General features: G+C 38.2%; 3 protein-coding genes across 6 annotated transcripts; 2 read left to right on the top strand and 1 right to left on the bottom strand.

Annotated features, from left to right (window-relative positions):
• Window positions 1–11,920: 11,920 nt before the first annotated feature.
• On the bottom strand, window positions 11,921–58,047 carry LOC130612265 (eukaryotic translation initiation factor 3 subunit G-like). 3 transcript variants are annotated; one of them, XM_057433570.1, is made up of 10 exons: window positions 57,912–58,046; window positions 33,384–33,427; window positions 32,373–32,464; window positions 32,196–32,255; window positions 31,697–31,804; window positions 31,462–31,624; window positions 30,217–30,351; window positions 25,954–26,087; window positions 12,215–12,321; window positions 11,921–12,101 (listed from the first exon to the last, which is right to left on the bottom strand). In XM_057433570.1, exons 1-10 carry the CDS (start codon window positions 57,929–57,931, stop codon window positions 12,086–12,088), a joined length of 879 nt encoding a protein of 292 aa, XP_057289553.1. In that variant the 5' UTR covers window positions 57,932–58,046; the 3' UTR covers window positions 11,921–12,085. The 3 variants fall into 3 exon arrangements, with proteins under 3 accessions (XP_057289553.1, XP_057289552.1, XP_057289554.1); XM_057433569.1 differs by having other exon boundaries at window positions 25,954–26,090; window positions 57,912–58,041; XM_057433571.1 differs by lacking the exons at window positions 11,921–12,101; window positions 12,215–12,321 and adding exons at window positions 25,131–25,164; window positions 25,505–25,581 and having other exon boundaries at window positions 25,954–26,090; window positions 57,912–58,047.
• Window positions 58,048–58,196: 149 nt separating this feature from the next.
• LOC130612266 (uncharacterized) lies at window positions 58,197–60,617 on the top strand. 2 transcript variants are annotated; one of them, XM_057433573.1, is made up of 5 exons: window positions 58,197–58,479; window positions 58,657–58,733; window positions 58,817–58,957; window positions 59,032–59,148; window positions 59,229–60,617. In XM_057433573.1, the coding sequence occupies exons 1-4, from the start codon at window positions 58,437–58,439 to the stop codon at window positions 59,077–59,079; spliced, it is 309 nt and encodes a 102-aa protein (XP_057289556.1). In that variant the 5' UTR covers window positions 58,197–58,436; the 3' UTR covers window positions 59,080–59,148; window positions 59,229–60,617. The 2 variants fall into 2 exon arrangements, with proteins under 2 accessions (XP_057289556.1, XP_057289555.1); XM_057433572.1 differs by lacking the exon at window positions 59,229–60,617 and having other exon boundaries at window positions 58,817–59,140.
• Window positions 60,618–61,278: 661 nt separating this feature from the next.
• On the top strand, window positions 61,279–66,915 carry LOC130612264 (uncharacterized). The gene is made up of 3 exons (XM_057433568.1): window positions 61,279–61,417; window positions 61,801–61,869; window positions 62,655–66,915. Exon 3 carries the CDS (start codon window positions 64,264–64,266, stop codon window positions 66,586–66,588), a length of 2,325 nt encoding a protein of 774 aa, XP_057289551.1. The 5' UTR covers window positions 61,279–61,417; window positions 61,801–61,869; window positions 62,655–64,263; the 3' UTR covers window positions 66,589–66,915.
• The last annotated feature ends 5,174 nt before the right edge of the window (window positions 66,916–72,089 follow it).

Here is a 72,089-nt window from a genome sequence, read left to right as displayed (position 1 = left end):
TACTGCACCTTACCACAAAGATACTACTACTCCTACACATGAAGATGAGAAGATCGCTCTCGTGATGGCTATGACAACAGGTTATTTCATATGGTATTTGTTTAGATAAAGAATGACGTCAATTAAATGTCAATCAAACCAGAATAACAATAGAGAACAATGCATTCCTTACATACCAAATATCCTTAGCAACGGCTACTTTCGTTTTGACTTTTTCTTATGTAAACAACTTTCTGGTATGTAAAATCATATTGTTATAAGCGTTTGATTGACAGATGTTTTAATTATATAACAAAAACTGCTTGCGTGTTGTTATATATGTTTTATTATCATTGATGGTATTACCACGTACGCTAGAGGCCATTATAGACACAGTTGAATCCTATCACTGTAATGGGGGGACACAGCGGGGTTGGGGGTGGGGGGCCCAGGGGGGTTGGGGGGACACGGCGGGGATTGGGGGGTTGGGGTGGGGTGGGGGGATAGAAATTCTTTTATCGTTGATTTAAGGGGTATGATCCATGATTTGACGTAAAATGGTAAAGCGCTAACGGATTTTATGGACCCTTCTATCGTTGATTTAACGGGTATGATCCATGATTTGACGTAAAATGGTAAAGTGCTAAGGGATTTTGTCCCAACATCCGCATATTCCTATCTCTTATAAAGGTCATGACTACCGCACTTCCAAATGTATCAAATTTTCTCTGACAGTTTATGCACATATATTAGTAGTATTTTTTATCTTACAACAAGGTTGTATGCTACTGCGCATGCGTTGATTTTTGATGACGTCATCACTATATCAGGGAATTCCCCTACTAGGTGTGCTAGAACATTTTTTTACTCATTTTTGTATGATTTTGATATGCATGACTAAGCGCTACCTATTAGGGACTTACCCTTGAATTCCATGGCTAAGCACAGCATGGTATTGATTTCTTGTGGTTGACCGTGGGTGTGCGCGATGTGCGTGCGCGACTGCGGCAGAACATACATTTCTCTATCTCTCCTATAAATCCCACTTATTAACCAGGAGACGATTTTACGCCTGAGAAGAAAATTCCAGACGATACAGATGATGGATCTTTCAGCAGACCTGAAATTACCCAGCCTGGACAGGACAGGACAGGAGAGTATTAAGCTTAAAAGATCGAAGATCGACGATCTATACAAACAACTTGGCGAGAAGCTATACCCGCCAAATGCGAGATATTACAAGGAGGTTGAGGTATGAGAGAACCAACTTTTTTATGACGGCATAGAGATCACGATAAAGAACGGTGAGATGAGGAGCGTCGCCGAGGAACAGAGGACGTTAGGTACAAATCGACTGCGAGCTATAGGCTTCACCGACAATAGTACACCCAACAAAAGCAGCAAGGCCATGGCTTAAAAAATTCTGAACGAGCTTGTTCATGTCGAGAACGCGGACGATGATATGGAGATGGTCGAAAAATCTAAGTGCAGCATCTAATGTCGAAATAGTGAACGGATTAATTAAAATTGCAGAAAAATGTACAAACTCTGGTGTGGAAAAGGTTTTTATATCCAGCTTGATAACGGGTTCACGAGTTGACGAAAGTCGAATCGATGAAATTAACCGATTGTTAAAGGAAAGATGCGAGGCTTTAGATGTTACTTTTATTGATAATGACAACATAAAAAACTCTTCTTTATGGAAAGATGGAATCCACCTTACAGACGATGGTAAAACTATGTTAACGAAAAATTATTTATATTATCTTAATCATTTTTTATACCACAACATGTACTTCCAGTCTTGGGTATAGGTCCTTGCACTCAGACACCACAAGAGGCACAAGTTTTTTCAGATTCAAGTGAAACACAAAATAGCCCTTTGTTATTACAAAATGAAATTGATGATCTTAACCAAACACATAATTCAAATTCCGAACCTGATAGCCCGCTCGATAGTATCTGTAAACTTAGAGTTGCTAATCCCGATAATCCTCTTTTAGGTTACTTAAATATAAACAGTCTGAGAAATAAAATTGTCGACGTCAGAGAGATCATGTCTAAATTTTCTCCTGACTATTTCGTACTTGCAGAAACTAAACTGGATGAATCTTTTCCAACTGCTCAATTTAATATTGACGGATATGAAATTAGAACCCGAAAGGACAGAAACATACATGGAGGAGGTTTAATTGAGTATGTTGGGAAAGGGGTCATTTGTAAACAGTTACACAATATTGGAATTGTAGAGAATGAAATTATCTGTTCTGAAATTACTATTAGAAATAAAAAATGGATTATAATTAGTATTTATCGGCCACCTTCATATTTGAAATTAACACAATTTTTCTATGAATTGGAAAAAATTCTAAACAATGCTCTTTCTAAATGTGACAATATTATTGTTCTGGGTGATATTAATATAGATTTTTATAATCCAAGTGATAGTGGCTATGGGCAGATGCAGTCACTTTGTGATATTTTCAATCTCAAAAACCTCATTAAAGATAAAACATGCTTTGCAGGAACAGAATACTCTTCAATTGATGTCTTATTGACAAACAGATATAGGTCTTTTCAAAATAGTTCAGCGTTTGAAACAGGGTTAAGTGACCATCATCTAATGATAACTAAATTTTTAAAAATGCATCTGGCCCGTTTACAGCCAAAGAAAATATTCTATAGAAACTATAAAAATTTCGATGAAAAGACGTTTTTGGCTGATGTAAAAGCTGCTGACTTTTGTTGTGACACTGCCGATCCTGATTTGAACTATGAAAATCTTCAAGTAATTTTTAGAAATATAGTAGATAAACATGCTCCTTTGAAACAGAAAACATTGCGTGGAAACGATGCTCCCTTCATGAATAAAGAATTAAGAAAGGCTATATACTCTAGGTCAAGGTTTAAAAATGAATATAACAATGATAAAACTGAGGAAAACAATGCCAATTATAAAAGACAAAGAAACAAATGCGTAAAATTACGAAATATAGCTGTTAAGGAATATTTTAAAAAAATAACCCAGGCCGGAGCAGTCGAAAATAAAAATTTTTGGAAAGTTATGAAACCTTTTGTAACAAATAAAAATTGTTTAAGTAATGCAAATATTACGATAATCCAAAACGATAATTTGATTACAGATGAAAATGAAGTGGCAACAACATTGAATAGCCACTTCATAAATATTGTTGAAAATAGCAGTGGTATTTATCCAAGTATCCTAAAGATAAAAGAAAATATTGAAAATGTGTCTGAAAATTTTCAATTTAAGGAAATAAGTGATGAAGAAATCAAAAAAATATTTACAGAAATAAACACTAAAGCATCTGCAGGCGAAGATAAGATACCGCCAAAACTTGCAAAACTAGCTAGTGAGCACTTAATATTGCCCCTCAAAAATGCCTTAAATAGTAGCATCCGTGCCAGTTTTTTCCCAACTAAAGCTAAGCGTGCGGTTGTTACACCAATTGACAAGGGAAGCAAGGAAAAGTACAGTCTCAATAATTTTAGACCTTTTAGTGTATTAAATTTTTTCTCTAAGTTTTATGAAATAATAATCAAAGAGCAAATAATGTCTTTCATGGAAAAAAAACTTTCTGTGTACTTATCTGCTTACAGGAAAAACTATAGCACCAATCACGTATTGTTACGCCTATTAGAGGATTGGAAAAAAAAACTGGATCTGAATTATGTGGTTGGTTCATTATTAATGGACTTATCAAAAGCTTTTGACTGTGTCCCCCACGATCTACTTATAGCCAAACTTCATGCTTACGGTTTTGATGTAAAATCACTTGAGTATATTCTATCGTATTTTACAAACAGAGAACAATCCACACGAGTAAATGCGGAGTATAGTATATTTGAATTAATTTTGTCAGGTGTGCCTCAGGGTTCTGTGTTGGGCCCAATTATTTTTAATATATTTATGAATGATTTATTTTATTTTATTGTAAATAGTGACCCACATAATTACGCAGACGACAATACGATATCAGCTTATTCAAACACTATTAAAAATCTCATTAAGACTTTAGAAAGGGAATCCGAAATTGCCCTTTCTTGGTTAAATAATAACAAAATGATAGCAAATCCAAACAAATTTCATTCGATCCTTCTATCAAGAGCCAAAATTGATAACTCGAAGCTTGAAATAAACATTGGCGATAGAGTCATACAATCAGAAAGGTCCGTAAAACTTTTAGGAGTAACAATTGATGATAAATTAAATTTCAACTTGCACATTAGTAATCTTTGTCGAAAAGCCTCAGTCCAGTTGAATGCATTATTTAGATTTAAAAATGTACTATCTTTGCAAACAAGATCTATTTTAGCACAAAGCTTCGTGTATGCAAATTTTAATTATTGTCCCTTAGTTTGGCATTTCTCTTCTTCGAAATCTCTTTTGAAAATTGAAAAACTCCACAACAGGGCTTTAAGTTTTATTCATGATGACCCAAGACCAGTTGATTGCCTCCCAAATAAACATTATATGGAATTACTAAGGCACAGATATTTATGCATAGAAATATTTAAAATTCGGAGAAACATCAGTCCTTCTTTCATGAAAGATATTTTCCTTTTTGAGGAAACTGATAGGCCAGTAAGAAGTCAAAACATGAACAACCTAAAAACCATCAGTGTAAAAACAAGCACCTTTGGTCTAAACAGTTTGCGATGTTTAGCCTCAAAAGTTTGGAATAAACTTCCTTTTCATACGAAGAGTTGCAAAGATCTAGTTAAATTTAAGCAAATGATTAAAAAATGGAATGGCTCTCACTGTTCATGCACAGAGTGTCGGCAATTGATTCCATAACTTGCGTAATCAATACGAAAATGGGAGAGGGGAAATGTTTATCTTTTATTTATTATTTATTCATTATTTATTTATTATAGTTTTTATCTAAATTGTAAATATATAAAAATATTTGGTCGGTTTTGATTAGTTTTTTGCAAAAAATTATTTTTTAAAGAACTATTGTATATAATAACCGACGGTAAATAAATTAAATCAATCAATCAATCAATCAATCAATCATGGTTTCCCTCCTGTCAGAGAATTCATTTAATGGGGAGGTCTTTATGAAGCGCGAAACAAGAGGGCTCAACATCGAGCTTCAAACCTTGCGAGGGAACTTAAAACCCTTGAAAAGCAAGATGATCTTTCATGATGGTGAAATCGCTAAAACAGAAGCCAAGGTGAAAAGACTTGAGGCGCAGAAAGTTGCGGACTGTTATCATCCCACACTCAAAGCCAGCTGAAGGCGATTAAGGACACCTTGTTAAAGATGGTAGAAGACGATACTCACTGAAAAACGCAAGATCCTCCTTAAGGAGCAGGGGATCACCATAGCGAGTATCGTCTCAGCTGTGGGCTTGCTAATATCCACCCTTGTCGTAACGGTAACAGGATGTGGAGCGGCAGCGGGTGTTGCATCGGCAGGAAGTAGTAAAGGGTTTGTACGAAAACAACTTGAGAGACTTAGGAAATTTTTGAAATACTTAGCAGTAAAAGCAGGCGCAGCATTGCCTGGTATCATCGGTGCGATAGTCTCCTTTTTCCTTCAGAGTTGCCGCAAAGGTTGTTGAATTTGTGGCTCAGCATCTTTACATAGCCCTTGCAAGTGTTGTTGCGATTGTTGCCGCATACATGAGCAGGAAGAAAGGCAGCAGCAGCGTGGAACATAGTTTCAAAAGGTCTTAAAGGCTCGGGAACGTATTCGTGTGTAGAATATGTACACACGACTGTTTCCTCTTACATGAGCCATATGTATGCTAGAATAACCGGTATTCCTGCTGTAACCAATACAGCCTTGGTATCAACGTACTTTTCTGCTTCTATTGCTAGTGCAGTGCTTCGCGCGTTACCTGTGTTGCTGCCCTGCGAATCTATCGCATGACTTACCACATGTGTACGACGCTTTGTCAGTACCGGGGACTTGTCAACCTGCTTCGCGTTGATGTTTGGATTGACACTAATCGAGAAATACTCCTTGCTGATGAGAATCTTGTTTGTAAAATTCATGATGTTTCCAATGTGTAGGTGCATATCGCTAGGTATCATTTACACACCATTGGCAACGCTAAAATCTACCTTAGACCTCGCATACTTTAACACATTTTGAAATTCAGCGATTTCCTTACTCGTGTCTCTATCTTAAATCACAAGCACCTCAAACCTTGTGAGGAATAGCCGTTGGGCATCGATCGCGTTGCCTTGGTTCCAATTATCCCAGATCTCGCGTTCGTCTGGCTTTCCAGGATCAAGTAGGCATCACACTTTGTGAATACCGCTCAATCCCGATGCGAGTAAGGCCTTGGATTTTCTCGATAATCCACTTACTCCACGAGTCTTCATCAAGATAGCTAGGGCCTTAACCCGGATAATCGTCACGGCAACTCTACCAACTACTGAAGATGCTTTCGTTCCTCCATTCCTGTTCATTACCAGGCCCCGCAACCTCGCAAGCCAGTTTTTGGAGTTTCTGTTGGTTCAATGGGTTGTTAAGAAGTTGAGATCGTTCCGATCCAGGTAGTAAAATGTCAAGCTGGGATAGGATCTTGCGCATTTGGAAATAAATGTGGAAGCGATACACGGCATAAAGAATGGGCAACTCAACGCTTAGATGCTCCATGGAAATACCACAAGCAGAGGTAGCACATTAAGCTACAAAATTGGGCTTAGTGGACCATAGGCCAAAGGGATGGCTGTTCCACGCCTTAACTAGCGTGGTAGTACCCGAAAGCAATATATAGTCGACAAATATGTCTGGAAACTTAGCCTTGAAGGAGGAAACCTTGTCATTGACAACAATGTCCTGTACCATAAGGTCATTGTCCTTAAGGCGTTCAAGACATCTCCCATGGTTTGGTGCATACTTCGCCTTCAGATTGTACGTATGTAATGCTCATCTTTTTATAAAAAAGATGAAGCAACTGTATATCACAGATATCAACAAGCCTACGATTTTTGACGACTACCTAGGTCAGTGCACGAGGATCGCTCTAAATTCGATCAGTATTCGACCTACGTGAACATTTACAGTAACAACGATTTCACGATTCGGAAGGTGGGGCCTGACCAAAAGGTTAACCAGATCGACATCCTGAGCGGTTTGCACAAGATCGAGGATATAGCGAGTATTATCAACAAGAGAGCCGAAGGGAAGGCTATGGTCTTCATGCTCTGCAGGCTCGAAGTGTCGGATGGTTTTACAGTCGTCATTCACAGGTCACTGCAAGATCTCATGGGTTTGCCTGATCCTACAGGTGGGAAGTACTATACGAATGGCGACTATGATGGATACTACAAGACTGACGTTTACCATAGACTATGTCTTGTCTGTCCTCAGTTAGATGAAAACGATTGCTTCCTTTATGGCAAAAAGTCTAAGATTCTCTCCCTGCTTCCCACCAAGGAATTGAATGCTTGGAGAGATAAGCTTACCTGGAATTTTGTCACTCCAATCTACCTTCCTTTGAAAGGCTCGACAGATAGACTCGAGGTCATGCTCACTGACGAGTTCCATCATGAAAAGAACGTATCTTTCGTAGGGATCACGTTGCATTTGCTTATAGAATAATAGTTTAATAAAGATGGATACTATGAAGCCATACCCACCCTTGTCGACACAGGCAAGTGCGCCTTGGGATGATACTATGCGGAAGGAAAGTCAGGTCTACAGACTGAAAAAGTGATCGAAAAGTATTTACGAAGGGAGATCAAAGAGCGGGACGGACTTTCGAAAATGTCAAAGATGCATAGCACCTGGGTTCGCTTCAAAAGCGATCGAAGATGGTGTCGTAAGTGTTTATGAATTCAGTCTCATAATGCAGGAAAAGCAGCGCTATATGCTGCTGAAGGAACAAATGCGCCAAGGTAAAGCGCATCTTCAATAACATCGATGAACGAGAGCGTGCAGAGCTAGTCGCAAAAGGGAGACAAAAAGGGAAAGATGAAGTGCTAAAACAACTACAAAAACAATCAGTTCAATATGCCTCAAATACTTAGACAGACCTTCAAGATACGCACCTTAGCACCAATGTAAGAAAGGTATGTCTTGTAGATTGTTAATCTACAAAACTACGGGACGCTAACTTTTAGACTGGGACTTATTTCCCTACCGGATCTACCATATTCTACCATAATCTGCTACACAATCCACCACCTCTCCCGTTTCTAGATCAATGAGCAAGTCGCAACTCTTCGGCCAGGATCTCGAGATTTGGCTTCCAGGCTATTTCCACACTGCCAAAAGAGAGCCCTACAGGTAAATCACGTGCTTCCGTGATCCCAGATAGGTGGTCATCGACCTACTTCTTCCAGTCTCAATGGACTGCAACGTCCCAAGTGGTTTTCCTTACCACCAGGCTCTTTAAACACTGCTAACAGCGTGTATATGCTTCCAGAGGCTGCTACCATCTGACCAGAAATCTTTAGAACTGCTGCTCGTTTTATTACGACAAACCTTTTCAAAGAACTGTCTCTTTGAAAGTTTGTTCAGATTTACTACATAATTCCGTTGACTTTTATATTTGTTAAAGTCATTAACGCTTCTTCTTTTATTATAAATATTTTTAGTCGAGAACGCTTCATTATGGCTTTCCGGAGTTTTTTACTAATATGGGGTTTATTATTTCACCGCATGATTCCCTTTTTGTAGGGGGCATGTCTGCTAAGAGTGTTTGAGAGCATTTTATTAAAAGAGGTAAAATTTCCACTTTGGGATGTCACAAGACTTGTCTTAAGATCATTTGAAAAAGCGTCTTCTGAGAATTTTTTGAAACTACGATAGACAACCTGTTTAGGAGGTATATGAACAAATGTTGACTTTAGCATAGTGTAAATCATATTATGGTAATCACTAACACCAGTTTCAAATGATTGGCTCTTTTGGAAACTGTGTTTTTTATTTGTTAAGATCAGGTCAATACAACGTCCATCAGCTGATTTAAAGAAAGTAGGATTTTTTATCACACTTTAAAGACCATGGTTAGCCATAAATGAAGAGATCTCTACACTAGTTGTAACATTGTTAAAATCTCCTTGAATAATTATATTTTCGTAATTTTCGGAATAAAAATCTAACAAAGCAGATATATGGTCCAAAAAATAACGTAAATTTTGGGAAGGATTTCGATATACAGCCAAAATTAACCATTTTTGCTTACATAAGTTTAATTCAACTGGAATACACTGAATGTCCGGCGGAGTTAGGAAAGAATTTAATTGCCTGGAAGGGATATTACAATTAACATATGTCAAAAGACCACCAGTTGAGGCTGTTACATCTAGCCCGTATGGTTTTTTGTAGCCATCTAGCATAAACTGCCCCTCAGGAAAAGATTCGTCAAGCTTAGTTTCAGCTATACAAAGAACATCTACATTTTGTAAAACTACAATGCCCAAGTCAACCAGTTTATTCCTAATCGAATTAACATTTACGTAAGATAAGATAACGTTTTTTGGATAAGATAACCTCAAGCCTTTAATAAAAGTACTGATATCATCACGATCAACATAAGTGGTGTCAGTGATTTCGCTATTATTTGCGATATCATCCTCTTTGCCCAAAGTCTAAAAGAAATGGACACCATCTAGGAAAAAGTCTTAAAACGTTTCGGGACATACACCATCCTGGGGGTCAGTCGAGCAAACTGCGTACAATCAACTGAAACAATTGCTGTCATCAAATACTGTTATGAGTTATTTCTCATCACAGAAGTGTACCACTGATGCTGTAACATGGCATCAGTGCCATACTACTACTATCGAGTTATAGTATATTTAAGCCGAGCATTGTCAGATACAGAATCTCGTTTTAGTCAATTAGAAAAGGAGTGTTTAGCAATTGTCCATGGATGTGAAAAGTTTTCCTTGTATGTACTTGGCTCCGACTTTGAAATTCTTACAGACCACAAACCATTGGTATTATTACTCAGCAATCCTAAGTCAACTTCACCTTTGCGTATAAAACGATGGTGTTTACGCTTACATTTAACTTCAATATTCGTCGCACCAATGGCTCTTTCAACCCTGCAGACTATTTTTCCCGACACAGCGTTCCTGACAATAATCCAAACTGTACCAGAATCAGCGAAGAATACGTAAATTTTACAACAAAGCATGCAGAACCGATAACCATTACCCTAGATGAGATAAAAGTACACACAAAAAATGACCCGATCCTGCAATGTTTGAAAGAACTTATTCGCCTTACTAAATGGTATTCAATAGATACGATATCCACCAAATATCCTAACTGTAACGTTGAGCTTCACCTTTATAACAAAATACGCAACGAGTTCACTTGCAACACCGACGAATCCTTGATACTTAGTGGAAATCGGATGTAGCACCGACCAGTTTACGCCACAGAATGCTTAAACTAGCTCATGAAACAACCTTGGAATGACAAAAACAAAATCCATATTGCGTGATAAACTTTATTTTCCAGATATTAACCGCCAAGTCGAAACACTTTGCAAGAACTGTTCGCTGTGTATCGCAAATTCAAGAATGAACCCACTGCCACCACTAAAACCATCTCCCCTACCACCATCGCCGTGGCACACAATAAACATAGACTTTCTGGGACCGTCACCAAATCGCTCGCACTTACTGGTATTAATAGACCAACGTACACGCTTCCAACTGCTGTACCGACTTTGGGAGCTCTAAGTAAAATTTTTGCAATAATAAAGAAAACAGCATGAGACGTTGGAGACGGGAAGGAATACACTAATGACCACATGCCCGGGATTGTGGAGGCACGTGGTTGAGGTGTAGGGACCTTAATAGGTTGTAAATTGCGATATTTCACGCTTTGGAAGCCTGTGCACGCAGTTGGCGGCTCTTAAAATCCCTGCGCTAACTGAAACTACTTGTGACGTCGCTGTCCAAAAGACTGGATGAACTAGACTGATGTACACATTCTTTCCTCCAAGTGTCCACGTACCCGGGCTCGTTAAAGCACGTGATTTACTTGTGAGCTGACTGTGCAGCATAAGGTCGTATTGCAGCTTTGAAGAAGCGTACACGCTCTTGTCGGTGTTCTATGATCTTGTCGCTAAGAAAAAGGACTTGACGCGTCGCAGTTCATTGAGGATGGAAGAACTGAGCCGAGGACCACCTGTCTGAGCGTGGGAGGCACGTGATGTTGGTCTAGGGCCCTCATTACACTGCAAAAGGGCATATTGCAGCCTTTGAAGAACTTTACGCGCAGTTGGCGATGTTCTAACGCCCTGATCTCAAAGAAAATGATCTGCCACTTCGCTGTCCATTAAGACTGAATGAACTTGGACGATGAACCTTTGCCTGAGCTCGTTGAAGCACGTGATTTGCGTGTACAGCTTATCTTAGGGTACAAAAGGACATAAACAGCTTTGGGAGGGCTGTACATGCACTTTTCGGTGTTGCAAAAGCCCGGCTTTAGAAAAACCTACTTGAAACGTCGCAGTTTGTGGCTGGAAAGGGTGATGGACACCTGCCTCGGATCATGGAAGCACGTGATTCACGTGGAGCACATTTGGTTGCAAAAGGCTATGTTACAGCCAATACAAACCTGTCCATGTTGTTGGCGTTGATCTAACACTCCGGACAAGGACTCGGGATCTCGCAATTCACTGTGACTGGAAAGAGTAGGCCAACGGCTACCTGCTCGGCCCCGTGAATATAGGATTTACGTGTAGAGGCCTAATTATGCTGCAAAAGGTCATATTACAGCCTTCAGAGGCTTGTACACGTTGTTGGCGGTGTTCTAAAGGGCACTAAGGAGCATAACTTGAGACTTTGCAGTCTATTAAGACTGGAAGGACTAGGCGTTATTTACGTGTACAGCGCTTATTAGGCTGCAAAAGGCCATATCACAGCCTTCGGAGACCCCTGCGCGTAGTTGGTGGTAACTTCAGTGCCTGGCGCTAAAAAAAACGATGTCTGTCTGTGTTCAAGAACATTTTTTTTTCATCTTTTACGATGCACATTTTTTTTACGATGCCTAATTTTTTTGAAATTGATAAAACACACACCCCTCGCGAGCAAAAAAAAAGTCGTAATTTACGGCAACAAGATCGTTATAATTTTGCTGTTAAAGGTTTGCATCCATCAATTGTTTGAAGGTCTAAACAAAAACATGAATAAAATTAAAGGGTAGGAAAGAGCAAGGGTAAGAAATACCTAGACAATACATGAAAGACATTGTCGCAGTGCTATGACCTAATTAAGAACACTTACTTTGCCCATTCAACATTGAGAATTAGATGATCGTAGCCGTAACCTTGAAGCGACTTGATAGCACGAGACGCATCCTCTCGCTTTACATAACTGACAAAAGCAAATCCCTACATAAAAAAGAGCTAGGTTAAACGTAAAAATCAGACGCATTTTTTATAAGCAACATTGTTTACTAAAGTAGTACAACTTTGACGTTGTTTAAGAATAGCGATTTTTATCTATCCTATTTACGGAATTTCAGTGTAAAGGTTACCCAAATATTTGTAGTATTAACATTGGGAACACGAGATACTACGTAGCCAGACACAGCGTTTATACGTGGTTGGTTTTATTTCTTGGTATTAAACTATCCAGGTAAACTAGCTTTAAATATCATATGAGCAGCCTGCTGGCTCTATTTCAAACAAACGTGAAATTTCACGCTTTTATCGTAAATAGTTATGTTGCTGGCATAATGCCTTAAAGGATTGGATTTGCGAAATATACTAAAGTCAGCGAAAATTCACTTTTGCATAAAAACAACTTGAAATAAATAAATTTGCGAAAAAAAAAAGTTTGTCTTCACAAACTAAGGGGGAAACTCGCACAAATTTAGGAAGACTATGACCTGTAATCAATGGAAAGTAATTTCAGAATAGATAAAATCTTGACCTTTTTACTGGGGTGGGGCAGGTTGAATAAACCTCTCGTTCTAGGTAACCTTTGGAGGATTTCGATTAGTTATTTGAATCCTCTAAGGTTGTGTGTTAGTTTCAAAATTTCAAATTTTTAAAATGGCCTCAAATGACCTCATTCTGAAATGACATTAAAGAAACAACTCTTGAATAATTTTTGAAATATAGTTCAGAAACAACTTAAGTTAAACTTACAATTTATAAGTATTATATTTATAAGATTTATTTTTGAAATATGCATCAACAGTGATGACACAATAAGATTTTGTATATGGAAATCAATTTGAGAAGGAACTAATACTTTGAAAGACGAACATCCCGAGTTATGCCGTCCAGAAAAGGTAAGCACTGCAGAACATAAACGCCCAAGCTAGATTAAACATAATTTTCATGGCTAGAGATTATAGCTAGGTAGAGTAATAATTTTTCACGTTTAACTTAGGACCAAGTCGCAAATCGAAAAGTTCACGCTAAACATTTAGTCAAGAAGAAACATTCGTAAATTTTTCAGGATTTCGCATTACCAATGCCTTCAGCCTTCACAGAACGTGTACTAGAAATTTCAAGAGGATGTGATGAAATACGATTGGTATTTGATCGCTAGATAGAAAACTCCTTGAAAGCACGAACTAGAAACATCTGGTAATAAAGTTGAATACAACGTATCAAACAACACCAATATTTCATCCATTAGTCTCAAGCAATTTCTTTTTCACATTGATACAAAGCAAGCTATAACCATCTACCTGGCAAAGAAAGTGATGGAGACTCTTTTATCATTGCATATTCGGCATATAGTGACTTACAATACCACTCTGTGAAATTGCCTGTTCTTTGGTCAGTAAATTACTGGTCTGTAAATTATCCCTTGAAGTGATTTGAACCATAAATTTTGATTAAACAGAAAGACAATAGGGTGACCCAATACCATACCAAAATTTTCGCTATTCACTTTGATATTGCGCAAGTTATAGTCATTATTGTGCTAAGTCAGTAAATTACCGGTCTGTAATTTGTACAAAGTTTGAATGATAACATCTTACGAACGTTAGGTTTTGAAGACATGATTCTTACATTGTTTTGATCCACTTGATCTCCTCTTTCTAACCATATATAATATGACATATAAATGTGAAATTATTTTTTTGCTGACTGTGAAAGTGATGACGTCATCTAATTTGGTCCTATGGGACCAAATTAGATATAAGCCCTGTCTACAGCTGCTAAGCTAGGATTGTTTATCCACCTGTACATAGCCTTATAACCATATATCGATTAGACCAGTACATAGTTTTATTTTTATCAAAGATGGCTGACTCAAGCTGAAAAGCTTTACTTGTTCACTCTCTTTACATCCACTCATATTTGCATATAACATGGTGTCAGAATACTGAATTTGTTACACAAGAACCTTCACTCGCAATATTTCACAATTCTCACAGTATTTTAATAATAATGGATTGTGTTAAGGCTCCAAAGGCACTAAACTTGGACATTCAAAAAACCTTGCCGAACTCTGGAAATCATGGAAGCAGGCATTTCAAATCTTCCTCCAAGCCACCGAATCTGCTGATAAGCCAGATATTGTCAAATCATCAATCCTTCTTCACTGCATAGGTAAGCAATGCAAAAAAATTTACGATACCTTTGAATTCCATGAAGGAGATGAAATGAAATTGAACATGATTCTCCGGAAATTTGATGATCACTTCAAACCGAGAAAAAAAATTGACTTTTATGAGATTTACATTTTTCACTAAGCCAATTCACACAATGATATTTGTTACGATATGTAGTAGTTATCCCAGTGCCGAAAAAATGTCGGAAATACATTTTTGAGTTTTTTATGTTCTCGTTTACATATTTCACTATAATGGTGTATGCGCTTCACTTAATTTACGACATACTGTATACCTGTACTAAAGCGCTCCACAGTTACGGCTCTTATTAAGCTCAGAGTGTTTAACACCGGATCACACCTTGACCTGTGGCTTACCCTGGCGTTTCAACGACAGGTTTCCCGGCTATCTCTTTAAAAATAGCCGTCGCCTGTCTGTGTCCGCGAAAGCGGCGTCCCGTAACGGAAACACGAAATTTTTAAAATGCGAACGAATATTAAATGCGATATACTTTTATCCACTTTGTTGCGACGGGTAAATTTAAAAGACGAGCGAACGCGACGGGCGACCCCGTGGATTTTTCCACGGACTAACGACTAGTCTCTATAATAATAGCCGTCGTCTCTCTGTTCGTGCGTCAAAAGCGACTTGTGTTAACCACGCACGAAATACTAGCCAGCTAGCACGGGGACGAAAACCCGTCGGCCCCCGCTGGCACAGGGACGGGTTCCCGCTGGTCCAATCAGGAGCGGAGTTTTATATAAATGACCAATCAGAAACTAAAGCTCTTTATATTTCTTAGCAACGGTTTTTACGGTATCAGTCCGAAACTTGGCAAGCAGATTGAACCAACTCTGTGCTGGAGAAAGAAAAGTTTCTTAACTGTTATTTTTTTTTTCTGATACTTCTATTTGTATTCTAACAAGATTGCAGGTTCTTTTAAAACTATTTTCGGGTATTTTTTCTATTTCTTATTTCTATATGTTTATTCACTTATACTTTATAGTTAGCTAGCTAGCTAAGATACCTATTCAGCCACCAAAAGCTTTGTATAAGTTTTATTTGCCTCTTAGTCATGTTCTCTGGCCATATATTATTCTTAAACAAAACCAATTTTAAGATTCTGGCTACCAACGTAGATGTTAGCTAACATTTCTGATTTTTGTGTTATCTTCGCCAATCTGATTTTTACTTGGTTGTGACTGGGGTTAGCTAACCCTAGCTAAAATGTAAAAGTATAACCAAATACAGTTGGCTGCAGCAGAATTTTTAAGTAATCTTTTTCATACTAAATGCAATTAAGTAGTTAGCTACCACTTTACTGTAATATAAACTATAGCAAAAGTCAAAAGTAAATTAATGAGACATGGAGTACCTATGCTATGTGCCTATCCCGTGTTGTTAAACGACGGTCTGTTTCCTATGTTTTTTTTTTTAAAATGAAGTATTTTGGAAAAGGCTATTAAGCTTATAGGCACTTGCGCCACATTTTATTTGTACTAAGCGCTAAGCTCAGTGTTAACAATGGACTGTTTTTTTGGAAAAGGCTGTTACACCTAGGCACATGTGCGATGTGGTTTGCCTGTACTGAAAGGGGCTATGCCTAGGCGAATGTGTGTCGTGGTTTAACTGCACTAAGGGGTCAGCCCACTGTGACATTAAATTTTCAAACTTTCTCCGGAATTATGCCTGTATGGATGTGCAACACTGTTTACCTGGACTAACTGCTCAGCCCTGTCTTAGCAAAGGACTTATTCTTGTGTTTTTATGTAAACACAGTTTGCAAGAAAATTTTAAAACGGCAATAAAAAATTTTAAAATGGCATTATCCCTATACGCCTGTGCAACACTGTTTAACTGTACTAAGGGTTCAGCTCAGTGTCAAATTTTTTTTGAACTTTCACTGGAAACATTTTCCGAAAAACGTGTTCTCAGTTTTTATTTAAACCGTTGCGATACAGTTTTTTTGGGAAAATGGTTTCATACAGCTATTAATTCATGTGTGACACGGGTTAGCCGTACTAAGCGCCCAGTCAAGTGTCACAATTAATTTCTTTAGCTTTTGTTGAGGGAAAGTTTTTTTTTTTGAAAAATATGTCGCAACACTACAATGGTGTATGCTCTTCACTTGATTTACGACAAACTTGTACCAAACCTGTACCAAAGCGCTCCACCTGATCGTGTGACACAGTGTACGGCTTTTATTAAGTGCTCCACAGAGCATATAATGCCGGGTCACACTCTGACTTGTGGCTTACCCCGGCGTTTCGACGCCGGGTTTCCCGGCTAGTTTATTAAATATTATTGCATGTGGTGTAGCGATTTTTTGGAAATGTTTTATACCTGCGATACGACTAAAATCGTTATGAAGTTTAAGATAACTAAGATTTGACCATAAAGTTGGATCCTACAAACAAAAAAAGCAATGGAAGTAGGCGAAAAGAACAAAAAGGTTATGACTACGTTCATCGGTTTAGAATTCACAAAGAGACTAAATCCAAAATGTAACTCCGTGGTATTAATATTTAGACTAGCCGGGGACCCGGAGTCGAAACGCCGGGTTAAGCCACAAGTGACTTTGTTACCCTGCGTTGAATGCCTGGAAGAGGGATTAATAAGAAGTGTAAACTGTACCACACATTTAGTATGTCATAAATCGAGTGAGGCGCAAAGCATTATTGTGTTTCCGTTGTAATATAATTTCAAAAAAGTAGGTGCACAACATTATGGTGTTTCCGGTGTAATATATTTTTCAAAAGATAACTTTCCACAACTTTAGCTGAAAAAAACAACAACACAATTTACAACTCGTTGCTACCCTGTCATAGAGCAAAAACAGTCCAGGGGTCCAAGGGCAAAAACACAGATTATATTTATGATTTTATGCCAATTTACACCCTATTTTTATGCTATTTTATGCCCTTCACTTCAAATTTCATGCCATTTTTTTTGAAAATTTAGCTAATTTTATGCCAATGCCTAATTTTGATAACCGTATGGTTCAATGGTCCTTACTTATTTCTCACAAATTTGACAAATCTCCTACAAAAACTGGATAACCCTTGGAAAACTTAGTAAACACATAAAAAAAGTGCTTTAAATTTGCTTTGGCAGTCTATACTGTTACCACCAAGGTTCATTCCTAAACAATGGGTTAAATCAATTACTTTATTCAGAGAAACTTTCGCGAGACCAAAAACTCGCAAAATTTTTTGGATAAATTTTCGCTAATCTACAAATTAAAAATTTTTCGCGAGATAAAACTTTCGCGAAATTTGAAATTGGAAAGTTTTGGCGACATAAACCTTTGCGATTCGTGATTTTGAACTTATTTTTTATATTCTTATGAAAAAGTGGCCTATATTTCTTATGATAGAAAAAGAAAAGAAGTGTTTTTTAACTATGTAATTTTCTTTCTTATGGTATGTAAAAACTTCTATTTACAAATTGGGTTTTCAGGCAAAATCACAAAGCAGAACAAACACATTTCTAGGCTCGTCTTCTTCGCCACTAACTTTGTTATAAGCATTCCGCACCTCTTCAGCAATTCTGCAAACGGCGTCCAGATATCCTTGATTATTTCTAAGTTTATTCCAAGCTCGTTCCCAGCAACATAGACACAATAAAGAGAATATCTTAAACGTTCATAGAACTGAAATTTAGGCAGTTAAATAATTATACTAACAGAACCAAATACTTCTCTTCGCTTCAAAAACCTTCGTTTTCCTTGAACTGGGTCCCTCGAAAGTAACGACTCGTACCTTAACCCCAAGAGCTCCGTTTAGTGGAACAAAATCCGCCTAGTTAAAAACATTTGGAAACGAAAATTTAAAGGAGTATCTAGCATAGCTTATTAAATAATATTAAAATAACAGTTTACAACAATATTTGTGATCAAATTCATAGCACAGTCTTCATTCTTTACGATTATCAATATACGCACAAAGCCGGCGTAGCGCTAAGTCGCTGGGTCAGGTCGGACTTTAAAAGCCGTGACGTTACGGCAATCGGTTAAAAAATCGGTCGAAGAAGGAAAAGGAGAAGGAGAAGGAAAAGGAGAAGGAGAAGACCGCCCATTTTAATAAGATCTTGGATGTTATCCGAAATCTTAATAAGCTTGTTTATGTCACGCCTCAATGAAATTAAATAGTATGGCCGTATTTATGATGAACACTGCTAATTACCATTTTACGAACTTTTTTCAAGAGAGAAGACGTACTATCAAACTTCATTACTTTTAAAACTTAAAACTTCAATAATACTGCTATTTTAATAGCAACAACTCTCTACACAGACTCAGTAGTTTGTGTAAAAACTCAAGAACAGTTTATTATAATAGAAAACAACGACGGAGAATATGAAATAATTGTGGAAGACTTCAACGAACTATTTGAAGAAAAGTCAGTAGGCAAACACGGTGCATAAGAAAGGGGAGATTCACCAAACAGTGCACACTGATATTTTTTAAGCAGATAGCTGATTAATATACATCAAATTTTGTACAGAATTTAAAACTGCCACAGCACACCATATTATAGTTATCCTCTACTTAATTTTCTCTTGATTTTATTTAGGTCATGAAAGTATCACATTAACTGAAGATGAAATTAGTGACCCACATACTCATATAGATTTTGAAAAACTTGCAACTTACAAAGTCGAACATTTAAAAAGATGGCTGGTATTCCGAGGAGACACACTTCAAGGTATTACAACTTTAAAAGAAGCTCAAGTTCGTGTTATACACCTGATAAAATCTGGCTACGTAAAAAAGCAGAAAAAATGGGAGTTATTTTGAAACCACTGTGGAAAGAGGGAATGCTTCCATCAGTCCCTTTGAAACTCAAAGCTGATATGTCAAACCCAATTGATTTAACAGGTTGGTCGAAATCCTTGAAAGGAATGCCAAATTTTACAGTTGAACATATTTAAAATTATCATGAATATGTCAATGAAACATTTTGTAAAAATTCAACAAAAATAAAGAAACATTTTATAAGTGGCGAACAATTCCTCGAAGAAATTTTTTTAATACTGATACAATATATGTTAAAGAAGATGAAACAATATTTTGTTTGAAGGGTATAGCTGCAGCTAGTTTGAAAAAAGCAAATAGATGGGCTTTTTTAGCTATAGAGAAAAAACCCTCCAATATTGAGTTTGCGAACTGTCAGTGTCCAGCTGGACGTTGTGGGACATGTTTTCATGCATGTGCCATGATGAAACTTTTAGCCAAGTGGGTAGTAGATGGCCTATCTATGGTACCGGCAACTAAAATATTAATTTTCTCATAAGACATATGGAATATAAAACACCACCAAATATATGTGCAACCAAATTCATTAATCCCAATCCAGTTCATCACAGACAGACACAATTTGAAACTTTACCACAAAAATAAGCTATACAAAAAAACATCTCCTTGAGGTATATATCATAATGTGTGTGTAGCAGTAAAACACTTTTTAGACAATTTTATGCATATATATAATTGTAAAGATATTTCTTTATCGAAACATCCTATATCTTTAAAATTGGTTCTTGAAAATTTGCTAACCTTGCACAAACAGTGATGATCTGGTTAAGAGAGCCTAGCATGTTAACAGGAATAACTCGATCAAATATGTTAAAAGTTTTCAATCTCTGTATCATTCTTTCGACATGTATTCTTTCAGCGGCAATTTGTTGGCTTTGAATAACTTCACTTTCACTGAACTGATCTCGTCCTCTCAATAAAGGTGGTATTATCAGCTCCACACCAATTGGATTCACATATTCTACTATAAAAAAACATCGATCTGCATGATTGCATTACCAGGCTCCCAGAGTTTTGGGTAAATGTTCCACTTTTCACTACTATATTTTTATCAGATTATGCTCCCAGGGAAGGCCGAGGATATAAAAGTGAAGCCACCCGCTGGTGCAATTACAACCAGAACTTTTACCGTAGTGTGACTTTTTTAATCTAAATACATCAATTTATGGACAACAACTGAAGCAGGTACTGCAATTTTGAATTCGACACAGTATAATACACCGTACGGTTGGAAATTTTTCCATCATTGATATTGATCCAAATTTAACGTACATATAATTTATCCAAGTCAACACTATATCGGTGACTGTAAAATTTCTAAAGGGGATAGCATTTGGGGTCTCCCTCTCTGTGAACGCCTTTGACCTGTTGGTTGTTGTATAATACCACATTTTCTCAATTGTCACCAGTGTTCAAAATATTAGTATGCCTTTGAAACCTTTAACATTTGGTAAACCAGTGTAGTGGTTACATGCTCCGTCTGACAAAAGCACATCTTCAACAAATTTACATTTTGTAGATACAGTTCTGTGCAACAAATCATTTTAAAGTTGTTCATTTTCCTTCGCAATGCTTCGATTTTGCTTTGTGAGTCAAACAACCTTTTTTTTTGTTTGGCTTCACATATCACAATTAACATCTGGCATATCTATCATAAATAACTCTGTCGGAGGTTCATAATCTGACATTGTGTTTCTAAATTTTTTGTGGGAAGAGGGTCTGTTGACAGGAGTTTTCCATTTACTTTCCTGCTGTTCTACCATGGCTTCAAACAGCATAGGTTTTGCTCCTTTTTTTAAATTTTCTTAAGAGAGAGTGATAGTTGAATCAGTCCAAAATAAAATTTTATCGAAAGAAAGTTCTTTCTCCAACGCGACAACAACAGATTTTACAAGACGAGGCAACAACAAATTTCCCAGCAATTCCAAACGCGGCATAGTAATTGATTTTAACGGTGCTACCCTCGATTTAGAAGTTAGTAACTTAACAGTAATTTTCCCAGACCTCCATTCGGACCTAACGTAAACAGAAGCTCCATATCCCTGCTGACTGGCATCACTAAATCCATGCATTTCCCTGTTCACAACTTCATCATCCTCGTCACTACGCTTAATCCTACGACCAACCTCAACAACTCCAACACTCTCCATCTCCTTTAAGATGCTCTCCCAACTCGCCTTCAATTCAACGTCAACATCATCATCCCAACCTAGCTTCCTCTCACATATTTTCTGCATCAAAATTTTCATGCTAATCAAAATTGGTTGAATGAGTCCCACAGGATCGTAGAACGAAGACAAAATCTTTAATATATTTCTCTTAGTAGGTTTTAACGCTTTTGCCGACTTCAATAATTCTGAAAAGTAAAAACATAATATATCGGTCTGTTCATTCCAAATAAGTCCAAGAATTTTACCATTAGTTTGGGAAGGCGCGGTAGAGTCGGTGATATGATTTATATAGTTCCGAACATTTTCATTATTTGTGTGCCATTTACGAAGATAAAAATTCCCTTCTATAAATCTGAGTTTAAGCTGTTTAAACAACTTTACAACTTCTTCCTCATTCACGTGACCGCCAATAAAATCGTCGACGAAAACGACCTCACAACCTTTTGAACAGTGGGTCAAATTCATACTGACTCGCGTGATTTCGAATAGTACCGTTCAAACAAAATGGTGAACTCGTCAATCCAAACACTAAACGGGCGAATCGATTTCTAACGATGGTGGGTTGTTCCGCAAGGATTTCGTTAAACCACAAAAACCTCAAAAAGTTACGATCTCTTTCTTTGATCGCAATTTGTAGAAATGCTTTTTATATGTCGGCTATCAAAACTATAGGATATGATCTGAATCGAAAGAGGATATCGTACAGTTGCGGCGTTAGCTGAGGACCCTTGTACAGTATGTCGTTTAGACTGGGCGACTCGTGGTTAATTTTCGCGGAAGCGTCAAAACTATTCTCATTTTTGTCGTGCTTTTATCGTCACATAAAACAGCGCGGTGTGGCAAGTAATGTGTTTCTCCCGGTGTCCCAACATCGCGTACCGGTTCAATAATACCCAATTTCATTTGTTCCTTTAAAATATTATCGTAATCAACTAGAAGCGACGGGTTGTTTTTCAAGAGGTTGTGTAATTTTAATAAGCGCTTTCGGCTGAGTTTAAAATTGTCTGGCAGTAAGGAATGATTTTCTTTAAACGGCAAGGCTAACTCATAACAATTATCTTCATTCTTTTTTTTATCTTATCAAAAACGAGATCATAACAAGATTTTTCATTTTTTGAAATCCCAATACTACCCAAAATTTGTTCAACTGCTTATCAAGAACGTCAGTTTCCCTCTCACAACAATCAACAAGCAAAGTATGAATCAAATTATTTGTCGAAGTTTCGTTCTTTTCACACCCTCTCACAGACTCATGCACTCCGCTCAAAACCCAACCGAATTTTGTTTCTATGGCGACCAAACAACTTTCCACACTCCTGTTAATCTTCCCGGTAAATATATCCCAATACATATCCGACCCGATCAGTAAGTCAATTTCGTTCCCAACTCCCGAAGAAGCGAAATCAGTCTCTTTCAAATCTGTAAATTTTTGTTTTGCCGAATTTACGGGTTGCGATTTAATGTGAACAAATTATTGGTACCGAAAGTGCACTAAATGAAATGGTGGTTTTGTCTCGTGTCACAGCTGATAATTTAACGCGTTCAGCAGTTTTAGAAATAACATTGCGATTACTGAAAGTAGAGATCTTAATATCGAAACGCCTGGGTAAGCCACAAGTTAAGGTGTGCCCTGGCGTTGAACACTCTGGAGCACTTAATAAGAGCCGTAAACTGTGCGACATGATCTGGTGGAGCGCTTAAGTACAGGTATACAGTATATTATAAATCAAGTGAAGCACATACACCATTATAGTGTTGCGACTGTAACATATTTTTCAAAAAATAACATTCCCGCAACAATTGCTAAAATAAAAATACAGTTTACAAACCATTGTTACCCTGCCATAGCAAAAACAATCGGTCAATATTATTTCATTTTGCGGAATAAGATTTTGTGAAAGTTAAAAAATTAATCGTGGCACTGGGCTGATTGCTTAGTACAATTAAACAGTGTTGTATATACCTGCGTATAAAGATAATACCCCTTTGAAAAAACTTTTTCGCAGACTCTGTTTAAATAAACGCACAAGAAACAATCCATTGCTAACACAGGGCTGAGCGGTTAGTCCAGGTAAACAGTGTTTCACATCCGTACGTGATTACTGTGTGATTACTGAGAAAGGTAATTGACATCAAGAAAATTAATTGACACGGTGAGCTGATCCCTTAGTACAGGTAAACTGCTTATACATGCGCATAGGCATAACAACCATTTACAAAAAACAGTCTGTTGGTAACACTGGACTAATCGTTTAGTACAGTTAAACAGAGTTGAACAGCCGTAATACCCTTCTCCAAAAAAACTTTATCGCAACTTCGGTTTAAAGGAAAACACACAGCCTGTTGTTGCCCCTCCAGCTAAAGCAATTGCTCAGCCATTTTATTTGCAGAAAATGTTTTCAGGAAAAAAAAAAAACAAGATGTAGATACCTCACCAAACCGCATTTAAAATAAGAATTATTGCTTAAGAATATTGTTGTAGCCAAACTGAATTTTTATAATTTCACTTTTTAGCCAAATATAGGAGCTAGGTAAATGGCTACATCCTCAACATAAAAATAAATTTTTGGTAGGATAAAAACATCTTATATTAAACAGAATAGCAAAAGTAAGGCTCTAGCTAGCTAGCTAGCCTTCAAAATCTTCGTTCCTAGCCAAAAATCCTGAAACTGGTGCGTTTAAAATCTGTACGTAGCTAAAAAACGTGACAATATATTTATCTTAACATTGAAAACAAACAGAAAACAAATATTAAAAAAAGCTTTCAGAAATTAAAAAAATCAAACAGGCCTACAAACACATTGCACATGACCATTTTTAAAATCAAAATGGCCTTTGTTCATTCCGCCGGGAAAATCTTGGATTGTTTTTTTTAAGAATCAAAATGGCCTTCGTTCATTCAGCCGCGAAAATATATTGGATTGTTTTTTTAAGCGAAAATCTTGGATTCTTTCCTGTCGCAAAAATCTTCGATTGTTTTTTATTAAATCAGGCGTCGTGATTAGTATACTACGCGCTTGCGGTCAAAATAAAGTCAGTAAAAATATATTGCATTTGGTATTGGTGCGCATTATAAAAATTTCGTGCTTCCGCATTGGGAAACAGGTTTCGCGGACAGACAGACAACGGCTATTATTAAAGAGACAATCTGAATACCCGTGGAGGAATCCACTTACTTCTCATTAAATCTATGGAAAGGTACCAAAGTACATATAGCAATATACAGCAAAAATAAACACAGCAGTTTGAAATTTGCAGTCAGAATCTGCATTATTCCATACCTTAGTCTCTGAAACAAAATGTTAAAAATATAAGCAGGAGCAACAAAAAATCAAAAGCTCAGAGTCCAACAAAATTGAACAACTGCAGTATGTCACATGTAAAAGCTAAATCTTCTAAAATTACTTGTTTTGATAATGCGAAAAGGAAAATGTTCACCAACAATATTAAAAAACTATTTTCAAACACTTTCATTAGGTAGAATACTGTTTGCCAACCCTGGGGCATCTCGCAACTTTCTCTGACATTGGAACGGCAACACGAACATGGCGATGGAGGAGGCTAGTCTGATAAACCTGATTGTAGCAGTTGTATCTCATAATAATTATATCACAAAAAACTTTTGCGGGCCGGCGAGAATAGGAGAAGCTGTTATAGGCTTGACAACATGCTAGGTAATAAAAAATACATGTTGAGTTTTTGTATAAATTTTTCACTCTTTGCTATAGTCACCCTGCACAATTCATATTCTCAATTCTTGGACAATTATGGCCAAAATTAACGAAATATCTGCCAAAATTGCCCTTTGCACAATTCAAGCTTGTCTTAGTTTTCCCCAAATATATTGCTTCGGTTAAAATAACAATTTCCACTCTTAAATCCAAAACACTGCAAGTAGGAAAAAGGGTAATGCCAGTTAAAGCAACATCAGCAATTCGTGACGAAATATCTTACTTTTCATGGTGTTTTATTATATTTCTTCAACGATTGTAGAGTTAAATGCCCCTTACCTTAAAAATTTCATGGATAAATCTGTAACAATTAACCACAAAAATGTTGGATTCAATGCATTAGTGATAGTAAATAACTAAAAGTTAAATATTTGGAACCATATCCATCCTTACTATTTCACTTATCGCCGCTGCATCTGTACAGTGGTTAAACTACAAATGTTTAACAACAACTTTGAAACAAAATGAAGCTTGCTTACTAATGGAAATTAAGCAAGAAATAGGCAACAAGTCCCAAAAAGAAATTTGTAATACATTGTATACGTTCTTAATGAACATAGACAATTATCACATTTAAATAAATGTATTAGATAAATAATAAGGCTTCCTTGCTACCTAACACAAATATTACCTCATTTTGCTATACTGCGATGCACAAAAAAGGCTGTGTTCTGTTTTAAAAACACACTGACATATATGTGTCCAGCGTTTTTTAAAAATACTAGTACCTTTGATTGATTGGTTTGTTTATCTTTTGCAAGATACACACGAGCGATTGGACCGAAAGGACGAAACAACTCTTGCAAATCAGCCTCACATGCATCTTCTGATAAATTTGTCACACGTAATGTAGCGGCTTCGTCTGCTAAAAATAACAGCAAAAGAATCAGTTTAATTTGTTTTTTAAGTACTTTAAATAACATTTAATTTATCGCCTTGATGTCACCCTATAGTAGGGAAGAATAATCTATGGGAAAAAATGTCCACAAGCTGAAATTTGGTCTAGATATCCCATTATAGTATATACATAACACAAAAATATATTAGTTGTAAAGTCTGTCTGTCACGCAAAATGGTACCGCAAGAAGTGAGATGCACACAATGCTGTATAAAAAGGGCGAGCGAATCCATGGTTTTTACCACGGGCCACTGACTTTACACAAAAAAGCCCAACCCTAATTTTTTAATTAAAAATATGCAAATACAATTTTTTAAGGTGTAAAATATCTAGTTACAAGGGTTAAGTTGCCATGATTTTGATAATAATGTCAAAATTTAAACATTTCTTTTTTGTTGTCTTTAATTAAACCACTGGGGAGAAAAATGATATATTAGTGAAAAAAAATTGCCTTTTTTTAAAAATTTAATTTACCCAGTGATGTGTAACTGTTTTAAATAATCCAGTTGAAGCTCGATGTAAATGTTGATTGTTTATTCCATTTAAGTTTTGGTGGTTATAGACATTATGTCTTGCTATATAGCTAAAACTCTTGTTAGACCATGTCTTATTTTCGATGTATGGATTTCGGGAGCGTATTTTCGCTTGTGCGAGACACAATTAGTTGCTGGTCAATTTCCCTGTTTGTTTTGTATCCTGACAGTCAAATGACAAATTTTGGTGGTTATCGACCATTGACCAGCCATTATTTTAAGTGCTGGATGTCTACGTTCAATTTAATGGATTCTGATTATGATCACCGCTTATATGCCTTTTTCAAAAAATTTTTAAAAAAAAGGTTGTTTTTAAAAATGCATTTAATTAACCCGAATTTGAGAAGGAAGAGAAAAATTTTTTTAACAATAAGTAACCTTTTTTCGTTTGTAATTTTACAAAAATGGGTCCATGTTGATCTGGCTTTTTGCTTCTCTGGTGCTTTTTAATGTTTCTGTTATCCCAGCAGCCTCTAACCAGTAGTGATGATGTTACGAACTTTTTCAGTTTGGAAATGCTTTTTATGAGTTTCGCATGTTCTGGTTTTGAAGTTAACAAGCAAAGATCAACTTCAATGGTTGTTACGTCACGATCCAAGTTTAGATAGTGATGCGGCCTCCTCTCTTACAAGGCATTTTGGAAATTGAAATAAAAGTTTTTGTTGTTTTGAAAGACAATGTTAAAAGTTTAAAAATCTTGGAAGAAAAGGTGCTTTCAGTTAATTTTCCACTTTGATCAGAGTAAGAAGATAATAAAAAAGCTTTTTTAAAAAAGATGGCTGAAAAAAAAACACCGTTGTGTTGAGCTATCGACTGATGGGAAAAAAATTGTATTGTTTATGAAATTAACAGTAAAAAAAATTGTATTATTTATTAACGCTAATTTTGAAAAACCGTGTTAGTTTCATGACACGTTAAACCAAAATTTGACACTTTCTTATGTCTTTAAAGATTGTTTAGCAAGAACATATTAAGAACAATTTTGGCAAAAAATAAGCACATCCAGCTTAGGCTAAAATTTAGACGTTCTTATAAAAACGTAAATTCACAAAACATGTTAAGAGTTTATATTTAGCAAATATAAACACAATCTTCTTTTTATTACAATTCGATTTGATAATTTCAATCGAAAGGTGGTAATAGAATGGACATCATTATCAATTTGGTTTTTATCAATTTCATTGAAATGGCGGAGATAACTTTTTTAACGAAATAGACAACGCAATGTTAATTTGGTCATGCACGTTTTACAACTTTGAAACTGCATAGACAGAACAATAAAAGTTAATCAGCCCTAACTTTTGCATAAGAAATTTTTTAGACCAATAGGTTAAGCCACAAGTAACTGGTTTACCCAGTGTTGAATGTCCGGCAGAGCAATTAATAAGAACCGCAAACTGTGCCACACGTTTAGGTGGAGCGCTTTAGTACAGGTATATAGCATGTCATAAATCGTGTAAATCGAAAACATCGAGTGAAACTTTATGGTGTTTCTGTTGTAATATTTGTTTCAAAAAATAACTTTTCACAACTTTAGCTGATATAAAAAACACAGTTTAAAACTCGTTGCTACCCCGTCATAGCAGAAACAGTTTGCAAACCTTAAAAATCACTTAAGGCTAAAATACACAGTAAGTTTAACGGACCGTTTAGTTGTAAGAAAAAAACTTGTAAGTTTTGTTGCAGGTAATATACCTGTCTACACGTTAAGATAAAATGTATAAGTTTTTAAAAAAACTCTTTTTTTACAATAAAAACCAAAGAAAAACACATAAATATTCTGTTGTGGTTATTGTTATAGCAGCAGCAGGGTAAATGTTGAAAGAAAAAAAGCGGTTATGATTAGAAATTGAAAAAATATGCTCAAATCTTTAGTTCAAACACAAGCTCAGTAGTCATTCTTTTAATTTCAATAGCAAAAACTTAGCAAAAGTTTAACATGTCCAACTTTAAAAAAACTTATAAAACCGAAATAATTTGTACATCTTTGCTGTTTACACGGTAAGTTTTTTTATCATACATTTAAATGGTCCGTCTAAACTTACCGTGTATTTCAGCCTTTAGTAATTTTATTTAGCGGAATGAGTTTTTATGACAGTAATAAAAGTTTTCCTTTTCTTTGCTAGAAAATTTCCTGTGAAAGTTTAAAAATCAATCGTGACACTGGGCTAAACAATCAGTACAGGTATAGGCGTAATACCCCTTGCAAAAACTCTCACACAACTTCGGCTAAATAAAAACCCAGCAAACAGCCATTGTTAACACCAGGCTGACCGATTTACAGGTAAACCGTGTTGCACATAAGTGTAGGCGTAATATATACCATTTTTAAAAAAGCTTAATCGTACGGTTTAAGAAAATTTAGAAAACAGCCTGTCGTTATCCTGTCAAAAAAAAAGTATTTAGCATAGAGATTTATTAAGAATTTTTTTTGTAGCTACTTTCATTTTCTAGTCAGATGTCTCTAAAGAGCTAGCTAGATAACTACAACCCCAAACACAAATAAATAATAATACACCAAACTGAATAATAACTTTAAAAGAATAGAAATAAATAAGGTTATCCAGCTAGCTAGCTGGCTTTGATGCGCACTTATATTCTACGTTTGTAGCCAAAATCCCAAAACAGGCTAGAAAACGTGTCAACATATTCATCTTAACATGTGAAAACATACAGTAAATAAATATTCCTATAGTATTTAAAAGAGAAAGAGGTCAAAAAAAGACTAACAAAGCTGACACCATCACTTTCAAACTAAAATGGCTTTCGCAGTATTTTTCCATTTTGCCATGATTCCGAAATTAAGCTGTGTGCTACCAAAAAACAGAGGTCTGTAAAAATAGGGTTCTTAAGGGAAGGTTAATCACTGGGATTTTGAAAGTAACAATATTACAATCGTCAGGTTTAAAAACGTTATTTGCAGCCTAGTATGGTCTTCTTTTTGAGAGAAATAAATAAGTAAATGTAGTCACAAACTTTAATTAAACTCACTTATAACTTTTTGATATCTAAGCTGAAATTCCAAGCGAAGAACATTGCTGGAACTTGTACCAGCGTATGCCCCACGTCAAAACGGCGATCCCTCCACAATGTGCAGGGGCAAAGGAATTTTGTTACTTCCCTTTTTGGGATTGCTTGTCCAAACAAAATTATGGAAGCTTAGAGCGCACGATTTATTGTGCGGGTGTTTCTCTTATTGATAGGCCTGACACTATATGGGAGTTCTGGACCTAATTTCAATTTGCAGACACCTTTTCCAAATAATGGTGCTTTTAGAGCAGAATCAATCATTTATTTTATGAGAAATAAACCATAGTTTTTATTAAGAAGGCAGCAAGAGCCAGACATATGCTTGCTGTACACTAGCGTCTGGCAGTCAAATATTTACTGGCAGTCAATTATTTAAGGCTGGTGTAAAATAAGCCATTGTTGATTAAGAGGTGTAAAAAGGGTGAACAAGGTTAGTACTCAGAAAACGAATACAAATTAAAATTTCTAGCAATAAAAAGGTCAACACAGTAGCATAGGATCGTTGCCAACAAGTCTAAAAAGGTTGTTACTTTGTCTTCTGTTGTTCATAGTTTCTCCTCTCCTCTGTGCTCCATCTGCATTTCCACGAAGAGAAGGAGGGACATACTTTGATCCACCACCAACAACTTTAGAAGCCAAATCAGGAACAGCTGCATTCACATCAACTAAAAAATTAAAAAATCTTTATAATAATAATACGAAGCTTCTGTCTGTGTGTGACTTTTGCAAAGTGGATTATATTCTTCATAATGTTCTTTGATAAAGTCTATAAAACATCACCTATAAATTTGTTTCATAATTTAACAAACTTTAATGTTAAAATAACATTGACGTTAAAGGAAACTATATTAAAATTAATGAAGCAACTACAATGCACTTAAAACTTTGAGGCCAAAGAACTTGAAAACGAGGTGGTGACGTCAGTGATTTTCACCGTGTGGGTAAGTAGAGACCACCTAGGACCAATTTGGGTAAGTTTCTTAATCCTGGATCCCCAGTACGGTTTGAAATAAATGGATTGATGACGTCAACCACTCTCCGTAACCGTTTGTCAAAAGTACATGATCCAATACATTTTCTTGGTCAGCTTTTCAAGATCTATATGATGAAGCTATCAGATATATAAGATTTTGATAAAAAAAATTTGTGTGTTTTTCCGGGTCTTTGCTCAAGTCAGCAAAATTTTCAAATCATTATATCTCATTAACCATTCATCAAGGCACAATCATATACATTTTCTTGATTAGCGCTTTAAGCTCTACACAATAGAGGCAACGTTAAAACAAGTTCAAAAAACGTTTTAAGATCTATACAATGAAGGCAACAGGTATACAAATTTCAAAAAAAAAAATTTTTGTGCTTTGGCGGGTCTTTGCTGACGTGAGCAAAATTTTAAAACTCTTATATCTCCTTAGGCGTTCGTGGAAAACGTATGATCTTATACATTATTTTGATCAGCATTACAGCCTCTACACATTACAGGCAAAAAATAAACTAAATTTCGCCAATTTTGTACCTCCACTGCTGATGTCAGCAAAACATCTAAAACTACCTATTTTTTCATTGTCCTTCTGCCTAAGTGGATTTTTCCACGGGCTTTTTCGACTAGTAATAACAATAAAATATTAGATACTTAATTTAGGTTATGCAATCATGAATAATTTATAGCTTCTGAATAACATACTTAGGGTAAAACGTACCTTCATCTGTTTGGAAAAAAGCTGCCTAATTACAAATTATTGCAATACTTTGTAAAGACTTTAAAAACCCCTTACCATTGTCTTTCGCCTTTTCTTTATCCTCTATTTCTTTTAACGGTTGTAAACTATCTTTATATGGACATTTAGTTGTCCAGTGATCACCTTTACATACACGGCATTTGACAATGCTGTTACCTTTAAGCTTCTTTAAAGGATCTTCTTTGTCTTCATCCAACTCCTAACACAAATACACAACTGAAAACAAGCCTAATACCAGTATCTACATTGATAACCTTATTATGACACTTACCTCCTTGTTTGTGGTGAATGATAGGTACACATCATCACCAACATATGTGGTTGAAGGATCTGGCCCGTGAGGATTATCTTTTAAAGCAAGACCAAATTTCCGCCAAGTCTATAAACAAAAGTAAACAACTGCTTTATAACTGCTTTTATAAGTGAAAATTCAAAATCAGGCTTGGGTATGCTTATGCGATAAAATAAATCAGACTTTATGCTTACGAAATGCTTGATTTAAAAACCTAACGTTGCCATGTGAGCTATACGTTGATAAAAGGTCATATTTTTAACTTTAAAAGAAAATGCTACAAAACAAAAGGTATAACTACATAACTACACTCAGTGTAATAGTATCAATTTTAGGCCTTAAACTGTCGAATCAAAATACCTATAAAGCACACACACATCAAAAGGTGAATACCAAGGCTGAGCAATATCATAAGTGAATGCTTATGCTTGAAAAAAGAAAAACATGTATATAGAAGATGACTACAAATGAACAGTACCTTTCTCTTAGCTATGGACTTGGACACTTTTCTTGTTTCTAAAGTGTATGTTCTGGTAACCTGAAGCAAAAAAACAGCATTACAACAAAGGCATAAAGAAGGTGATGTCATAGACATTAAAATGTACTTGGATCAGGTTCTCAACCAAATTTGTAACAAATTATACATAATCATCACCTTAACTCTTTTTCCTTGCTCATTGTATCTGAATTCTATTAATTTCTTGATATTGCCCACAACTTCCTCTGATGAAGGTGGCAAAGAAGCAGCTGAAATAAACTTGTAGTACTTACTATCTCACAAAGAAAAAAAAAACAGTTTCAAGGAAAAAAACAGTTTCAAGGCAAATTTAAAGGAGCACTAACGATTAATAATGATTACCAAGCTGGGATAATTTGTTTATTATAATAGTGTAAATATGAACTGTGTAATTTTATTTATATTTGTGGCCCTTAGATTTCGAGATATTTATTTTCAGTGTTAGTCATAATTGTTATATGATTTTGTTAGGTTAATTTTCATGTTTCAGGATAAATATCGTTTGTAGAAATAAAATATTAGTTTCATTGTTATAGATGACTCAATCTTTCGTTATATGGCTTCTGTATTAAAGTAATTATGTATAATTACGCTGGTACTTTTGTAGTTTGTTTCACCTTAAAAAACATTGTACAGTAAGTTACTTTGTTTAGTTTTCGTATCAAGGTTTTTTCTATATGTTCTTTTACTTCTTTTAAATTTTTTATTTGAAAGGAAGCACTTAGTATGGCTGTCGTTTAAAGAGATAAAGTATTTCGTAAGGTTCCGAAAAGAACGCACAAATATTTTTAGACAATCCCAAAAAAACTGTAAAGTCTTCTCAGTAGTGAATAACCCTTAATTAGTGTGATTGTGATAAATTTATATCGCTCGGAAAAAACAAGTAAACAAAACTTCATCCGTACTAAAACCAATTTGGCTTTTGTCTGATAATGGCAGCAACCATTAATGTAATTATGGCTTTTTAAGAATGCAATTTGGACAGAATTTTTTTTTAAAATTTTTTTAAAAAATAAACATTTTAAAATATTGACACCATGTTGTTTTCGTTATATGGTCGTTTTCTTTTCTTACAAAAAACATATGTCTATAGCTTTCTCGTTAGTTCTCCTTTAAATAAGTCTCTACTACTATTTTCAAAAAACATACTTCCATCGAGATCTTCCATCATATCTCCCCATGACGGCTTCACTCTATAACCAAATTTTTAGATTATTCAACCCTGGTCTTAACAGTAGGCATAATTTATACTTGGATCTGTGTTTCTAAGACAAAGCATCCATTTATTTTGTGTTAAAAAGGGCAGCCTATTTGTCACTAATTTTTACTATATATCTGTATGTAAGAATATAAATTGTCAAGATCTCAACCTTTCATCTACTACGGAATTTCAAAAGAGAAAATGCAACATTTTTGGTAACTTTTTCGCCTTTACAGCTCCGTCAGACCAAAGCACATATAAGTTACAACGTAAATCACAATTTTACAAGTTACAAATTGGATTTCTGGACAGTACAGTTATATGGTTATATCAATATTATACACTCAACATCAAGTTGCTTATCCCCATCACACAGTTCTTTTCTTGTTCAAGCCATTGAGTTGTAGAGTTTTCAGAACGTAGATCCAGATATCTTTCCAACGTTCTTTTTTTATTTGGATAGCAATAATCAATTTTGAACATTGATGAAAAGAAGAAAAATTACACTCTATTGCATTGCAATGTTATCGTTCCAACATATTGTAAATCAAACACACAATGTATCATGTTCGATTACCATAATCCATGATGTTGTCGCATCATGAACGTTTCAATCATCACAAAGATCTTACAATAGTCACTTTAGCAATCCTTATTACATTGTCGACCTGATTACTAAAACTCTAGGTGTGTTTGTAAGTGTGTTGCCTGTGACACACAAAAAAATGATTAAAGATAAATATAAGCAGTTTTAGCAAAATAAATCAAGAAATTATTAGATTATTCAAATTAAAAAGAATAAAAAATTAAATATTTATTAAACTTTTTATTCTTTTTGATTTGATGTCAAGTCATCAGCTCCATTTAACCCACCATCCCCAAAATTAACAAAATTTGTCATGTAGGTTCTCTTTATGGAGATGAACATCCATGCTAAGTTTTATTTCCAGGAACTTAGTATTTCTAGGGATATTGGACATTGAAATTTTGCTGATTTCAGCTATTTTCTCCTAACGATTTCCTTAGTAACGACCTCAGTGATACTTAAATCTGAATAACTTCTGGCATGTGAAAGATATTGCACTGAAAATTTGTACTTTGGTAGATTTGTGGGTGGGGAATCCAAATTTCACACATCGTCATCATCATCATCATTATCATACTCGGCTTAACGTCCGTTTTCCATGCTAGCATGAGTTGGACAGGGTATATTAATGACCCTCTTCCAATCTGATCTAGACTATGTTAGATCTAAACTCAACTTCCTCTGTATCAAGTCTGTCCTTATAACCTCCTGCCAAGTCCTCGGTCTGCCTCTGGGCTTTTCCCCAGGAACTATCAAGTCTCTACACTTTCTTACCCAATTATCCCCCTCCATTCTTTCCAAGTGCCCCATCCAATTCAATCTTCTTATCTGGATAACATCTTTAATTTTACGGATACTACAGATGCAATATTATTACTCAGACAGCTTCAGGAAAAGTACAGTACTGGAATCAGGACACCTAACATCGTGAGCGCGTATTATGCGCGACACAAACGATTCGCGATAAAAAAATGTTAACGAAGAGTTTCGCGATAGTCGCGATGCATAAAAAAATAACGATGCTATCGCGATCGTCACTATTAATCGTGATTGTCGCGATGGATTGTGAATAACATTAAAAATATTAAACAATAGATGTGTATAGCTAATCTTGTGTCTTTGTTTTGTTTTTTTAAATTGAAAAATTCTTTTGCATCTTGTATTTTTATTAGAAATTGGATTTTTAAAATAAGGTGACTCCAACTTAATTACTTGTTTTACGGGCGAAGTAGAAAGTAGTTTATGGTCTGTGGGTCGGCGAAATAAAAATAATTTTATCGAGAATGCATAAGTGGTCGGAACAACAACAAAATAAAAAATAACAACGGAGGAGGGTGTTACGACAAGCATATTTTTCTATGTATGTTTTGCTTGTATTAGCGAATGTTAAATTAGCAAATGTCCGAGTTAATGAAAGTTCATGGAAAAATAAGAATGTATGGTCGAAACAACAACAAAAAAAATAATAATAAAAAAAACAACAACGGAGGAGGGTGTTAAAACAACCATTTTCTATGTATTTTTGCATAACGCACGCAGTTTATATTTTTAATTTGCGAAGGAAAAATAATAATAATTTGTCTCACTAAAAAAATGTAACTAGTACTCAAGGTGAAAAGATAAAAATACTTGCAAGTAGAGATAGGAAAATGTTTCTTCTGGCGCAGTCGCATGCGCGCAATGACGTCACAACAGATCCCCATCATGCGGTGCTTAGTCATGCATATCAAGGTTAAGTCCCTATCATACAAAAAATGAGTCAAAGTTGAAATTCCCTGATATTCAAAAAATCAACACATGCGCAGTAAAGACACGCTAGGTCGAGCAGAATGAAAATCTCCGACAAACAAAAAAATTGTATAAAATAAAGAGAGAATGGAATCAAAAAGTGTAAAACAATTACGTGATATTGCAAAAGGTCGTGGTTTAACAGGGTATTATAGGCTACGTAAAGCCGAATTAATTAGCTTATTGAATGTACCACAATACACCCCGAGGCCACCTAAAAGGCTTCCAGATAAACCAACAGGGGATGTACCGCAATATGCTTGGAGGCTGCCTAAACAACCGGCTAAGCCCATAGTACCGGGGATATGGATATCTTTGAGAAACAGGGATGACTAAGACCCATCCAAATATCGGGGGTAAAATCGGGGAATGGTACAACTGGGTATTGCCCCTATCTGAGATAGACGTCTTCAAGAAACATGAACTGTCAAAAAATTGTTCCGTTGCAAGGGATAAGATGCAGAAATGGTACAACTGGCTAGCCGATGCTGTCAAGCCTATAAAAGAAAGGGTCATGTGTAAGTATGCAAAATTCAAACGCGGGGTGATGGAGTTCTATCGCAGGGTAGCATATACAAGACCTACCCTGCATGATGAGGTCGAACAGGAGGTTAACGAGGACTATATACATGAACAGCCAGGGCAAGATTTTAGACCCCCAAGAAGCATGCTCACCATAGGACCTTACGAAGTTTCCCCATTCCCGGTATAGGAGGAGTGGACGACGACGGGTATATAGGGATGGTGCAACCAAACGTGAAAATCCTGGTTGAGGGGCAGGTAAAAGATATGGGGTCGGCAAAGATACAGCTGTCACTATGGATACATTGGAGGAAGCCAATAGAGGGGACAAAAGACTATGAGGAGGCGAATAAGGCCTTCCATAGTAATATGGCCTCTGTATTCCAGGGTAGCAACGTAGATGATATGCTGAATACAATGTTTGCCCAAGTTAAAACACATGTGGAAAACCCTGCATTCCCAAAAAGTGACTTTACAATCGGTCGAATACTACACCTTGATGTAGATTTCCATAAATTGAAACTAACAAGAGGCTCATCGTACATTAAACTACCTAAATGGATAGCTTCGAAATAGGCAATTACTAATCCAAAAAATGAAGATGAGGAGTGCTTCAAATGTGCTGTTATAGCATCCCTGCATCGTGAGGAGATTGAAAAAGACTCACAAAGAATAGGCAAGCTGAAACCCTACGCAGGCCTATACAATTGGGAGGGTATAGAGTTTCCGACAAGCATCAAAAGCATATAAGTTTAAGGAGAACAACAAGGGGATTGCAGTAAATGTCCTATACATAATGGAAAAAAAGATCAACATCCTACGTCGATCAATGCACAACGAACGTACCAAGGTGGTGACCCTATTGCTTATCGCAGATGATAAAGACTCACTATACAGCTGTCAAAAGTTTATCGAGGCTCCTGGGCAAAGAGATCTTAAATAATAGGTATGCAATGCACTTCTGCCTAAACTGCCTACAAGGCTTTCCCATAGCCGAATCGAGGGATAAGCATTATAGATATTGCATAGACCACGGGGCTGTTAAAATTACAATGCCAACGGAGGCCGGAAAATGGCTATACTACAGAGATAGCCAGAAACAATTCAAGGTGCCCTTTGCAATATATGCCGACTTTGAAAGGTTATTAATACCAATGGAAGAGGATGCCAATAAGACTAAAAAGCTGAGCAAGCACGTACCATCTGGATGGTGTACCTAGAGCACATTTGCCTATCAGGATGTACCGGATCCCCTAACGGTGTACAGCGACAAGGATTGTCACCCGGTTCGTCAACCATCTGGAGGACGAGGTCAAAAGACTATACTATGCCTACCCTCAGCAGGACATGCTGCCTCTAACGGAGGCCCTAAAAAGAGAACATGACGAGGCATCGAAATGTCATATCTGTTGAAAGCCCTTCGATGACTGTGAGAATAAACGCAAAGTTCGGGACAATTGCCACTATACAGGGTTATATAGGGGTGCAGCGCATAACAGCTGTAATCTCAAATACAAGATACCTAGCCACATACCCGTGATATTCCACAACTTGTCGGGTATGACGCCCATCTGTTCATACCAGAACTGGGTGAGAAGTACGGCACCCAGGACATTGGCTGCATTGCTGAAAACACCGAGAAGTACATCTCTTTCAACGTGAAAATTTAGGTACCCCTTGGAGGTATAGAATATGGTGATGGCGAGAAGTATAAGAAGATTGAGATTAGGTTTATTGATAGTTATCGATTCATGGCCTCGGGCATGGATAAGTTGGTAAGTAACCTCATTGATACAAACGCCGCTGATATGAAATGTAAGCAGTGTGCAGATACCTGCCTTGAATTCCAGGGCACAGACACCTTGTAAATAAAGGATGGCCGATAATCCAGTATTCACACCCGAGAAGGATATTGGTAAGCGTGATGAAGACGATAAGGGTGACAAAGAGGATACCCGGCAATCGACGCAACTCCCCGGGACACAGCAACTTCCAACATCGGGGCAGCAACAACATACCATAAAGGGTATTGATACGGGTAGGCAGTTGCTGGTTCACAGGGTCGATGCATTATATGACCAAATTAGAAAAGGATGGAATCGGTGGAGGTCTATGTAATCCCCTATGAAAATTTTCGCACGGAGGGAAAATGTCTTTTTTATAAAGGTGAAGATATTACCGAAAAAATATACAAGGCAAGGGGTGTAGGCTTACGAAGCCCCAGGTCCATTATAAGTAATTTGGGAGCAGGCCCCATACGTGACTTTGGTTTCAGGACGTTTGTCACCATGCCAACAAGGCGGAGGTAGTCCGGAAGCTTGCAATGGAGGTTGATACTATTGTTAATGAGGGTGAGGAGGATCCCGGTGAGATAAATCAGACGAAAACCATTAATAATATCAGGAGAATTATGCATGATGTTGAGACCCTTACGGAGAAAACGCCATTCTCCGATGTGGGAACCCTTACAGAGGATACTTCATTCTCAGGCAAATTCACTGAACGTGAATTAAAGGGACTTGATCATGAACTTCAAACCTACCAGGGGAATATTAAAAGTAAATATTAGAAATTTGGAGGATAGCATCAAAAGGATAGGTAATCAGGTAGATGCTGTTGGTCAGATCCATGAAGGCTCGAATGAAGCCATTTAAAAGCTTGAGAGGGGTATTAAAAGGATGAAGGAAGAAAGAGGTGTTTTGCAGGAGAAAGTGAAGGAGCTTAACCGTGATATTTATGGCCAACTGAGACATATTAAGGATACGCTGTTGAAGATCTCTGGGGATGATACAACTCTGCTTGAAAAATTGAAGATACTCTTCAAGGAGCAAGGTCTTACCATTGCAAGTGTGGTCTCTGCTGCTGTCTACTAATTTCCACCATCATACCCTCTGTTACGAGGGGAAGCGCTGGGGTGCCGTAGGAGGAAGTGCCGCAGCGGGTGGTGAAAAAGGGTTCGTACAAAAGCAACTTGAAAGGCTCGGAAACTTGCTGAAATATCTGGCAGGTAAAGCAGGTGCCGCATTGCCTGGAGTCATCAGCACGGTAGTCTCGTTCCTTCTGAAAGTAGTTTCAACTATCGTTACATATGCAGCTAAGCATCTGTACATGGCAGCCGCTGCCGCCGTTGGATTTGTTGTGCTATACATTAAATAAGCCTCATTTTTTAAACCAAATATAGGCAAGGATTATACCTACCCCTATGGTGATTAATGAGGATTTGGTATCCTTGTGTTGGTTTGGTGGGGGTTATTCGGGTATGGAAGACGATGTTGTTGTTGTTGTAGGCCCGGGAGGTGGTATGGTCTGTATAGTATGATCGGGAGTATGCATAGGGGATGTAATAGGTGTTATATGCTTGGATGGCATGGTATGCCTGGGGGTATAGGAGGCGTGGCATGCTTTGGGGGTAGGGTAGGTATAGGAGGTGTGGCATGACGCACAATAGGTCTGTTATTTAGGTCAAGCTGGATAGGAATCATCGCAGTTGCGGGTGCTATGAGGATGTTGTTGTTATACCCTACTATCCTTCCCATACGTAAATTCATGCCACTGGGCAGCATGTACACATGATGCATTACAGCGAAGTTCACCGGAGTCCTGGCATACTGGAGTACCTTCCGAAATTCAGTGATGTCATGGCTTACATTTTCTTGCCTTTGGACCATAGCTTCAAATTTCTGTACTAGAATTTGCCTTGCTGTGTAGTTATCTGCATTGGACCCGATGAGAGATGGCTTGGTACCTGCCTGGGATCCAAGCAACAGGACTACGTAGACGAGAATACTCTCACTCAGCTTGGTCAGGCCCTCTGACGTCAGACCTTGGCTTGTGGGCATGATAAACTTGGCACAGTCCCCATCGGCCTGGGGCCACCACCTACCATCTGTCAACGATGACATGACAGCTTTGAATTTGTACAAGGCGTTAGGGTCTGCACCGTATTCGCGGCAGACCTGGGCGTATCCAGAGGTTGAGTAGGGATTGAGATATTGAGAAAACCCATCGTCAAAAGGCATGGGTACCTTCATCCTGGCAAGGATGCGACGCATGTGGTAGTAGACATGGAATTTAAAAATGCTGTTGATGAGTGGTACGGAGCCCATCATGTGCTTATGCCCAGAGCCATTGTTGCGCAATGGGTAGCGAAATTAACCTGTATAATCCAGTACTCTAGTGCCTGCCCTTTCTAATTAACAGTAACAGGGTCATTGAGATAGGTTGTTGGGACCTTGATGGCACATTTGGTAAACTCCGGGAATGCCACGGAAATATGAGACTCCGTGCTCACGTACAGGTCCTGATGTTCCAGGTTGTTTACACCAAGGGGCCATTCGCCCCTGTTGGACCTGTACTTGGCTCTCGGATTGTATTGGTATATATTCATCTTTGTTTTAAAACAAAGGATGAATCAACTGTATATTACAGATATCTATAAGCCTATTATATTCAAGGACTACCTGGGGCAGGACACCCGTATTGCTCTAAAATCTATCAGTATCAGGCCTGGATGGCTGAACTTATATAGCAACAACAATATCACTATATGGAAGGTGATCAGAGGGTTACAAGGATTGAGATCATGAATAGCCTGTACAAAACCAAGGACATCACGGCTATTGTCAACAGCCACGCAGAAGATCAGATCAAACTGTTTGTATTGAAAAATGCATATTGTAGACTCTGTGTCAGTGACGGCTACACAGTCGCGATCGATAGGCAATTTCAAGAGCTTTTAGGATTAACCTATGACCCCACAAAAAAATATTATACGAAGGGTGACTACAATACCATATATAGAACTGATATATACCAAAAATTAAGACTTATTTGTCCACAATTGGATAAAAACAACTGCCTCCTTAATGGCAAAAAATCCAAGGTTCTGGCCTTGCTTCCCACCAAAGAATTGAACGCTTGGGGGAATATGTTAACCTGGACTTTTGATAACCCTGTATACCTTCCCTTAAAGAGGTCTACTGAACTTCTTGAGTTCATGCTAACGGACTTCTACCATCACGAGAAAAATGATACATTTTTGACATCACAATGCATTTGCTGGTAGAATAAAAGAATGAGTGATAATAGCAAACTTTACCCAAGTTTGCCGAGTGCACACGCGCAAGGCTCTGATCAGGATGAGGGACAGGTTTTTAGGCTCAAGAAGATTGATGAAATAGAACAATATCTCCGGGATTAAATAAAGGAGAGGAATAGATTGACGAAAAAATTCAAGATGCACAACACATGGATCAGTATGTGCGACCATGGTCTGCTTGGCGTAAGTGTAATCACGTTGGTGTTTGGGATAGGAGCTATGGCCTCAGGTATGGGGGTACCCTTGGCTTGTGCCATGGGGGAACTCGTGATTGCCGCCGGAATAGGGCAAGTCGTTGCGTGTTAAGTCAAAAAAACATGAGGGGATAAGACTGCTTGTGGAGGCCAAATTAAACTCCATCGTTGACCTAATAAGCAAATCAATGGAAAATTGTATAATCAGCGACCATGAGTATAGTCTAATTAGCCGTGAAAAGGAAAGGTATATGCTGTTGAAGGGACAAATGCAGCAGAGGTTTAATAGGATCATGAATGCTATCAACGAACAGGAGGGAGCCCAACTAGCTGCCAAGGGTAGGGGGGAGGGGAAAGACAAAATTTTAAAAAAGCTTCAATCTGTGCAATGTGCAAGCACTATGTAGAGTCCCCACCTGAATAAAGGCCTTAATTTTAGGAGAAATAGAGAGTATGACAACCGTATGTAGCGAATACAGCTGCCCAAATACCTCCAAAGGTATTAAAAAAACACATGATGTATTTGTCATTCTCAAGAAAGCCCAATATTTTATAGGTCTAATGGGCCTATAAAATATATGTTTTTTTCTAGTCCTCGCATAGCAACCACTCCTTCCTAAAGTCCTTGTACCGACATCCTATGATGTGTACCTGGGGGTAGTGGTTTTTACCTTGTACATATACCGATGAAATGGCCAAGATTGCACTGACCTGGCAGGTTCATCATAGGGTATCAGCATACCATGGAATTTGGTGGTAATTGTGTCCTTGTGGTACCGGAGTTTGGCGTTCACGCAATGGTCTTTTTCACAGGCTGTGTCGTTAATTTTTCAAAGATAAACTCTTCGGCCTTTGACCATATTTGACGATATTTTGCGATCCAATCAGAGTATTCCTCGAAATCTAGGCTCATTGCCTGTGACGCTGTAGCATTGTGCCGTGTCACCCCATGCGCGGACCAGATTTTCAGCGTCTTTACCCTCAAAGCTACAACAAGGTCCCGTGTATGATACCCCACTATATATCGTTTGTCCTTACCCCCATTGGCGGGAATAGCATCCGTCATCTGTCAAGTATTCCGCATTGATATCGTTAATGTCTGTAAACGTATCAGCAAAATTGTAGAATAGTTTTGGATTGACAAGCTCATTCTCAAATTTCAGCATCTTCTTTATTGTATATTTTGAATGACTGCAGAGAATTATGTCATCGTACATGTACAGCCGCCCCCATTATATGTGATATATTCATGATAGCAGTACCAGCATAACATTTTACCACCTACCACGAAACTCCGACCACAGGTACATTTGTCATATGCATCGAGTACCCTTTCACAGTCGTCACAATGCTCATTCATTTATTAGCAAGTCCAGACGAGTCTCCAAATCCTTAATTCTCCGTTCATTAGACCCTTCCTCCTGTATGCATGCTAGGGTTACAAGTGGTAGGGAGAGACCAATGGTAGTAAGGAAGGTCATGAAAATCATACTTTTTAAGCTATATTGACAGTTTATACACATTTTTATTAGTATTATTATCTTGCAGCATTTGCTGTAAGATAACGTTTCAGGTCAACCCCCAATACTTTTTGAGACCTTACTTTTCATCCTCTGAAAAGCACCAATCGTTGCCATATCCGGATGCCAGGCTATTGGAAGAAGAACCTCCTTAATTTTGGCCTTTTCGGATTTCCTCCGGCGATAGGCGGAGAGTAGTTCAGGCCCATCTTCAGAAACCCTTTTGCACATATCCTGGGTGACAAATCAATCCGGCACTTACCTCAGAATTAGGGGCTCCTCACCAACAACCCTGAAACACGACTTGCTTCTTGAGTCAGTCTGGTATATGGTAGAGCATTGTGGTACCGGAGTTTGGCGTTCACGCAATGGTCTTTTTCACAGGCTGTGTCGTTAATTTTTCAAAGATAAACTCTTCGGCCTTTGACCATATTTGACGATATTTTGCGATCCAATCAGAGTATTCCTCGAAATCTAGGCTCATTGCCTGTGACGCTGTAGCATTGTGCCGTGTCACCCCATGCGCGGACCAGATTTTCAGCGTCTTTACCCTCAAAGCTACAACAAGGTCCCGTGTATGATACCCCACTATATATCGTTTGTCCTTACCCCCATTGGCGGGAATAGCATCCGTCATCTGTCAAGTATTCCGCATTGATATCGTTAATGTCTGTAAACGTAGCAGCAAAATTGTAGAATAGTTTTGGATTGACAAGCTCATTCTCAAATTTCAGCATCTTCTTTATTGTATATTTTGAATGACTGCAGAGAATTATGTCATCGTACATGTACAGCCGCCCCCATTATATGTGATATATTCATGATAGCAGTACCAGCATAACATTTTACCACCTACCACGAAACTCCGACCACAGGTACATTTGTCATATGCATCGAGTACCCTTTCACAGTCGTCACAATGCTCATTCATTTATTAGCAAGTCCAGACGAGTCTCCAAATCCTTAATTCTCCGTTCATTAGACCCTTCCTCCTGTATGCATGCTAGGGTTACAAGTGGTAGGGAGAGACCAATGGTAGTAAGGAAGGTCATGAAAATCATACTTTTTAAGCTATATTGACAGTTTATACACATTTTTATTAGTATTATTATCTTGCAGCATTTGCTGTAAGATAACGTTTCAGGTCAACCCCCAATACTTTTTGAGACCTTACTTTTCATCCTCTGAAAAGCACCAATCGTTGCCATATCCGGATGCCAGGCTATTGGAAGAAGAACCTCCTTAATTTTGGCCTTTTCGGATTTCCTCCGGCGATAGGCGGAGAGTAGTTCAGGCCCATCTTCAGAAACCCTTTTGCACATATCCTGGGTGACAAATCAATCCGGCACTTACCTCAGAATTAGGGGCTCCTCACCAACAACCCTGAAACACGACTTGCTTCTTGAGTCAGTCTGGTATATGGTAGAGCATTGTGGTACCGGAGTTTGGCGTTCACGCAATGGTCTTTTTCACAGGCTGTGTCGTTAATTTTTCAAAGATAAACTCTTCGGCCTTTGACCATATTTGACGATATTTTGCGATCCAATCAGAGTATTCCTCGAAATCTAGGCTCATTGCCTGTGACGCTGTAGCATTGTGCCGTGTCACCCCATGCGCGGACCAGATTTTCAGCGTCTTTACCCTCAAAGCTACAACAAGGTCCCGTGTATGATACCCCACTATATATCGTTTGTCCTTACCCCCATTGGCGGGAATAGCATCCGTCATCTGTCAAGTATTCCGCATTGATATCGTTAATGTCTGTAAACGTAGCAGCAAAATTGTAGAATAGTTTTGGATTGACAAGCTCATTCTCAAATTTCAGCATCTTCTTTATTGTATATTTTGAATGACTGCAGAGAATTATGTCATCGTACATGTACAGCCGCCCCCATTATATGTGATATATTCATGATAGCAGTACCAGCATAACATTTTACCACCTACCACGAAACTCCGACCACAGGTACATTTGTCATATGCATCGAGTACCCTTTCACAGTCGTCACAATGCTCATTCATTTATTAGCAAGTCCAGACGAGTCTCCAAATCCTTAATTCTCCGTTCATTAGACCCTTCCTCCTGTATGCATGCTAGGGTTACAAGTGGTAGGGAGAGACCAATGGTAGTAAGGAAGGTCATGAAAATCATACTTTTTAAGCTATATTGACAGTTTATACACATTTTTATTAGTATTATTATCTTGCAGCATTTGCTGTAAGATAACGTTTCAGGTCAACCCCCAATACTTTTTGAGACCTTACTTTTCATCCTCTGAAAAGCACCAATCGTTGCCATATCCGGATGCCAGGCTATTGGAAGAAGAACCTCCTTAATTTTGGCCTTTTCGGATTTCCTCCGGCGATAGGCGGAGAGTAGTTCAGGCCCATCTTCAGAAACCCTTTTGCACATATCCTGGGTGACAAATCAATCCGGCACATACCTCAGAATTAGGGGCTCCTCACCAACAACCCTGAAACACGACTTGCTTCTTGAGTCAGTCTGGTATATGGTAGAGCATATAGGGATCCTACCCAACAGCCTTATTACACATGTTTTCTTTGACTGTGTATGAATTCATTCTCTCTTTATTACAGTACAGTCCAGATGTAAGCGTACGTGTACGCTCAACTTGCAAAAATAATTGCTTTCATTAAAAAAAAATAGGATAGTGAGTTCCTTTCAAATTGCGTGAAAATAATTGCTTGGTGTTAAAAACAAAAACATAGCAAAAAACATTGTTTAAAAACAATATTCTGCTCGAGAATAAATTAAACGCGAAGGCCATTGAATTTTTATATTTTTTAAGAACGAAGCTAATTATAGTAACGCGATTTTAATCTCGATTTATTTAAAAACACAAGCTCTTTTAAAAAACAACAAATCCAATGATCTAAATATTTTTAAAAAAAACTAATGCTACTTTTAAAACTTTTAGTAATATTTCTTTATCGTCGAAACATATTTTTTAACATGCAAAACTTTTAAAAGTTCTTTTTATAAAAAGCAACGTTTAGCAACGCAAACGGAAAAACCCTACGTTAACAAACATTTCTATCGCCGCTTTTCGTTTTTAAACTTTTAAAATGCGATCTAAAAAAACTTTTCTATAGCTGTTTTTCGTTTTTAAACTTTTAAAATTCGATCTAAAAAAACATTTCTATCGCCGTTTTTATTTAATTTCTATCGCTTAAAAGCTTTATTTAACCCGTACAACCAACAAGACCTTCTCGCTAGTTTATTTAGTTTCCACGCAAAACTTTTATTTAGTAAAACTATTAAACAATGGCTCTTCGTATCACATTGATAGAGTTGATAACATTTGCAATTGTGCTATTGGGAATAGTTATGTTAACACTATTTAACAATAGTTACGCGCAGTTATAATAAGCTATTCTTTCTTCAATAATCTTTTGTTTATTACGCGCAAGTTAGTGACTTACAAGACTCGCAAGATAATTAATAAGAATAAAAGACAAACAACTACCGCCTCCGAGAAAAAGGTGTGAAACTTGAACGTACGCGTACGCTTATATCTGGACTGTACTGTATATAGAATTTTTTGTTTGTTGTTTAGATCTAACACAGTCTAGATCAGATTGGAAGAGGGTCATTAATATACCCCGTCCAACCCATGCTAGCATGGAAATGGACGTTAAGCTGAGAATGATGATGATGATGATGATGATGAGGATTTCATTCTGCTCGATCTAGCGTGTCTTTACTGCGCATGCGTTAATTTTTGATGAATATTAGTATCATTAGGGAAATTCCCATGCGCTAGAATATTTTTGGAGCTCCTATTCTGCATACTTTGATGACGTCATTACTTATTAGGGACTTTATCCTGCAGGGCATGGCTAGGCATGGTATGGTAAGGACTTTCCCCACAAGTCTTGGATGATCAGGGATTTCTTGTGGCGTCATTGTTGTATGCGCACGCCACTGCACCAGAAGTAACATCTCTCATGTTAAAAAACTTGTTTTCAAAAGTTATGCAGCAAGAATTATTCTTGTGCTGTTTCGAAAGTTATACAGAATATACCTGCGTTGTTTTGAAAGATATACAGCAGGTTATACTTAGGCTGTTTTGAAATTTATACAGCAAGTTATTATTTTCCCATTTAAAATAATAAAACACAAAATTTATTTTAATAAAAAAGTTAAGTGTTCTTTCAATGCTTTTTGCGCAGTCTTATAAGAAAATTAAAATTTAAGTGCAAATACTTTCACAGACTATAGTTTAGTTGACAATATTTAAAGTCTTTCGTGACATTAAAATTTTTTATTTATATTCATAACGGAGGAGGGTGTTACGACATGCGTATTTTACGTTGTTTTAATTATTTTTCAAATATCATTGAAAAAGATTTAATGATATTAATTATTTTTCCTAAATGATATCGACTAAGAAATTTAAGATTTTAGCAAGCAACATAATATTAAACATAATCATAACGAAGGAGGGTGTTACGACATTCATAATATTTTTTTTCACGAGATGGGATAAGAAAATGTTTGTTTGTTGATATTTCTATTATTTTTTTTATCGTGAAAGTTAGGGTCGGGCGGCTAACGAAAATATTTTTCATTTAAAAACAAACGAAAAACAAATATATTCATATTTAATTGCGTTGTTCTCTCATGACATTAATTACGTGATTTTTATAATGTTTAAAGATGTATTATGATGGTCGCGATATGGATCACGAAAGCCACGATGCATCGCGAAAGTCGACCCCACAATGAATCACGACTTTCACGATGCTAAAAAATTTTACTATCGCGACAGCATCGTGAATTGTGCGCGACGCGCATGATACACGATCCAATATGTTAGGTGTCCTGATTCCAGTACTGTATTTAGGAAAGAAAAAGAATCTCTATTTTGCCTTTGTAGATTTAGAGAAAGCTTTTGATAGGGTGCCACGTAAAGTTATTTGGTGGGCTATGAGAAAATTAGGTGTGGATGAGTGGCTAGTTACGATGGTACAGTCTATGTCAGCAATGCTAGAAGTCGTGTCAGGATTAATGATTCACTTAGAGATGAATTTAGTGTAAAACGGTGGTGTACACAGCAAAGTCTAAAGTCATGATTAGTAGCATTGCAGCCAAGTGTGACCTTGTAGTTGGAAAGTGGCCTTGTGGCGTTTGCAGGAAAGGGGTTGGTAGTAACTCACTTTTTTGTCAGACTTGCAAGCATTAGGTACATAAGAAGTGCAGTAGTATTGGCGGAAGTTTAATAGCTGACATTCAGTTTGTATGCAAGCGTTGCAAAGGTGAGATTAAGCTTAGGTGATATGTTGGGCAGTGAAGGGGGTGTTGGAAGAAGTGTTACTTGCAGGATAGGTTCTGCTTGGAAAAACAATAATAATACTTGTTTTTTACTTATATTATAACTATTTTAGCGAAAAATGGAGCTAAATGAATATTTAGCTCATGTTAATTGTGGTGACTTCAGTATACCTTCTAGCTGTCCTGTATAATGATAGATACCACTCTGGCTCTGACCTAGTACTGTACCTCAAGTAAGGTTAAGAATAAGGCACTTCTGATTCAGTTAATAGGTAGCCATGTTGGATTATATCTGCTTAGAGCATTGTCTCAGTTGCCCCAGGTCAACATGCATCTGTTTTGCCTTGCTTAATAATACAAGTCAATAAATACATGACACATGGGTCAGTCAAATTTTAGCCATAAAGAACTGAGGTTGTTGGGGATTAAAGCTCCTCAGATTTGAAGCTCTTGTTCAACAGATATCCTGGACAGCAACACTATGGCACCTAAAAATAAACAACCTCTTCAAAAAGGCACTAAAGCACCAGCAACAGACACGCCCAGTGAACAACCATGCTGCTCATCCACACCACAGTCTGATAAGCAGTTTTTTGACACTCCTGTGTTTGAAACAGAGTTTCACATGCGCACAGCTGAGCAGTGGGCCTCTATGGGCAAGGAAGCGCTCCTCCTACTGGCCAACTCCTTGAACATCCACACAAGAGGGAAATCTCTTCTGAATATTGTTGAGCTTTTGATGGCTCATTTTACCAGTGCAACACGTATTGGAGATAGCGACCTTCCCCAGCAACACGTGGTCACTGAATTATCCTCTGACGATGCCAACATCAGCAATGCCTCTGGTGAGGAAATTCCTTTGCACAAAACCATACCTTCGTCTAAAGTTCATAAAGCCTTGAATAAAAGAGTCCTGTTCAAACGAAAAAATACAACTTTTGACAATTTGAAAAAGGACCTATTTGATTTTGTCCGCACGGAAATTCGTAGCCAAGTAGAGGCTAACCAATTACATAATTTGAAACTGTACCAACCACGTATTTGGGGCACCATTACACTGCGCCATCTTTGTTTTCCTCGCGCTCTTGTGTTCGGCCTGCCGGCTCTTTGGACCCAATTCTTGATCAAGATGGCGCGAATGCTGTTGTGGTTCCTCAGCTTACAGATGAAGCTGTGCGCATTGAGGCCCCTTTGTTGTCTTCTCACATCCCCCAGGCCCAATGTTCTGTACCTTCGCTGCCCGCAGTACCTAAGGCTGTTTTGGAGAAAATTAAGCGTTTGGAGTATGTTAATTTAGAACTACTCCTTCCACCATCCCTAAATTCGTCGTTTGTCCCTGACGATGATGGTGAGTACGATCTCAATGTCAGAACTGCAGATGGAGTCCCCCGACTCTCGCTAAGCAGGAATGTCTCGGGTAGGTCTAGGATTAAGGACTTTGCCTCCTGGTGCCTGGCATGGAGCAACTATCTACCTAGCCTTATTTATTTTTATCCCCATCTTGCCACACAGCTGGTCACCTATTAAACTCTAGTTTGCCAACCAATATGTCTTCTCCGCTGTGTGTGCCTTCAACAAACTGCATTGGCTGCAGTTAGCTAATGATTCTCTGCGGAGATGGGACCAACTTGACGATTTGCTCGTTACCCAACACTTGAGAGGGGCTCCATTGTTAACTAAGTTGTACACCTCCTCCACCTCCACAAGAACTTCTTACGTATGTTTTAGTTGTGGTCAGCAAGGACATTTTGCTACGAATTGCCCCCGGTCTTCCAGTGCAGGTGGGTTAGGCCCCGCGTTTCGGAATGCTTCCCAGCATCTTCCCGCAAGCAGCTTTCCCAGGTCCGATTTCCATCAACTCTCAGGGTGTGCTGGCAGTTCAATAGAGGCATGTCATGTTCCAATACATGTCCCTTTCCACACAAGTGCCCCCATTGCTCTAAACACCACCCAGGGCACCGTTGCTCATTTAGGCCCTCTCAGCCAAGTACCCAATATTTTTTTTCCGATTAAGTCCTTTGTTTTCACTCCTGTAAATGTCTTATTATTGGGCAAATTATTAGTTTCACATCCCAATCGGGTCTTAGTCAACTTTATCCTTTCTGGCTTTAGCCATGGGTTTAAACTTGGGTACCAACATGGACAACTTTTCCCATCAACTTCCAACAACAAATCCTCTATGGAACATGCAAGCAAAGTTGATGAGGCTATTTTAAAAGAGTTGAATAGAGGGCATACAGTTGGCCCTTTTGATTGCCCTCCTCTTCCTAGTTTTCATTGCTCCCCATTGGGTGCAGCACCTAAAAAAGATGGTTCCATCCGGGTAATTTTAGACCCCTCATCACTACAAGGATTCTCGGTTAACGATGGCATTTCTAAGGACTCTTATTCAGTTACATATTCATCATTTGACGATGCCATTGATATGGTACGTGAACTTGGCCGAGTCTGCTTTCTAGCTAAACTGGATATCAAACATGCCTTCCGGTTATGCCCAGTTCACCCGGATGACTGGTACCTCCTTGGTTACAAATGGCAGGGAAGATATTTTTTTGATGTTGTTCTTCCCCTCAGTGGACGGTCGTCACCGTTTACGTTTAATCACTTTGCGGACCTACTTCACTGGATTCTTCAGTACCTTGCTGCCATTCGGCTACATGTAATTCCTCAAAAGCCGCCTGCCAAAATATCATTAATTTAATTCAGCAGGTCTTTAACTGCCAGGAGTTCCTTTAACCCCGGAAAAAATTGTTGGTCCAACCTGCGTCCTGACCTATTTAGGCATTGAAATTGATACCACTGAATTCGTTATACGTTTACCTCAGGACAAATTTGATGTTATTTTGTCCTTGCTAAGAGTGTGGAAAGGAAAGAAAAAATGCACAAAAAAGGAGCTACTATCACTCATAGGAATGTTGTCTTTTGCATGCAAAGTTGTCAAATGTGGTCGCATTTTTTTGCGCAGGTTAATTGACCTTTCTACTACTGTAAGTAGCCTTTACCATCACATCTCCGTTACATCGGAATCCCGCAAGGACATTGAGTGGTGGCTGAATTTTTTACCCAGTTGGAATGGGATGGCGGTCATCCAAACATCATTCCTCACATCAGAAAGTTTAAACATGTTTACAGATGCTTCCATGAGTGGTTTAGGCTGTTTTTACAATGGGAAATGGTTTTCCATCCCTTTTTACAACACCAACAATTACAGCATTACCTTTCTTGAATTGCTTGTGGTTGTTATAGCAGTACATTCGTGGAGTGAGAAGTGGTCTGATACCCAGCAGGGTGGCCACAGAATTTGGTAAAAGAAATTCCATGACTTTTCCATGACTAAAACCGTTAAGAAAAATTAAACCCCTAAATTAATTAATTATTAAACAAACCATAAATTTCATTATTTAGAGAACAACTTTGCCGAAAAAAGTACAAGTACTTTTTTCTACATGATGAAAAATAACAAAATCGTGTCAAAATATAAAGAACATATATATTCATACAGAATATTCATATAAAATCAGAACTTTAGAAAAAAAATAGACTAGAAAAACAACAAATATCAACTAATATCCTATATAGAGTCTGTGAGCATTGACGTTACTTCTCTTTCCGAAGATCCTTCGTTAGCTTCTCCACAGCTTTATCTAGATCGGCTATGTTAGCTTTCTTTTCGGTGACCTTCCTTCTAAAAGCATTTGCTTTAACTAAAAAATCCATGTTCTCAGATTCCTCAACTTCGTAGCAGAGTTTTTCAATATCCGTGTTCAGTGCATTGATGGATGAGATTAATCTTTTCTTATAGTTTTTAACATTGTTGATTTCGTCTGTTATTGATTTTCTTTTGTTTGATTTCTTGTCTTTGTTGACTTTTCTTTTTTGGTCTTCCAGATGTGTTCCGTATCTTTGTCTGGCAGCTTTACAACTTTTCAACAGACCATTACTCAATTGATACTCATGCAAATCCACATTGGATGATTGTAGGTGGTCATATACAACTCTTTGGCTAACAATACATTTCTCTTAAAGATTCTCAATCAACAGTTCTTTATTGATACTAAATCCCCGTTCAACAGCAGATTGAATGTGTGATAATGTGAGGATCACTTTACAGATGGCCTATAACGCTTTTTGATCTTTGAAATACGGCCTTAGGAATTCATCCACTCTTGATTTGCTGAAATCAAATTGCACAAACTCTTCCTTAGTAGGTGCGTCGAGCGATGACCAGAATTTCTTAAGCTCTTCTTTTGTCGAATCTGCTACAGAAGGCAACACATGATCAACCTGATGAAGCTTTTCAACCAGAGATATAAACTGACTTGTAGCTTTCTTGACTGGTGATAATGAGGAGGAGTATCGAACGATAAGATACTTCAAGGGACTTCTCTCTTGTAGCTTCAATATCAGATTAGTTAGAAAAACCACAGAATCTTTTCGGAACTGATGTTTTACCTCATCTGTTATCTCTTTTGACCGCAAAATAGCCTTTACAGCTGTGCCTGTGTTCACCATGTCAACTGGCAATCAATTCTGGACCTCCTCAACATCAATGTTAATAAGTTAATATATTCCTGTCCCATGCTAAAAGCTAAAACTATGCTAGGACTCCCTTCCTTAGAAGAAACATTGATTGAAAACGATTTTACCACACAGATTACATAAGTTATCATTGCTTGTAAACTAAGCAGTCACATGACATAATGTATAATAAAACAAATTTATACTATAATAAAACCAAACACAACTATGTTATATTGCAACAAAGCTTGACAATGAAACTGTTCAAAAAATTGAAATTAAGTTTTCTTGAAATTTATGCTACAAAATATAAACTGCAAAAATATTTAGCCAGTCAAAAACTTAGGTTGTCAAGGAAAAAAAGTTCCATGACTTTTTCATGACTTTTTCATGAAAATCCTGTTTTCCATGACTTTTTCCAGACCAAATAAAATTCCATGACTTTTCCATGATTTCCAGAAATTCCATGACTTGTGGCCACCCTGACCCAGGTTATCATTTTTACAGACAACGAGACCATTCTCCGCATATGGAGTACAGGTTCGTGCAAATGTGAGCACATCATGAAACTTGTTCGCTTGTTGTTTTATTTTACGGCAAATCACAACATAAATTTGCTGATGCGCCACATTTGTGGCACTTCTAATAATTATGCAGACCTACTTTCGCGTTTACAGGTTGCAAAGTTCAAAGAGCAGTGCCCATACGCCGAAGAGCTTCCTACTCCTATTCCCTCGTCAATCTCCGAATGCTTAGTGTGACAATGAATTACCTCTTCGATGCTGCTTTATCGCCAAACACCCGACTTACCTACCGTTCTGGACTCTCATCCTACAGAATGTTTTGCCACCACGCCTCTATCCGGATGTTTCCGCTCATTGAATCCCACCTTCAGCTTTATGTCACTTTTATGTCAACGCGGGTCAAATATGCTACTATTAAGGTGTACTTGTGCAGGACACAGTACCAAAGTCTAATCTGTGGATTTTCCGAAAAGATATCTGACATGGGAAAATTGTACTACGTCATGAGGGGTATTCGGCGAACTGAGAATGTTGTAAGCAGCCAGAGACTGCCAATCACGCCCTCCCACCTACACGAAACGCTAAGATTTATCAACAATTCATGTTTTTCATTTTGTGAAAAAGCTATGTGGCGATGCCTTATTTTGTTTGCCTTCTTTGGTCTGTTAAGAGTTTCGGAATATGTTTGCCCTTCCATAACCAATTTTGATCGCAATATTCACTTGTCCCCATCCGAGTTTAGCTTCTCACCTTGCAACAATACTCTTTATATGACTATCAAAAGTTCTAAAACAGATCCCTTTAGGAAAACATTTCAAATTAGGTTTGGAAGGATTAAGGGTGATTTGTGTCCTGTCAAAGCTTTCTTACAATTTTTTGCGTACCGAGGTACTCATCAGGGTCCTTGATTTGTTCTCTCCAACGGCGAATTTGTTACTAAGAAGTTAGTTTCTGCCTTTGTAAAAATTAGTGTAAATGGGCCCGATCTCAATACGCATAGCTTTAGGATTGGTGGGGCCTCTGCCGCAGCATCTTGCAGTATTCCAGACTCTGCCATTAAGATCTTAGGCAGGTGGTCCAGCGACTGTTATCGTCGATATATCCATCTTCCCAATAAAGTGTTAACACAGTGGTGTTCTAAAATGGCCAACCTCAATGACGTGCCTAGGTAGTGGGACATTCGATCCATTTAAATTTACAGAGGGATCTTTGTTATTTATTGTATTATAATTGCTAGACTAGGTCCTGTCGTAATATGGATTTTATATATGTCAAGTATTATGACTTTGTGTTTATTTTGGCTATAGACTGTTATTTGCTTTTGTACAGTTTTACGTGTATCTAGGCTCCTTTGTATGTATGTATGTTGTTGACGCATAAAAGCCGGTACTCTTAATGACGCCGTAGATTAGTGGTTATAGCTCTCAGAATCTGTGCGGGAGACCGGGGTTCGATTCCTCTTGACGGCGATTCAACATGGGCGAGTGAATGTTACCATAGCCCCGGGTTAACCCAAGCCATGTGAGGGAAATTGGGAAGATGGCACACTGTGTGGGCCGTTGGATGTTGCCGGGAGTTGTCTAGTAGAGCGCGGGCTCTAATTGGGTCTGCGTAGCTCAAAATGAGCATTAATAACTCTAGGACTCTCCATCTACGCCATGGCCCCTCCTGGAAATAATAGACAGGGTATATCCCTCGATATTTGTGAGGCTAGCCATGTAAAATATGCACATCTATCTATCTACTGACTTTTTCCTCCAATACCCACACTAATTTGGGGAAATTTGGGGATGTCGGGCTTCCTACATCAGCCATATAACATTTGGACAGATGCGTGTGTGAGGCTTGCGTATCATATTATTACTTGATATTATTATCACTTATTATCATTACGGTGAGGCACACCCTTTTATGAATCCTGATATTATTATTGTGGTAACACATGCTGGGCCAATACTGGACCAGCTTGTGCATTCCACCTTTAGCTCATGATTATTGATAACACATGTTTATTGGGTGCAGAAGACACCATATGTGATTATCGGTTTATAGTGAAGTGCAGTGTACCTTCATGATTGAAGTGGAAGAGAAACAATATCCTTCATGCATGAGAATAAATTATTAAATAAGTATATAGTTAATAAACTAAATAATTAATCATTAATTACAAGTGATAGGTAAATGTATAATTAGTTGTGAAATGTACCCCGTGAATAGAGGATATGAGTATGTAATTCAAGCATGAAGAGATCTGGGTCATGCCTTGGAAACCATTCACAATATTATGATCCATGAGGACATAAACTTGTGAGGGCCAACCAAAACGTGCATACCCTTAGGAAATTACCCTCTTTGCCTTGGGCAAGCATTTTGGTGATGATTACCTTGTTATGATTACTAGCAGCATGCGTTATCAGTCCTGCCTTACTTAATTATTTTCTTACCCGGCATCCCGATTCATTCCCCTAATTTACAAATTGCGTTCCATGCGTATGATGTTGTATACCAAAAATGTGCCATAATGCAATATTCTCGATTAATAAGTGTGTTTTTACTGAGTAACCAAGACAATTAATAGCTAATTTTTGTTATAAATCACATCAAAACCACCATAACTATTTTTTTTGTAAAAAAAACTTTTTTGCTTGATATTATTTTTGTTTTTGATTAAAAAAACAAAAAAAAAATTATTTATATTCAATGGTGTTATTCTCTCATAGATGGTTTTGTGTGATCTAATTCTCTTGCACCTTCTGAAAAGAAATATTCCACGCATATTAAATTTCCGAGCCGCATGTATATGTATCAGCCATATGTATCAGTTTTCATTAAGCAAATGCCTACACCCTTATCAAAAGGAGAAGCTAGCAAATCATTTTCTTTAAGGTATTTACGAGTCATTTGGACGTTCAACTAGCAAACATGTGCAGTCGTGATGTGTTGCTCCTAACACATGATGGTTACTACAGACAAAAGGACGGATTAGCGATGGGAACTCTGCCAGCTCCTAATGGCTGGCTTAGCAAGTTTGACACACGTATAAAACACGACGCAAAGCTATACTCCCAGTACATGGATGATATCCTGAGAGATATCAATAGAGAACAAATTAATGACAAACTTATGGAAATAAACAACTTCCATCCCAACCTAAAGTTTACCGTGGAAAGAGAACAAAAAGGCAGTATTCCATTTCTGGACATGCGAATCATACACAGAGGCGAGAATTTCACATCAACGTGGTATAGGAAAGCTAGTGACACAGGATTAACAATGAATTTCCATTCGCTAGCTCCCATAAAGTATAAACGTTCCGTAGTAACCGGTCTGATGTATAGGATTCATTACGCATGTAGTACCTGGGAGAATTTTCATCAAAGTCTCTTAAACGCAAAATCTCTCCTTGAGAATAACCAGTACCCCCCATCGTTTTACGAAGAAATTATCGAGAAGACCCTGGAAAAGATATACCGACCAAAACCACCTACGGTAGAAGAAAGTAACGACGATGAAGCCGAGAAAAAACTTGTTTTTCTTCAATATCGAGGGAAGGTGACGGAGAAATTTGAACGCTCGTTAAAACGCATCAATGCACCATGCAAAATTGTCTCTACAATTAAGAAAAGAAAATCAGTTCTACCATCATTGAAATCACCTGTGGCAAAGCCTATGCAAAGTGGTTTAGTGTACAAAATAACATGTTCACGATGTCTATCGTGTTATGTGGGGCAGACTACCCGACATCTTTTAACCCGTATCAAAGAGCATAAATATACTGCCGTGGTCAGAATATCATTTAATGACACTGGAGGCACTTTTCATTCAGGAAATAAAGCCTAAAATTAACACAAAGGAAGAGTTTAAAAGCCGTGAATTAGTAATAAAAGTTTAATTATGACTTATCCCTTATGGGAATTTTAATCATTTAATACCTTTTAACTTGTGTATAGTGTATGTAGGTAGATGTTGATATGTGATGTGAATACTTTTTATTTAGCAGTTTTATTGTTTATATACTTTTACTTATAGCCTGATGATGAAGTAATACTTTGAAATATATTGCTAAAATAAACATATTACATTGTTGTCTTGCATACTATGGTTTTAATTAGCTAGCTATATAGTTAGCTACATATTTTACTTATTTTTTTGTGCATTTATAAACAATGAGAACTATTGGGAAGTTTTTAATCCGTTAAGTGATGGTTTGAGCTAAATGAAATGGGAAATTCAGTATAAATTGCAATTAGGAAATAGTAATTTTTTCAACGGCTAGAAGAGAACGCGAGATTACAACCTGGCTTTTTGAGAAAGAGAGGAGGTTTTTAAAATAGGCTCAATTTTTAAAATTGAGAAAGCAATACAGGCATTGATGTAATGAACCAACAATTTTATATTTACATAAACAATAAAATAAGAGATTTACTCACTCTTCAGCTAATTCAGGCATATTTCCCCCAAATGTCTTTCCTTCAATAAATCCAACTGATAAAAGACAGTCTTGGCTAAATCCTATTCGCTTCAGTACGGTAGGCACTATAACCAGGGGTCAAGTCGGAGGTCTTATACAAAATAATTTTGGCGAGTTAACCTGATGGTCTCGATAGTCCAATAAGCGAGTAAAAATGTTTTGAACGCCCCGGGAAAATATCAAAACACTATAAGTCACATAAATAAAACACGTGGTTTTATTTTGAAAATTTCGTACGTTTTTAATTTCTGCTGATTTTAAAAACATTCTCTCGAAATTGGTGGTTAATTTAAAAAGGAAAGTACTGTGAATTAAAATGACATTTAACATGGGTAAGAAAACTTTTATATTTTGTTTTTATATTAAAGAAGCAAGCAATTATTATAACATGAAAATATTGTCGCAAACTCAAAACATTTTTGGCGTGCACAAACATATTTAAATTTAGCTTATTCAAGAAAAGGAATTATTTCATCCAGCGAAGATGAGGACTTCGAAGATTCACCGCTTTTTAATCGAGCAGTTATGTAAGTAAGATATCAATATCTTCTTGTAACTAAAAAATAGTAAGGTTGTAATAAATGTGCGGCAAATGAGTGCTTTAATATTGATGACCTGTAAAATAATGAAAACATTTTGTAAGGTGAAGGGAAAAAGATATAAATAAGTGTTTTTAGTTACGTTGTAACTTTATTTCATCATAGTGATAAAATTAAACAAACCTCTGAAAACAGAGAAAATAAAAGAGAAAAAAGAAAGAGAAAAGATATTGAAAAAGCGAGTAAGTTTAAGAAATGCCTGATTATAATTTAAACTTATTTTAGTAAGTTTTATTGGTGTACTATTTTTTTATTTTAAACCTAGATGGGACTTTTATCTCAAGCAGCAAAGAGAGCGATGTTGGAGATGGCACCGAAGACGACATTCAAGACGACAAAAAAAGAGAGAAAGGTAGCAATGACGAGGAAAATAACGACACAGAAAATTAAATGTCAAGCTTGTCAGGTAAGACCATTCATGACTTCTGTTGAAGAATCAGTTAAAGCACGAAGTGATATATGTAATTTATTTAATTTTAGACAAGTGTGTTCGTGCGGATTCCTTGGAAGAAGCAAAAAGAATTATAGAAAAATACAAGATTGAAACTGGAACGAACTATTCGATTTACCATAAAAAAAGCGGTTTTTGTTCTCCAGGTTGGTTTACAAGTAATACTTATCTGTAATACTCTGAAGTGACAAATTTTGCGATTAATGTTGGACTTTAATGTGTTTAGATGTTGATATAAAAGGTCATAGGATCATGTTTGAGGACAAAAAGTCTGACAACCAACAAATTTTTTTTACTGGTACACCATTTCTCGTTATGGGTATGGAGGCGTTAGATTGCGTGCACGGAGCAGACAAAAGTAAAGTTCAAAACAATAAGAGGAAAGACGCAAGAAAGGCAAGCATGATTTATCCGCTTTCCTAAAAAAAAAAGAAAAAGAAAGATGATAATTCGCGCCTCTACTAATTTTTTAGAATGATGGTGATCACTCTTTCAGGAAGTCAAGATTTCTGGCACAAAATACAAAAAAGATGGATTGTCCTGCCAAGATTATCATGCGTGATATTATCACACTTCTTGATTATAAGGTAGAAACTAATTTTCTGACAATCACAGTCTAAACCGTTGATCAAATTTTGACTTTTGTCATACATATGATTTAAAATGTACCGCCTAGATTGATGCTAACACGGAGTGGAAGAGAAAAGTTTGCGTTAAAAGCTTAAAAAATAAATGGCAACAGAATAAAGAAGGTGTACGGTGGAAACGAACTATATGGATCACATTCCCTGAATCACATTCTGGACATTTTGTTGGAAAGGTATATGTTTAAAGCTTCGTGTCGTCTCTGTAGTTGTAAAACTTGGTAGTAGATAATTAAATCGTAAATTTTAAGGCTGGAGGAATGTCCCAAAAAGTCGATAAAAGAATAATTAAAAAAATTTCCCAACTAGTTGCGGAAGGAGTGCGTCAAGTACGAGAAATGGAAAGACACATAAAATATATGTCAAGAATGAATTGTTTAGAGACGACAGTGTTCCACCCACAACAAATAGGAGATTTTATCCTAAAAGAAGTGATATACGTAATCATATGTACTGTAAAAAACAGATTAGCAAAAATGGACCAAGAGAATCTACTACTGAAAGTGGAAGAATGGCGCAAAGAATCTCCCAAAGATAACTTCTTTTTTTGAGGGTATGGTGAAGTTGTCAACAACGAAGATTGTATACAGCCAAGTGGTGATAAGGATGACAACGATGATATCAAGGTCTGTAAAAATTTAAAGTAGTTTACGATCGTAAAAGATTGCGTTCGCATCTACTTATGTGTTTGCATCAAGAAAAAATGCTTCCTTTTCCTGAAGAAAAAACATTAAGATCTTTAAGATGCGAAATCAAAATTTTGGCTATTGAGTTGTACTACAGTTGTCGCATGCCCTACGACGAAGAAAACGCAGATGACATGGCCGAATGTTCGAAATGTTTACAGTGGTTTCATCAAAAATGCGAAAATATCCCACCAATAATTTTTAAATCAAGAAACAAAAAATATTTTTGTAAAGCTTGCGTTGAGGAAAAAAAAAGTCGAAAATAAAAATTAAGACGTAAAATCATTATCTCCTTTTTTATTTGTTAACCCCTCTGATTTGGTAACGAGTCGTGGAGAGCTCTTTGAAGGTAAAGAACACAACGATGAAGTTCTTTGACGGATTTTGACGAGTAACTCGAAGAATTTAATTTATAAAAGATTCGCCTCCGACTTGATCCCTGGTTATAGTGCCTACCCTTCAGTACGGTGGCCCATAACTATGGCAAGCCCTATTCACATTTATTCGATGTACCTTGCATATCAACGGTACCTTCGAGAAACCCGGTTTAGCGATCGAAAAAGCTGATTTATCCGACGAGTTTCCATGTTTCTCGCGAGAAACCTGGTATCTCGCTCGAAAAACCAGGTTTTTCGATCAGGCTGCCCTGCAAATGTGCACTCAGTTTATGGCTAATAGATATATTTTAAATAAAAACATTCCGCGATGACGAGAAACAAGGTTTCTCGCTCAAGAAACTTAGTTTATCAAAATTCAAAAAAAGAAGAATAAAATCAATGAGAAGAATGAAATTAATTGTCCCGCGTATTTCACTATGAGGGTATTTATTTCTTCATTCCACATGCTTTGCTTCGCCAGCTTTTTCTGCAACTTGGGAGAAGAACAGAACGTCATATCCAAAAGCAAAAGACCAAAACCACAAAAAGTATACCTGAGAGCAGGAGTTAGGAAGAAGATGCCTACTAACGGCTCACAACACCGCGGTACAGGGATAGATTTCAGAAGAATGGTGAATTCTCCTTACTTTAGAAGTACTGGAAATTTGCCATCGTTGCCAGAAAATCCTCATAGCAACACTAGTCTAGGTTTGTGAAATGTTATTTTTAATTTTTTTGCATGTCCTGGGTGTCTTTTTTCAAACTAGAAATACACCTCTTGACATTGTTGTTGTACTCATGTGCAGTTCCTTTTACCTACCAGAAGTTGTTTGTCCTACGTCCTACTTGGTCTGCTAAGCGGCGCTCTGTTTACCTGTACAAAACAATACAAAAACAGCACATTGTTTGCAGAACAGAATAGCATGCAATACTGTCACTGCAATTTGAAATGGTTTTGATTAGTTAAGATATTCATGATGCATCCATTTACTGTCAGTCCCAGTAAATGTCTCAGTACTGATACAAAGTTTTAAATTTTTCAGAAACCATTTTTTATCAAGTCCAAGATATTTCCTTTTTAATATGTTCAGGTCTTATTTTTCCAAGAATGGAAAGGAGGGAGTTACATGAAAGAAACAGCACTTCTATCACTTCATCAGGTACATATATAAATCAGTTCTGTTTTTAAGTTTTAGAGAAGTATGCATAGATACATTTATATAAATTTTTTTATAACTTTTCATTGCAATGTATGAATCCCTCTTTTAGCTAGAAATTATAGAGCTTTTTTAAAGGAGAACTAACAACAAATAAATATGTTTGTTCATATCACAAAAACAACATTGCATACAATTTTTTACATTTACTCTATTTTTTTGTCCCTAAACTTGGTCAATGGTGTTTTTTTCACATTGTCCAAAGTTTCAATATTGGGCATTTTCTAGTCCCCTGTGGTTGAAAACAAACCAATGTTCAACAATCTTGAGATGTTCCATTCTTTCAATTCTATATATAACTGTGTGGTTTTTGGGTTGCTTGCTTTTTGGTGTGCATTATGAATTATTTGAATATTTTAGCACATATTGGTCCACCTCACCTTGAGCTGATATTACTATGACATTGTTACGCCACAAATGTTATTAATTTACTGAATAGCGTTTCTGTGTAGCCACTGTCATGGTAGCGACTATAAGCCTTTTGGCCAGAGCTAATAAAGGCGTAACAAATTTCACACTTCATATTGGCTTCGAAATAAACAATTTAAGCAGCACATGTTATCATTTGTTGGTTCTTCCTTAAGAAGGTGGGTTATCAGAAGGGGATTGAGGACCGGTACTGTATAATAAAAAATCCTGTTTGTGAAATTACTTCATTGTAAAATGATAGTTTTTATAAATTTATAAAAAAGAGGTTTTAAAAGCATGTAATAATATTTACTTTATAGCTTTTCAACAAGATACTAATTCACAAAGTTTACCATCTTCTGCAAGTACCATTACTTCAAAATCTACAACAATATCAAACTCTTCACTTTCATCTGTATTAGGTAATGACATACACACCACCACCACTTATGAGGATTAATTTTTTTTCTTCGTTGCAACACACAAAAAAAACTTGAGTTTTGTGTGCTGTTAAGTCAAATGATAATTTTTACGTCTTCAAATTAATGCAAGATCAGTTTAATTACAGACGGTAAATGAATCTCAAATACAAGCATGATGGTATTCGTTTTGTATCAGGTTCAGAATATTTTTATCGCAAAATATTTGTCGTCTTTGATATCGTTATTTCTGCAATTTATTAAAAATGTACGTTTTATTAAAAATGTACGCAAAATCAGAAGCAGAGAGAAACAGATTTGCAGATGTGTTAAGAAGGGAAGACCAGCGCAACGAGGTATTCAAGATAGCAAAGCAAATGAAGAAGACTAATCAAGATATTGTAGGTGAGAAGTGTATACGTAATGATGAAGGTGTTTTGGCTAGCACAGAGGAGGAGAAAAGGGTAGCTTGGAAGAATCATTATCAGAGGTTGCTTAACACTGAGTTTGATTGGGACGAGGATAATTTGTCTGATGATGATGTCGTAGAAGGGCCAGCTATGCATATCAAGACAGAATGGGTAGTGGAGGCTATTAGGAAATTGAAGATTGGCAAGGCTGCAGGAGTATCAGGTATTGTTGCAGAGATGGTAAAAGCATCTGGATATATTGCAGTTGAGCTTATTACATATCTTGCTAACCAGATTATAAAGGATGGTGCTATTCCGAGTGAGTTGCAGTCGAGTGTAATAGTGAACTGTTTCAAGGGCAAGGGAGCTAGTATAGTACACCCGCATGAGTACGGTTTAGGTTTTTCGACGGTCAAACCCCTATTAAAAAACGCTGCTTTTAGACCCCCTAAAAATCTGTGACGTCACAGATTTTATCATACCTCAAATGAGTAAACAAGTCACGTGATATCCAACAAATTTGCTGACATCATCAAAAATGACGGCACTCGACAAAACTGCTGACATCAACAAACGCGCATGCGCAAATCTGTTTGAATAGAAAAGGGAAATTCCCTACTCAAATTGCGACCGCTGTTAGTTAAAGTCTGAATGTACATATAATAAAGAGAAATGAGTTGGTTCAAGAATGCAATTAGTAAATTATATAGCGCTGTCTCAGCGCCGGTAGCAGCAACTCGCGATGCTCTTGCAGGTCGACTACAGAGCGTGCGAGACACTGTTAGGCATTATTATAACAGGGCGAGGGAGCAAATTGCTGGAAGGGCAACACTGCACGATGAAATCGAGAGAGAAGCGCGAGAGGACTTTTACGATGCTGGAGACATACAAGACGAATACAGCGGAGTCGAAGACATCAAGCACATGTTCCCACAAGAGAAAAACCGATCCGAAGGCGTCGAAGACATTCAGCACATTTTTGATGAAAATGACACACAGATGTTGGAAGACGGAAATCGTGTCAAGACATGGCGGTTCAACAAGAACCTTAATCAGCCACTGGCGGAGGTCATCATGCGAAAAATACACCCTACATAGACATGAGAGTCAAGGTAGTCTACAGTTTTGTTTGCACCATCTACGAAGCAGGAGGTGGCACGGCTCCGTATCACAAGACCAAGGGAATCGAAGGATCGCTTACGAGCCTAGCTGACATCGAAGCCTTTATCGAAAAATGTGAAATGCAGCGATTAGATCTAGGAGATAACGAGTTTTGGGGGAAGGCGTACTTACCACCAGAAAGAACAATCGAGACCCTAGGTTCGTACGAAGGGAAAATAGTCTTCCAACATGTGCAGATCAAGATCATCTCCACAAGGGAGCCCCTGTTAGGCTGTGGACCTTTGCCAGACTGGTTGCGAAAGAAGAGGTGCATCTACAGCTTTGACAAGGAGGATGAGAGAACCGACAATTTGTGTGTCTGGAGATGTCTTGCCGTACACTACCGTGGAGAAAGAGAGCAGCGCGAGAAACGTGTCACGAGACCAGCTCTCACACTAGCACGCGAGTACTACGAGAATCCCAAACTAAAGCGGAAAGAAGTTCGTGCTACGAAGCTTGTTGACTTCGAGGGCATAGCGAAGCGTTTCAAGATCAACATCAGAGTCTTTGAACCCAAGACCAATTCTGAGAAAGCGCCATGGAGACTCGTGTACGGTCAGAATCAATACAAAAAAGATTTAGACACAATCAACCTTGGTATGCTGGATGAACACTGTTTCTACATCAAGGATTTAGACGTACTGGCACGACGGAAATGGGAATGCGAAGTCTGCAAGCAAATGTTTACAAGCAGCGGAGATCTTACGAGACATAAGAAGATATGTAAAGGAAGAAAGCCGACTATCATCTGCAAAGGCGAGAAGGTCAAGCGCATGCCTAGCAAGTCAGAGAAGGTCTTTTACGGTGAGGGCTTCAGCTATGACGCTTGTAAATGGCTCGAGCACATGTCGAGGGAAACTGGAAGGCACATTCATCACGCACTCTGTGGGCATGGAGGAGAACGAGTCATACGCTACGGGGAGAAAGAAAATGAGGTCTACAGGGTAGACGGCTATGAACCTCAGACCAGGACAGTCTATGAGTACCACGGTTGCAAGTGGCACGGATGCCCCTGCCAAGGAACAAACACGAATAAATATCGATATACGGCCACCAAATCAAAGGAGAAAGGCATCCGAAAACTTGGCTACAACCTCGTGACAGTGTGGGAGTGTGAGAGTCCACCCCAAGCCAAGAGGTACTTCAAGAAAGAATTTCGACCCTATCCTCACTACATCGTGTTTGATTTCGAGGCCCTCTTGCTCCCTCTGAATCAGCGACAAACATCCGACCTAACATACATCTCGGAGCATGTACCGGTCAGCGTCGCCAATCACGATAGTCTGAACGGAGATCCAACGTTCCTGGTGCACGGTGATCCAAAGATCTTGGTTGAACAATTTGTGGAGCAGCTCGAAAAAAGACACGCCCTCATCGTGAAAGAGGTGGAGAGAATGTATCCAAGACCCGATGATTTTGACATGCTTCCAGACAAAACTCAGAAGGCATGGAACGAGTGGGTAAACCAGGTGGTCGTGATCGGTTTTAACAGTGGCAAGTATGACCTGAACATGATCAAGCGGTACTTTGTCGATCAAATTCCCAAAGACGATAGCAAAAAGATCACAGTGGGGAAGAAAGACAACGACTACATGTTCCTCACGACATCGAGGTTCAAATTTCTCGATATCAAAAATTTTCTCGCTTCTGGTATGAGCTACGACCGATGGTGCAAGTCTCTGGATTGCAAGCTCGAAAAGCTGGTGTTCCCATACGAGTGGCTGACGAGCTATGACAAGCTAACCCACGTCGGACCCGTGGCGTACGAACACTTCTATAGCAGTCTTAGTGGGAAAAACGCCCTCTCTCCTGAAGAGTACGAAACATTCCGTGCAGAGTTTTACAAGCGAGGCTGCGTCACCATGATGGACTGGTTGCGTGAGTACAATTTAGCCGATGTGGAACCCTTCATCGAAGCCGTGGACAAGACAAGGCTGCAGTACTACGACGACGGGATAGATATTTTGAAAGACGCGGTAAGTATTCCAGGCGTATCGATGCGCTACGTCTTGAACAAGTCTCTAAGACTGAATTCAAAGCTAGAGCTATACGCTCCAGGAGAACTGTGCAAGCACAAGTGTAAGGTAGACTGCTACCAACGGTCTTGCAAGGCGTGCAAAAAGGTGCAAAAGGCTTGCACTGAGTGCACGAAGAATGAGGCGTATGAACTGCTTCAAACGGGCATGGTGGGAGGGCCTGCCATCGTGTTCTGTAGGTACCACGAGAGAGGAGCCACGGAAGTGCAAAACTGTTCTGGGTCTTGACGCGAACATGCTGTACCCGAGTACGTTGATGCAAGACTTTCCTTGTGGGAAGGAGAAGCTGAGCAAGATTGATACACCCACAGCTGAGCACAACATCAGACTGTTGACAGAAGGGGTGCAGAGCGGCAGCTTATTCGGTTTTGCGCAGGTCGACATCGAAGTGCCGAAGGAGCTGTATGACAAATTCAGGGAGATGGCTCCGCTATTTGTGGTCAAGGAGATACCCGACGATCAAATCCCTGAGCACATGCACGAGTACCTGACCGCCACAGGGCGAAAGCGTATGCTTGGTACACGTAAGCTCCTAGGGTTGATGAAGGCTGAAAAGATCTTGCTGTACACGCCCGTGCTGAAATGGTACCTTGACCATGGCCTGAAAGTGACTGCTTTTCACCAGTTCATCAAGTACAAACGAGGTAAGCCATTTGCATGGTTTCCGGAAGAAATTGCGGATGCACGACGACAAGCCGATAAAGACCCTGACAAGCGTATTGCTGGAGATACGGCCAAGTTGAAAAGTAACTCATTCTATGGAAAAATGATCGAAGATCTAGCGAGGCACGCGAACACCACCTTCACGAGAGATGAAAAGAAGGTGGATGCAGCGATGAGATCGCCATACCTTGAAGATCTTGAAGAGATAGGTGATGCTTACGAGATCCGAGAAGGAAAGAAAAAAGTGCATATCGACAGAGCGTACCAGTGCGGCATTGCGGTGTACCAGCTGGCCAAATTGCGTATGCTTGAGTTCTATTATGACTTCATTGACAAGTACGTGGATCGTCGAGACTTTGAATACATTTACATGGATACGGACAGTGCCTATTTTGCCATCTCTGGAGAAGAGTTACGTGATGTCGTTCGCCCTGAACTGCTTGACGAGTACGATAAAGACGTGAAAAACTGGCTCGTCACTGATAAGTACTCGAGTCGAACAGGAGGTCTGTTTAAGATTGAGTTTATGGGGTTTAGGATGATTGCCACGACAGCCAAGTGCTATTTTATCGAAGAGAAAGAGGGCACAAAATTCTCCTGTAAGGGCATGTCGAAGAAGCATAACGCTATAACATGGAAGAGGTATAAGAACGCGTTGAATGGCTCTATTGACACTGCGAAAAACGTAGGTTTCCGGGTGCGCAACCAGGGGATGGCCACGTACAAACAAAACAAGCTGGGCCTCTCAGCGTTCTATGATAAGCGGAAGGTACTCGATGATGGCATCCACACAGTACCGCTAGAGTTGTAAATAGTGTTTCCCCGTCCAGAGTTTTGTGAAGTACCACTTCACAAAAAGTAACAAGATGGAGGACAGTAAAAAATGTACACAATGTAAGCGACCCCAACCACTAGACAACTTCAAGATCCAACGCAACGGGCAACGAACGAAATGGTGTATCAAATGCCGCGATATTATCAAGGCGTCACGGGAACGTAGCAAATGCCCGCATCAAAAACGAAGGCGTCAGTGTAAAGAATGTGATTTCGCTGGGTATAAGTATGATCTCATTCTAACGAGGATTCATAATGCTCTAAATCGTGATACGGAAATAGCCTCTACAGAGTACCTGGGGTGCGGTATTTGCACATTTATCGGTCATATCCAGGATCAATTCAAAGATGGGATGTGCTGGAGCAACTGGGGGCAGTGGCAGTTTGATCACAAGGTACCGCTCAAGTATCGCGTGAACGGAGAATACCCAGCGAGGAGGTGCAATTAGCAAGGCTCCACTATACTAACATGCAGACTATGTGGGTCGCGGATAACCAAACGAAAGGCCGTCGATATATATCTGAGTAAAGTAAGTCGCGTTGAAAAATATTTTAAATTTTCAACCAACTTTGAGTCACTCCTCTTCAGTATAAAGCGGTAGAAACAAGATAAAACTCATTTGCCTCATCCATTCAAAAATGATAAACACATTTCTGAATAATCAAGAGGTTTTCTGCATGATGCGCAAATGAGCTAGCTGGTGATGCGTGAATTTTCACACAGGTAGTACTCAAGGTGATACTGAATAGTTTTATACCAAGCTTGAATTATGGTAAAATTGTGGGAGCAGGCTTAGATCCTGGCGGAAGGGTAGGAGTGCGCGGGCGAGAGCACGTCCTAGCTGGAAGCGGCCGTCTCGCCCCGGTTTCTCCCACACACTGTGCCACGACGGGAAAAATTCCGCCAAAATGCCTGTTAAATGTCAGTGCAAGGAACGGCCTCTGAAAGTGCTCACTTAAAAAGGTGGGTTTCGTTAATGCGTAGGACAAGCACGACATTCTGTATAGAGTATAAAGAGCAAGCACGCTAAGCCTGCAAAGCAGGACAGCACTGAAAAACACCTTGGATATGGTGAACCAAAGGCTCTGAGTGGTATACTCACAGAATCAAAAACCCTCTGGGTTCAAATAACAACAACAACAAAAACCCCAGAGGGTTCCCTTGCGAGGGTTTTGTTTTGAAAAATAAAAATGATGAACGACATAGCCCTCACTGTAGCAATAATTCTTCCGTACGTCTTGATCGTGCTCTGCTTTTTGCGTTATAGAAGGCTTCTAATAAAGATGAGTGAGATTACAGCTGTATTTGATGACACACCAGCAGAAGCCTTTCAAGCCAAAGAAAAACCTATCGACAAACGTCAAGCCTTGAAGGATGCTATACGCAAAGGCAAACAGCATCTCTTGCCAAAGAAATGTACTGAAAGCTTTGCTGACAAGGCATCAGATGAGGTGATCGAAAAAACGTATGCGGAATTCGTTCAACGTGAAATTCACGAGAAAGGAGAAAAGACCGCCAAGGCACTATCTTCACACGCGATTAGCATGTACGCCAAGGCCGTAGGCAATGTTGTTCAACTCGATAGTGCGGAGGGTCTGAAAAAAGACATCGAGGAAGATCCGATTATCAAGGACTCCATGGCAGATTTGGGGATCCTTGTGTACTCTGCCTTTGGAAAATTTCTAGCGCCACTCTTGGTTGCTGCTCATACTATTAATCACACTCAGCTCTCCGTGAAGTCCAAGACAGATGAAAAGCAAGATGACGAACAGCAAGAAGAAGATGGGGAGCAGTCAGATATTTAACAAAAAATTTGAAAAGGCAGTATTGGATGGTAGACGAAGAAATTTTGAGCAAAACTTGGCTCTACTAGAAAAGTAAAAAATTCACTGATTCGTCACTACGAGGAAATTTTGTAAAGCTCTTTACAAAATGTTTAGCCCAAGCGTGCCTTCGGTCGTTTAAAACGATGGCTTTTTCATCGTTGTAGGTGGGGTATGAATCGACCCCCACCACCCCCGATCTGGGCACTTCGGATAAAGACTTGGAAATGTACACAGCTTTGCCGTCGTTGTAAGGGAGTGGGGTGGCACAGGAATCCTGTGCCACCTCACCCCCAGCTTTAAGTGAGCATTTGTAGCTCTTTTTGACTTGCTTCGGCTGCTTCCAAATATCACATTATATAGCCCTGATTCATTGATATAAATGGCTTTTCCTTCATTATAGGTCCCTGTTGAATCGACAGTCACCTCTACCCCCAATCGAAGAACCTCAGATAAAGGCTTTTTTTCATCTATTTTTCCAAGGGCAAGTCTAAATAAATGAGTGAAGAGCAATCTAACCAAGTCATAACCAAGAAGAATGAGGGTCGTGTTGCTGCTGGCAAGAGACTTGCTGAATGGAATCGCAAGAACAAGGCTGACTTACAGAAGAACTTGGGGCAAAAGTACTTCGCAAGAGGGTCAGGAACCTGTCGCAGGTCCTCACAAGTTGCCGGACAGTCTCTATGTCGCTGGAGGTCTCGCTGCCGTACTTGCCGCTTGCGTGGCAGTCTATTACATACGTAAGAAGCCTGCTGAAACCCCAGAGCCTACCGTCTCCACAGGAGTACGTGCGTCTCAGCAGCACACGCAAAAGCAACGCGATCGCCTGGCGACCGTGTCAGCGGAAGGGCGTCATATCGACATTTTCAAGATGCGATAACCTATAATAAATGAGCTCTAACGTGACACCCCAGGAGAAAGAAGTCCTTGACATGATCTATGAAACAGTCGTGGATCTAGGTTTTACGTTCACTTACGCCATAACCGGGAAGAAATTTCTGGGAATCTCCAGCCCCAGCACCAAGATGGATACCAGCGACGTGCTGAAGATGGTAGCTTACTTCTCAGCAGGCAGGGCCAGTCGCGAGATGGCTGTCAGCAAAGGTTGGATCCCTCCATCTATCGTACCAAAGCCTAAGTAAGTCTACAAGGTTTATGTCTGCCCAAGGCAAACACGAGTGACCCGAAGGACCTAAAATAAAATGACTCTAGACATTGTCAAGGAGCCGCATACGGCAATCTCTACTGGACCGACAAGCTGTGGCAAGACGCAGCGTGTCCTGGATTTGCTTGAAAACGAGTATAGGCAGCATTTCGACAACATTGTCATTCTCTGCCCTACAATCCGCTGGAACAAGACCTATCAAGAGAGGTCCTCGCCATGGAGGGATGACTACGTGTTTCTGGTGGACCCCAAGGAGCAGCTGTTCGAATGGATCCAAAAACTGTCGTCATTGCTGGCGGGCGAAGAGACGTTGTTTGTCGTTGACGATATGATAGCTGACGAGAGTCTCGACAAAACTCGTGGTGCGTTGCTAGAACTAGCTGTTTCGGGTAGACATCGCAAACACAGTCTCTGGCTACTAACACAAAGATATAAGAAGATCCCAATAACAGTAAGGGATCAAATGAAACAGCTTTTTGTCTGGTATCCGAAGAATCGGAAGGAGTTTGAGCTCATTCATGAAGAGAACGATGTAATTTCACGTAGGGAAGAAATTTCCATTATTAAGGCTTAGCTGAAAAAATCCAAGCATGCATGCTTGTACGTAAGACGGGAGCATCCTAGAAGTTACAAGATCGCCTAGACGGGCTTCGCAGGAGCAGGTACAAAATACGGAAAGGTGACGCTGTTGTTGAGCTCCAAAGGGTGGACAGATCTGTCCACCCTCAGCCAGATACAGTTTTACATATAATAAAAGATGGATAATGAGAGCGTAATTAAAGCTGTGTATCAAGCTCTTTTGAGAGCCCATGACAGACTGATAGATGCAGTGAATGATGACGATGACAGCAAACTGGTAAACACGACTCGGGATATTGAAGAGTTATGCAAAAAATATCCATGGCTTCCTCAGCTTGGTGTTGGTTATTGGACCTCGTAATTTTGTGATATTTTGTGAATCACAAAAAAAACTGTGGTTGAGCCTTGGCGTGTATAAGAAAGATGTCCTTGGTCAGTAATTTTTTTTGAAGACAGCAAAGTTCGTTCTTTGTACATTAAGGAAAGAGGCCAATGCCTCGTAGCCAAAGACGTGTGGAGAGCTGTCGGCTATAACGATAATCGTGATGGTAGAAAAGCTATTCAGGCACATGTACCGGAGAAGCATGTAAAGCGGGCCTGGGAGGTTAAAAGTACCGCAGAAGACAAGGGGGTCGATATCGACCCCCTTCATTCAAACACGATG

Source organism: Hydractinia symbiolongicarpus, chromosome 10, assembly GCF_029227915.1.
Source record: "Hydractinia symbiolongicarpus strain clone_291-10 chromosome 10, HSymV2.1, whole genome shotgun sequence".
In the NCBI taxonomy this organism is placed as follows: Eukaryota; Metazoa; Cnidaria; class Hydrozoa; order Anthoathecata; family Hydractiniidae; genus Hydractinia; species Hydractinia symbiolongicarpus.
Note: the sequence above shows the minus strand (reverse complement) of the source record. Positions and strands in the feature narration are given on the sequence as shown.

Coding starts and splice junctions, on each gene's coding strand:
- LOC130612266 (XM_057433572.1), top strand. CDS start 58,437: ATGAGGACTTCGAAGATTCACCGCTTTTTAATCGAGCAGTTAT. Junction 58,480..58,656: donor CTTTTTAATCGAGCAGTTAT/GTAAGTAAGATA, acceptor ATTTCATCATAG/TGATAAAATTAAACAAACCT. Junction 58,734..58,816: donor AAAAGATATTGAAAAAGCGA/GTAAGTTTAAGA, acceptor TTTTAAACCTAG/ATGGGACTTTTATCTCAAGC.
- LOC130612265 (XM_057433569.1), bottom strand. CDS start 57,931: ATGCCTGAATTAGCTGAAGA. Junction 31,625..31,696: donor CATTCACCACAAACAAGGAG/GTAAGTGTCATA, acceptor TATTTGTGTTAG/GAGTTGGATGAAGACAAAGA. Junction 30,352..31,461: donor AGAAAAGGCGAAAGACAATG/GTAAGGGGTTTT, acceptor TTAATTTTTTAG/TTGATGTGAATGCAGCTGTT.
- LOC130612264 (XM_057433568.1), top strand. CDS start 64,264: ATGAGAGTCAAGGTAGTCTACAGTTTTGTTTGCACCATCTACGAAGCA.